The following is a 72,089-nucleotide window of genomic DNA, read 5'->3' on the forward strand; positions in this document are numbered from 1 at the left end:
CGAATTTGACATTCATTGCATATCTTGAGAATATCTTTGGTTTTGAAAATTCCTTGGTGTCCAAACATCCTTGGTCTATAAATACCTAAGTTTGCATTTCTAGCAAACTATCCTAATAGCCAGGAAAACTTCATTTCTTTTTGTTTCTAGTAGAGCCGTCTATTCAGAGAGGAAAGTATCATAATTAGGTAAAGTCTCTTATGACTGCTCATTTAAAGATTTCTGTAGGATCAAGAAGCTTTACGAAACCCGTTGGTGGGAAACTAGATAATTGCAGTGTTATTAGTTTTCGATTGATTTGATTGACTAACGATTTGTTAAAAATTTGATTGCACCTAGTTTGTTTATTCTTGAGAATCTTCTCTTCTGATATAAGATTCACTCAAACTAGATCGAAGTACCGACGAGATCTTTAGAACTGTTTGTAGATATAAAAACATCTTGTGATAATCCATTGTTAACACACTCCGTTCTGTGTGTGATTGATCACAAGAGATTCAAGTGTTGTGCAAGTTATTATTGAAGATTAAGGAAGATATGAAGACGAATAAGATTTATTATTATTTTTCGTATCTTGTGAATTTGTGTGCACAAACCTTGATCGGCTGGGATCCAACTAGAATCAGATTTATTCGATTGATTAGTTGTGTGAGATCGACATTATCTATATTTCTCTTTCGGTGCGAATCTATACTTGACTATTTCAGTAGTTAAAGTTAGATTGATCTAACCAGACAAATGAGTTTATTAGATTAAACAGAAGAGCCTTTGTAAACTACTCATCTAAATCTTGTAGCAAGATTGATTAGAGTGGTTACCAAACAGATTCTTCCTTTGTTGTTTGGAATACGATCCAAAGGATATGTTATTCACGTGCGTGACTCAAGAAGTCGAAGGCGCAGGGATATTGAGGGAACTAAGTAGCTAGGGGTAGTCTACTTGGTCTCAACTATACGAAGTTGGTACTAGATTTTATATAGCGGCTTAATTATGAGAGTATTCAAAACTGGACTAGGACCCGGGGTTTTTCTGCATTTGCGGTTTCTTCGTTAACAAAATCTTCTCGTGTCTTTTACTTTGATTTCTGCATTATAATTGTTTATTATAATAAAGTAAAATACACATATACGTTAACTCTGTATTACTTGATAGTGATCTTATAGAGTTTGGTTATTACCGAACTTATTATCAAGTAACACACTTTGTTGCAGTATTGTCTCGATATTGTATCCATAGTCAATCACACAAGTTATCTTGTTGTTGTATTTTCTCGATCTCGTATCCATAGACAATCACACAAAGGGTGAACCGAATTGTAGCATTTTCTCGACTTTTCCCATAGACGATCACATTCGGTAGAGGACTTATAGGTTGAAACAAAAAGATTATGGTGTATTTGGGTACCCTCGTCTTTTTAGTAATCAACCCCCAATAGCAGTTTTAATTGATTCAAATCCGTTAAAAATTGTAACTTAATCTGTTTTTTGTTTTATTAGTTACGGCTGAGAAGTTTTGTCATGCAAGCCATAACACATATGAACGGCCGTGAAAAATATCCCTTTCAAGCCGTAATAGACGGCTACGGTTGGAAATCTAAGAAATTCAAGCCGTAACTTTGGACTACGGCTGGTTGAGGATGAACTCCTAGCCGAATCATCATCCAGGGTCACCTGTGTATCCTTAACGATAATAAACCCAACCGTGAAAACAAAAAACAGCTGGGTTTGGTGTCGACACTCTCAACCAATTCATTTATTGTGTTTTTTTACTTGGACCACTATGGTTGAGTCTTTAAACGGCTAGTTTTCAAAAGAAAAAAAAATAGTCGTTGGGGCATTAAACTCTATAGAAGGAGACCCTTATATCGTCTCTTCGTCACCGAAATTCTAGTTTTAAGATTTCATATTCATTCTCATCTATTTCTCATCCAAAAAAATAAGAAAAAACACCATGGTGACTCCCTACCCTTATTTTGAAGATTCTGCTATTATCAGAGCATGGGTGATGGTCAAACAACAAGATGAAGATCTAGACATTGACATAGATCAAACATATGAATCTTTTTGGAACCGTATATTCATAATTTTTATGGCATTAAAAGAGAATCAAAACTCATGCACTTTGGAAGTTGTTAAGGAGAGATTCAAAGAGATATTCGAAGAATGCGAAACTTTCAGAAAGGAAATGAAATCCGTAAAGGAAGCTAATCCCACTATGACGGGTGCTATAAGAGTAAGTATTTCAATGAATGGACATGCGTAATACGAATTTTTGAATATAACTCACTAACTTATATTTGTTTCGTGTTTTCAGGGGGGTGGGCGGGCAGGATGGCTCGTGCCAGATACGAGGCTATCAACGGGAAAAAGTTTGAGCAGTATGATAGCTATCGTATCTTGGAAAATTCTACCTATGATTTCAACTTATATGAATAAGTGTTTGAGTGTGATGATCTACACAATGTATTTTCCTTCAATGTTATGATATTAAAAAATATAATATTTCTAATTTCAATAGAATTGTGTTTGGTCTATTGTGTGTTTTGGAAATTTATAGTTATTTTCGGCTAGGTTTTCTGAAACAAGTACCTAGCCGTTTTGACCTAAATGGAAGAAAAACTGAAATTATCATATTTACGGTTTGGATAATGGACCATGAACAAACCATAATCAATACAACAACTGCGTCCTTAGCCTTTCCTGGCCGTAACTTTTTTTTTACAGTAGAACATATGGTTTGGAATTTGATTTTTCGGCTGGGAAATAACAAGTTACGGTAGATTATTCTGTCCATTAACTCTGATTTCCAGCACTACAGTTGGCTTACCTAGTCATATTTCTGAATTGTGTTGCAACAAGTTATTCATCAAACTTTTCAATTGCATTCATCAATTTATAATGTTACCATTACATAATTAAGCCGCATTACATCCATAATACCTAAACGGAAAAAAAAATAAACTTAGAGTATTACATATAGTAAACCTTTGTTGAAATGGTCAAGAAACTCTTTCGTGATCCAATAGCATTGCTCATGCTCAAATTCTTTGCGACAAATATATTGGTATCGGGAAAGAGCCAAGGCTTCCTACAAAAAATAAATCAGGATTAAGTTATTATATTATTCAAAACTTACTTGATGAACAACTTTTGCACATACTCACTCTTCTGAAAAAGGAAAATTCTAGACTCTTCACCTTCACCCGTTCCAATTGCCCCCTTAAAACTTCCATTTCTAGATAGATCTCCTCGAACATTTCCTTTATTTGGTTCATTGAACTTCCATTTTCATTATCATATATGGACATAAAGACCATAAATGCACGGTTCCATTGAGAATCACTACTTCCATCCACGTTAATGCCTTGATCTTCGTCATGTTTTCTGAACGTGAGCGTCGCTCTAACAATCGCAACATCCTCCTCGGTAGTGTAGCGAGTAGCCATGTTTCTTCTTCTTTGTTGAAGAAATTTGAGAGTTTGAAGAAATTTGAGAGTTTTTGTACAATTACTTTGTTGGAAAAGGGTCTTTTTATAGGAAAAATGACCCAACGGCAAAAAATAGTCGTTCCTAGAAAAATCCAATGCAATTACTCAATGCAATCTCAGATTTACGGCTGGGATTTTTAGAAGAGACACAGGCGTAATATAGAGACAGGTATTGCAGATAAACTTACGTCTGGGACCTGTATGAATCCGCTGGGAAAATTCATAGTTACAGCTATATCTACACCAAAACTCAGCCGTAGGTTCTTATACGGACTGGTCTCCATTCTAGATCCTGGAAGTAAATATGGGATTGCATTTGAATTGACTTGGAAAGTTCATATTTACGGCTTGGTAAAGGTTATAACCCATCCGTATGTACTTACGGCCTGGTCTCTTCTACAAATCCCAGCGTAAATCTGAGATTGCATTGATTAATTGCATTGAGTTTTTCGAGGAACGTCTATTTTTTTCTTCAAAAAACTAGCTGTCGGGTCATTTTTTTCCTATAAAAGACCCTTCCCCAATAAATGAATAGTGCAAAAACTCTTAAATTTCTTCAAACTCTCCAATTTCTCCAACAAAAAAATAGAAACGTGGTTACTCGCTACATTGCCGAGGAGGATATTGCGATTGTTAGAGCCAGTAAAGCATCACGAAGATAAAAATATTTACATTGATGAAACTTCCGATTCTTTTTGGAACCGTGTGTGTATAAACGGAAATCATAATGGAAGATCGATGAGGCTCATTAAGAAAAGATTCGAGAAGCTCTTTCCACAATTGGAAGCTTTCAAAGAGGAAATGAAAGAAGTAAAGGAAAACAATCCCAATATCCCACGTGCTCAAAGAGTAAGTTTGTCAATAATTCGTCCATCAAATATTGTTTTGAATAATATTAACTTATAATTGTTTTGTTTTTCAGTGGGAGATGATCGAATCCGATTATGAGGATGTCCATGACAAGAAGTTTGACCTTCATGGTTGCTATCATGTCTTGGAAGAAAGTACTTATGTTGATTTCGATCACTATTATTAAGAACCATATTTGCAGTGTAATGATCTTTTCTTTAAAGTTTATACTATGAAATATGTATGCCTTTCTGTTTCAATAAAATGCTATGAAATATGTATGCCTTTTTCTTTTTCTCTAAGCCTAAAAATGGCACAATTATATAAACACAAGGAAAATTTCTAGTTTTTTGCAAATACAAAACCACAAACGGGTAGGAAAGTCTCAACCGAGTTGGGATTTGATGGCTAAAAAAACTTCAAAACCTAACTGTTAAACGAACACATGGATGGAAAAAAAGTGTCATGGCTGGGACACTACTGCCACGGTTAGGAACTCGTAGCCGAATCAAAAGAAAAATTTCTAGTTTTTTGCAAATACAGAACCACTAACGGCTAGAAAAGTCACTATCGAGTTGGGCCTTTACTGCTAGAAAAACTGCAAAGCCTAACCGTTATAACAACATACGACAGGGAAACTAGTATCACAGTGTGAGTGGGGAAAAACGATTTGATGGTTTTTACGGAATTGAAGAGTCGACCGTGTGGAGACTCCTTGAACCGAGCAAAATGTTGAACCTCACACAGATGCACTGCAAGAAGGGAGTGCTTTAAGTTCGAGAGATCAATCTGTAAGACCCCGGCCTAAACCAAGAACAATGGTCGTTCCAGAGTCAATTCGGTCACAAGAGAGGATGGGTTGATCTGTAGGAGGGAAGCTGAGAAATGCGTGAGATCAATGGTGATCTGAGATTATAGGTGTGTTGTGAATTCAGCGTGAAAATGCTCTGAATGGTTGAATTTTGCTCAATTGATAGTAATTTATGTGAGTTCGTGTAGACGAAAGATTGTCTGTATGAACTTTGATGAGAAATTGCTCGTTTTGGCGAATGTTGTTCGATTGTTCGAAAAACCTCTGTCTTTTCAATCAGGATTCAGAGACATTTTATAATACCGTAGTTGAAAACACCATGATCCCATGAGGTGTGACAGTTGCTGGAATCAGAGAATGGGAAATGGGGAAATCGTGTTAAAACCAATTACTCATCGTGCGGAGACTTGGTTAACTTTCCACCCACTACTTTGCTGACTCTTCCAACTGATTGCACGACTTGCTCACATTCTCATCATGGGTGAACACACGTGCCGTAGACCGCCAGACCAAAACCCTAGTTAGTATCCCCCCAGTGACACGATTGAAATCTCGTGATTGTGGAGTCAGTTGCTGACTTTATGGGACGATGATTCCATGTATTGCTGAGTTGAACATGATTAGCAAATGTTTCGAAACTCATGAATTTAATGTGTCTGCTGAGACGAGGTATCATTATAACCTAAGACGAGCAAAACTGTGTTGCTAAATTTTTGAATATTGGTAGTTGAACCAATATTCTTTGATTTGAGCAAATATTTCTAGTCTGAGCGAATATTGCTAATTGAATAAATATTGCCGGTTCGAACGAATATTGTTAGTTCGAGCAAATATTGTTCTTTTGATGAATTGTTGGTAGCTGGACCAAATAAAATATTAATTTAAGTTACTGACTGCTGGGTCGAGAAAAATAAATATGAATATCAATCATGGAATCAACATAAAATTACCAGAGTGTTCGATTCTGCACAAAATCACGTTTCTGCAGAGCTCTGGATTCAAAACCCTAATTTTACCGAAATGATGACTTATTGCAAACCAACACGGGACCGGCTACATGGGATGACGAGTTCACCATATAACGCCCAGATGCTCGAATGAGCAAAAAATAACAAAGTCTCTTGGGACCAGTTGGTGAAAGAATGATTAAATGCTGGTTTAATCATTTACTGAAATAATGCTCGTATGAGCAACAAATCATAAAACCTGATGTAGAAAATATGAGGGGCCGACCAAGAGGTCATGAGACCGGCTCTTGATGGTCGTGGGACCAGTAGATGATCGTTTGAGCGAACTTCCAATTGTTTGGAAAGAGTTCGAACCTAATATGAACAACTGAGCAAATTAGGTTAAAATCATTAAAACATGCGGGACCAGCTGTTTGCAAGCCTCAGGGTCACCTTTGGTCAGTCAAGGGGATGTGCCCGTGTTACCACAGTGTTCGTGCTTCAGTCTTGAGAATTTTGATATTTTCTGATGCACGTTTGAGCAACATTTGGAGAAAATATGCAAAATCCATGGTTTTGCTGAAACCGGAAAAAATACATGAGATGATGTAAATAATAAATAAAACATGGGATTTCAAGGTGTGGGACCGGAACGGCTAGGGCATGGTCGTCCGGTTGACAGACGCGGTCCCACATGTTTATCCCAGTTTTATGTGATTTTATGTGTTTTCTCTGATTTGAGGGAAATTTCATGAAACTGGAGAGTTTGGTGAAATTAGGGAACTCTCATGAGAGATAAAATAATAATAAAATAGGGAATGGGAATGTGGGACCGGCATGGCTAAGACATGGTCGGTCGGCCATGAGCGTGGGTCCCAAGCCATCTTCCCAATTTTATGTAATTTTTTAATGATTTTAGCTAACTTTCATAAAATCAAAAGGATTTGTTGAAAACCAAGATATTTTGTTGAAATCAGGGAGTTTTCATGAAATCAGAAAACAAAACACTAAATAATAATAAAATAATGGGTCTGTGGGACCGGCTAGGGCATGGCTGGCCGGCTAGAGCCCGGTCCCACAAGTTTTTCCTAATTTTTTAATATTTTCCATGATTTTAGAGAAAATACATGAAATTAGGTAATTTCAGGGAAAATTCATAAAATCAAGGAATTTTCATAATTTGAGAAGGAATAATAAAATAATGGGACGTGAGGTGTGGGACCGACCACGACCAAGGCATGACCGGCCGGCCGGCGGTCCCGCGACACCTTTCCCTAATTTTATTATTTTTTGATAAAATCATGTGATTTAGATAAAAATACATGAAATTGGGTAATTTTCATGATTTTAGGGAAAATTCATAAAATCAAGGAATTTTCATAATTTGAGAGAAATAATAAAATAATGGAGACGTGAGGTGTAGGACCGGCCACGACCAAGGCATGGCCGGCTGGTGCTCGGTCCCGCGACACCTTTCCCTAATTTTATTATTTTTTGATAAAATCATGTGATTTAGATAAAAGTACATGAAATTAGGTAATTTTCATGATTTTAGGGAAAATTAGTAAAATATGATAAAAAAATATAAAATTGGGTGTGGGACTGGTCACGGCATGACCAGGCCGGTTGGTGAGCCCAGTCCCCTGGCGCCTCTGCTAATATTTTTACTATTTTTCCTTCCTATTTTGCATAGGTTCCTCGTTCATTCGTATTTTCTGAAATATTCGTTTGTGCATTCAAAATGCTGGTCTGTGTATTATCTGCTAATTACACTTGCACCATTTTGTTAGGGCTTATTCGATGCCCATATGCCTGTTCCGTTGAATATTTGTTACTAACCTGTGGAATTCTGCTGGGAAGAACCACAGATTGAAGTAACGAAATATAACGAGGAATCGTAGAATATTGCTGACTATTCAGACGATTAATTGACGACTCGTAGAATATTGCTGGATATTCAGATGATTTAAGATAATTAATTGCTGGCTCTATACTAGAAGGGCTTCCTGTCTAGGAGCATTAATTATCTGAGGGTTGAGCAATATGAACTTGCTGGAGTGTCATATTCCTCTTGCATAGTCGGGAAAATCTGGTTACATCCCGAAGACGTTGTCGCTCTATACTAGCAGACATGCTGTCTAGGAGCCTCCCAATCTTTCGATTCTATACAGTATGAGATGTGCCGTGGCCTCAGCTGAGAGACTGCACATCTTCATCTTCTCTGAGAGACTTTCTCCATCAGAGGTGGCATGAGATTTCATGCACAGAGACATGAGTCTCGATACTCATCTGATTGCCGGATCCGGAGTAATTACTGAAATTGCTCAGTATTCATGAGATGTGCCGTGGCCTCGGCTGAGAGACTACACATTTATACGTACTCTGAGAGACAACCTTCTCAGTCAGAGATTTATGACATGAGCTTTCATGCTTTAATGAGAGACATGAGTCTCAATACTCATCCGGTTGCCGAATCTGGAGTATAGTTTCACAATTATACCCTTTGTCGAAAATCCACCATCTACACACGGTTAGGAATTCGTAGCCGAATCAAAATAATTTTTTTAGTTTTGTCCAAAAACCTCCTAGCCGTAATCAACCCAGAAGCAGATTTCCTAAATCCTAAATTTATCAATCTTACCTATTAAACCAATCTAAAGGTATTATAAATGGTGGGTTTTTCAATTCTTAACATTCAGAGATTTACTGGTGTTTGAACAGATTCATTCACCGAATCTTCAGTTTGTGGTCCAATACCTACATCGAAATTAGAATCATAACCAGTTGATGGTGGATTAAATTCAAATCATCCTTATCTGGTCATCTTGAGAATCATTTTTGAGAAGAAGAAATGAGGTTAGTGAAATAATTTTGGTTTTTGAGTTTTGGATTAATTATGGTTTTAGGTAATAGAAATAATTAAAGGGTAAATTTGACTTTTAACACTTATTTGGTCTCCCCTTAGCCGCTTAGAGCAAGTCTTATGGTGGAAGAGTTTCATCTTCCATCTTCCACGCCACCTCAGCATTTGGAATTGTGGATGGAAGCGCAAGTGTAGTGGTGGAACAACAAAAACGCTAATCTTAATAGCGTTGAGCGCTAATCGGAATAGCGCTAAAAAAACGCTATTCAGAATAGCGATCAACGCTATTAAGATTAGCGTTTTTTTCTCAGCCGTTAGATTTTCGATGCCTCATTTCAAATCTACGGATAAAAAAAAACGCTATTCTGAATAGCGTTGAGCGCTATTCTGATTAGCGCTTTTCGTCTTCTAGTGTGCTATTCTGATTAGCGCTTTTCGTCTTCTAGTGCGCTATTCTGAATAGCGTTTTACGCTAATATGATTAACACTACTATGGATTCCACGGACTATTCCACGAAACCATGGAACATTGCTTGGATTTTTCATGAAAAACACCAATTTGGAAGCCACTAAACTTGACATTCCACAATTTTCCACACTTGCAATAGGATGAATTCCACCAAAGACTTGCTCTTATAGGATACTAATAGGATTCTTATTAAAACTGTATACTTCGATTATTGTCGGTAGTCAATGAAAGTTATACTGAACTTTAAATCCACGGGTAACAGCATAACCAGCATGGTCAACTGTAGTAGACATAATAGGGGTAGTGAAGAACTAGAGTCTGAAGTCCAGATTGTGGCTAATACTAAGGCTCTGGTCACTAACTTACTAGATGTTAAGATCAATATAGCTCTGAGTACCCGGAGTGATAGGAATATAGGGGGGATAGCACTAATGCTTTCTGATTTTGCAGGTAAGATCTCAGAGGCAAGATGCAGATGCTTTGAAGCAGGAACAGGGGAAGAAATAGAAGATATAGCTGCTTCCATGACGATCCAGTGGGCACGTCAACTTAATCATCCCCATGTTGAAGTTAAGAGTGACAGTGTGAAAGTCCTTGAAGCAATTAGAGGTCAATTACAGATGGTGAAAAAAGATATATCAGGGTTGTATGCAGACAACGAGAAGAATTTTTTGGTTTGTATTGGGAACTTAAAAAAACTTAGTCTTATTTCAATAAATGAAAACCACTTGGCAGACCTGTTAGCCAAAAGGTGTGTGGAAAAAAATTTGTGTAAGCAGTGGAAGGAACCACACATAAACTCTGTTTTCGTGAGTCTTCTCCAAGAAGGTGAAAACTTGAACTATAGTATGTAACAGCAGGGAATGCCCTGGTTTGTTTATTAAAAAAAAAATAATTATTGTCGGTAGTCGGCACCGTTAATAGAGAAATGAGACATTTAAAAAGAAAAAGAAAAAACATCTTACCTAACTTTCTTTAAATTCAGCAAATCCAACTGAATCATACGGTTGAAATGAAATCGTGTTGAGTTTATCAAAATTGGTTCTTCAGAAATTGATAACAAACCTCACTGACTTAACACATAGTTATTGAATTGTCACTCATTGTTGAGGTTAGTCAGAATAAGCCCTTCTCCTTCTCTTCTTTAACATCTCTCTTTAACTTCTGATTCATTGTTGGTTTCAATTAATTTTGGATCCTAATTCATTTTTGCTTTAGTTTGTCGGATTGATTCTTTACCCCAAATCTTATCGTAAAATTTTAAATTTATTTCTAATAAATTAATGATTTCTATTTGTTTTGTTGTTTACTCTTATATTCATTAAAACCTATCTTTGTCAATCTTATTAATGCTTCTTTATTACTATCTAATTTAGGATCTTTACTCAATCTTATTCTACTTATTGTACTGTGTTGTTAATTTTCCATTTTTGTTAACAGAAATTCTCTTGAAGAAGTGTTCAAGGGTTTTAGTGGGTTTTCAGCTTGTAAATAGAGGCAAATTATATAAGGGTTTGTCTAGGTATACTTTCTCTGAAACTTGGGGTTTTATCGGCAATTTTGAATTTCCTAATAATCTAAGGGTTTTTCTTGATGTTTGTTTGTTTTGATCAGTTAAAAGGAAGGAGTAAGTTAATGTTAAGATTGATTCTCGATTGATGGCAGAATTATCTGGACCTAGGTTGTATAGTTGTTGTAATTGCAGAAATCACGTTGCTTATCATGATGATGTAATGTCTAAAGCTTTTCAGGTAAACCTTTTAACTCAGGCACTTCATATTATCTTCTTGATGATTTTATCTTGAATTTGATAATGGGGTGGGATTCCTGTTTCAATTCTTGCTTGTATATAATTTTACTTTGTAGATTTTGATGAGCAGGCTTAATAGAATGAAAAAGTAATCATCTTTTAAGAAAAAAACTAGAACTTGGGATGTGCTTTAAGCAAGCTTAATACCAGCGCATACATTCAGAGTTATATCCGGAAACTATTGTCAAGATTTACTGTTTGGGTTGTCTCATTTCATACCAAATGAAGCCAACCTGTTTTCTAAGTAACCTTTGTTTAGAAGAGTGGATACTTCAATGGTATTAAACTTTCAAAATCATGAAGTGCGTAGAAGCTAGTTGCAGAACTAGATGTTGGATTGTAAAAAATATTAGAGAAGAGGTTTTTTATACTGAGGAGATTTAGGTTTATTACTTTAGTTTATTCTTTTATGGGCATTTTCATTTTTTGCTACAAATGAATGGACATGAACTTGTTTAAAGGGTAGTAATAGTTTGTTCTTTGTCTTGTTTATTTCGTGGCCATCCTTACTCTGTAACGGTTAGATGAATTATTTATGAAATCCTTGAATCAATATCCAACTATTTTTGAATTTTATCCTTAGGGGAGACATGGTCGAGCATTTTTATTCTCTCATGCGATGAACATAGTGGTGGGACCCAAAGAAGATAGGAATTTGATGACTGGGCTTCATGCAGTTGCTGATGTCTGCTGCTGTGATTGCCGTCAGGTGTTGGGTTGGAAGTATGAACGAGCTTATGAAGAATCACAGAAGTACAAAGAAGGGAAGTTCATACTGGAAAAGTCAAAAATCGTAAACGAAAATTGGTAAATCCCTTGCACCATCTCTAGTTTGTGTGCCTCATTGGTTATGTATGAATTGTGTGTATATATGTATGTATGCATCCCCATGTTCACGTTTGTACAGAAAATCGTCATCAATTGGAAGACTCTGTGATTGTGCTTCTTAGTTCATTCATATGTCTGAAAGTTGTGTTTTGTGTTCTCTGTGGATAAACTTCACCTCTGATGATGTCGTAATTTAATCTTAATGCAGTTCATGTTTATGCCAGTTATCTGTTTTCTGGATTAAATCGTGACCTTTAACCGAACTTGACAAATAGATTACTTTGTGTTCATGCTGGTGTTATGTTTATCGAGTCGAAGTGTAGTAAGCCTCTATATTGGGGTGGTCTAAGATTGTTACTTCGTGGATGTAGAACTTCATGACTATTATCTTGGTTGGCATAGGTAGTGATCGAGTGAGTCTCAGATCCTTCAGCTTGATCTCTTTTGTTTGCTAAATTTTCGCATTAATCATCCTGCATCAAGCCTGATATAGTATTTATTTGGCAAAACATTATGGAAATCTTTGGTGCGGTATATTTCATGATGCAGGATAACATCGTTGTGTAAGATTCATAGATTTACCTATTGTTGACAAACTCCCGCATTCATTTTTGGTTGAACATCTTTTGAAAGTTATGTGGAAGTGATTTGTGTGGTGGATTTGACTCGAGGGTAGGCATAGCTATGAGATCTCTTTCCGACAGATTATACTTTTAGGCCACTTCAGTCAGAGCCCTTGCTTCCTCATCCTTAATAACAAGTTTTTAACAAGTATGAGAAATCAAGATATTGGGTTAATCTCTAGTGTAGACACCAAGGAGGAATGGATTCATGAACATAAATGAGCTTCACTTGGTAGACCCACAATTTCTAGCTGTGTACTTCTTACCAATTCGAGTTAATCTCTAGTGTAGAGCACCGATATATGGATTCGTGAACATAAATGAGCTTGACTTGGTAGACCCACAATTTTTAGTTGTCCTTTTTAACAATTGGAGTTCGATTCAATTGATGCTTACATAAAAAATGATTGAATTGGTATTCATGCCGATGTGCAATGTTCACCCTATTTTTAGACTATTATTGTATTAAGTAAGTTATTATCCTAGTCAAATTTGATTACCCTGCTGGTGATGATCTTGAAGAGCAAGTTGAGATTTCATCAGGGTTATGTAACAACGGTCTAACAATTTATGTGCAGAACCGTTTATATTAAAGAACCAGAATTTGTGGTAATATGTATTTCGACAGCTCTTGACAACAGCATATTGTTATAGGCTCTCTCCTTTTTAACCTTAAGTTGCATGCATGATTAGGTGAAAACTGAAAACTCTACGTTTTATTTAAGATGGTTATTGAAATTGGTAGGAAATTTTCAATGTTGGTGTAGGTTAGAAGATAAGGGCTTTCTCAACAAGAAATTAGCCATAGATTTCATTTCAAATGGACTTTCTCAAAACTTCTTAGACAATTGAAAAGAGAGATTGAGTACACGCCTTATTATCCCTTTTATTGCTATATTTATTCATTATGATAAAAATTCTTCTTAAGATAAGTTCTGAGTCTTACTTACATATGGAACACAGTACTAATTAAGAGTCTTTAAGATGGAAATTGAGAATTTGACCAGTATCCTCCTATGTGGGGTTGCATTGTTAGTAGTCGACCAAAGTTTGAAATTGAGTGAATGAATAGAATGGAAAGAGTCAAAGTTGGCTACATATTGTACTCTCTTAAAAACCCTTAATTGTCTGTTAAGCTAACTGGTTCCCATATCTTCGTTGGAATATAATCACAACGAAAGAGCACAAGTGATGGAAAGAGGGGGTGCACAGAAAATGTACAATCATCTATCCTTATATAGAGCAAGAGAATGCGAGGGAGAATGGAGGGAAGAGGCAAGTAATTAAAGAACAGTAAAGAGAATAATGAATGAAACTGAAATAAATAGTTGGAGAGACGTGCATCCATACTCCGTGACAGCTTCTCCGGTTTAAGATCAAGCAAGCAATAACAAGGAAACCTATTTTGAGGCCTACTGAATTTTTTTGAGGCATACTAAATAATGCCAAAATAGGGTCACTAAATAAAAAACATTATCACCCCTTATCCACCCTTTTTGATAATGGCATAACTACCGTTACATAATTGGTGTTAATGATTATGATTAGATCTGATTAGCTAGGAATTTTAAGGATTGATTAAAAATTAAATTATTAGTGGTGAATTAGTAGATAAATCAAATTTATGTGAGAGATTTGGGATTTTGAGAGGAAGAAGAAGTGAAAAAAAAAACTTGGGTTTTGAATTTTGAGATTTTAGTGATTAGAAGTGATCAAAATGTGTGATTTAAATCATAAGTGTCTATACGAGGTTTAATTTCTTTTTATAAGTTGAATCTGTCAAAAAATTGAATTTTTAAAACCCAGATCTACTGACCAGATGAACAGTTCGGCTGATAACTTTTCAGCCGAACCTCCGTTTTTTGAAAATATACCTAGGTTCGGCTGACAAGTTATCAGCCGAACCTAGGTATATTTTCAAAAAACTGAGGTTTGGCTGAAAAGTTATCAGCCGAACTTCACTCTGTAACTGACGAATTTTGGTTCGGCTGATTCGAACAAAATCTAGCAAAGTCGCATTCGCCGAACATAGTGTTTCTCTAAATCATACACTAGGTTCGGCTCAAAATTGATACTCCAAGATCAGCCGAACTGATCTTCTGAAAACCTAATTTCATCTTTGAAATCATACTCTATCGATCAAACAAAATAAAATCAATCAAAAACAAGATGGGTTTGTTACACATACATTCTAAAATCATCTAAGAGCAATTGAGATTTGGATTTCGCACTCCAACATTGCTAACTTCGATTCGTGTTTGCTTTGCTTGATCAATTTCTTGCTTGAATTAGAGTCCAAGATGTTTGAGTTTAAAGTTTATTTTGATTTTTGATTTTAGGTTTTTGAGGATAAGGACACTCTAGTAATTTAAATTGTTTAAGGATATATAGGTAATTGCACTACCTTTAGACACCCCTTATAAATCCACCCTAGATGGTATAATGAATGAGTATGCCTCAAGAAAAATGAGTAAGCCTCAAAACAGGTTTCATAACAAGGGCGACCACCAATATGAAAAAAACGGGCCTTGGTTCCAAATTGTACAATGAATGCACAAAGTCATAGACTCCATCCGACTCATCTTCTATTTCTTTGGTTCCAAATTGTCCAACTGCAAAGAGGATAGATCCCAAAATGTTTTGCTCAAAGTGATACTGCAGCATGTAACATCCATCGTGCCCAACCTTTCTTACATTGGTTGTCGAGTGTTGGACAGGATGCACAGAAGGCATTGCACAATGAATGCACAAGGTAAGAAAGTCAAGGAGGTTCCAAGTTACTACCTCACCCGTTAAGCTTGCCGTTTTATCATTCAAAAATATAGGAGAAACATGAGATCAGTGTCTCTTTGTTTATAGTGTTTGTCTGTCGTCATCAGAGTTGACAATAAGGAAGGATATCAAGCAACTCAGCTACAGCACCCACCTACTTGTGCTCGAGACTTATTTGTAAATAATTTTCTGTAGTAAAACATAATTTATTGAACTTGAATAAAGTAAGTAAGTAACCCAGTTACAAAAATATACCCGTAGGTAACGTGTGTTGATATGTCTTTTCGCGATCTCAGCAATAATTGACGCCCTAGTATTGTATCAAACAAGTTAGCAACTTAGCATACGATTCCTGAGGTATTACACAGGTTTCCAGATAAGATCGTCCGAACTCTTACTTTTACCACCAAAAATTCTTGATTTCTTTTTGATTTTTCTCGAACCCCAACTAACGTTATTTGATTACTTCAACAGAATCTTCGTTTTTCAAAAGACAATTTCTTGATCAATGATCAAGGATTGTGGCAATCGTAATGGTGGACGATCAAGGTATGATAAAGGTAAAAATACGTTTTAATGCAGACCAGAGATCCCGAGAACCAGACAATCATCTTTCAAAACATTCCAAATACAAAACATTCCAAGGTAAGGGACAATCAAATAAACAGTAACCTGTACATGGTAAAAGGAAAGAAAAGAAAAGACCGAAAATTCAGAGAAGAACTCTTCAATAACAAGGAAACCTCTTATTCATCAAATCCAACAATCAAAGATTCAATAGATTCTTTTTTGTGAGCCACTTTTGTTTTGCATCCTCTAGTGTCTTTTCCTTCAAATGAGCGAGTTCTTGAAACCACTGCTGATACTGTGATTCGATTGCTTTTAGCTCTGATTTAAGTTCGATATCTCCATCCATGTTTGAACAATTCGAAACATTTGGAAGTCCTCGTGAATCATTAACCGCAACATCCATCTCGGTGACACATCCATCTGAAAAATAACAACCAACACCACCAGCATCACAACAACCCGTAGCTCTGTTGTCATTGTTGTGCAAGCCATTTGGAATCAAATATTCAGCTGATATCTCTGAAAGAAGAGATGATTGAGAGTCACGTTCTTCTCCATGAACCAAACCAGAATGAGAATCAACTTGAACATGAGACGTAATAACATCAACTTTTCCGTTAGAGGTACCTACGTCAGCTTGGGCGCTAGTTTCTTCACGGCTTCCCATGCCCAATTGATATAAACTATCAACAACTGACGACATTTGATCACTTCGGAATAGAGAAGAATTTTCGTACGGGATTCCACATGAAGAATAGCTAATTGATGGTTTCCAACTAGGTACAAGCTTCATTATCAAGAAATCAATAAACTCAGCAATAAATGCCACATCTTGATATGATAACTTGAGGTTTTCTACCATCTCACTAGCAATGGAGCGCACTGTATCACTATCGAGGAAAAAGACAAAACCAATGGTTCGCGCTCTACCTGTTCATAAAATATACATAAGATTCAGGACATGCTGCTACATAAAGTAAAACGCATAAATACAACATCAAATCACTCTTACCCAATGGGTCGGCAATGCGCAAAGTAAATTCGATCGAATTATCAGCATCATTTTTCTCCCCTTTTAATCTAAACTCATTTTCTTTATTTGTCCTTTTAAATTCCAAACCTGGAAGCTGAAAATTCTCATTGCTATTTTTCGCGCTAATTGGAATTTGCTTGTAATCAGAGTCTATTTCCATGGAAAATAATCCTGACCTGTGAAAATTGGTTGGTTTAGGAGGGGGATTAGGTAATTGTACAGGATCACGAGTGTGCTCCTTAAGATTATGAACTTGGAGGAACGGATCTTTTAACAACTCCTTTGCAGGTAATCTAATGGAAGCTGGAGCGAGACACTTCAGTATGAACTCTTTAACCTGTGGATCATTCACTTTTCCAAGGGATGCTGGCTTAATTCCCTGCAAATGCAATAACAAAAATCAGCAAAAATAGATTAGTGTCGCAAATAATATTATCAACATCAAGCTAAAGACAAACAATTTACCTTGGTAACCTTTTTGAAGATTTGGGCTGTAGTAGTACACTCATTGTATGGATACTCGACAGTAACCATCTCTAAGATACACATACCAAATGAATATATGTCGACTAATTCATTATATTCCTCATCATAAAACTCCGGTGCCATAAACTCAGGAGTACCTAAAAGATAAAATAATGAAAGAAGCAATTGTGTGTGTTAGAGAAGAAAAAAGGTTCTATTAAGAAGAAAAAGCAAAGCTATTAAGAAATTCATGCTGTATTTCAAATTTAAGAAACTTGAGTTGTTACCAAGGATGCTTTGAGCAGTGGGCTTTAGCATAATAGTCGCCAACCCGAGATCCCCAATTTTAACTTCCCCATGGTTTCCGTTAACAAAAATGTTATCGCATTTCAAGTCTCTATGAATAATTGGAGGGTCATGTGTATGGAGATAATTCAGACCCTGGAGAATTTTTCTTGCCCAATTCTTAATAGCCTTCATATCAACATTTTTGTGCTTCTGTCGATATCTATTCAGTAAAAAACATTTAACATCACAAGTTTGCCACGGAGAATAAGCAAAATTAAATTACACCAAAAGACGATGCAAGCATTAACAGAAAATAGAACTTACTGCCTCAAATTTCCAGAAGTAAACAACTCAGTAATTATGTTGATATTTTTTTTCTTATGATCTACCCATGAGTTATAGAACTTAACAATATTTTCATGTTTCAAAGTCTTCAAAAGATGTACTTCAGAGTATAATCTTCGTAATTCATCTGGTGATTTCAACATATCATCAACTCTCACTTGGTTCCAAGCTACTTCTAATCCATCAACTTCGTCAAATGCCTTATATCTTAAAAATCAACATTAAGGAACCAAATTATACCATGAAGTATCCAAGTTAAGCAAGTAATACTTTCTTTGAATATTTTGAGAATTAAGGATGAGAAATAAAAATAAATATCACAAAAATGTTGTTTTTGTAAATGATTTTCAATCCACTGAAACCCAATTCTTTCAAAGGATACACAGTCTTGGATGCTCCTCTGCCCAATATTTCATCAAACTGATAAAGAAACAGATAATATGATTCTTCAAAAGATGAATAATACGATAGCAACATGAATAGAAAACAAATGTAATGACACCAATGATCAAATCCCAAATATTTTACACATAAATTATGAAAACAAAATGCAGAAGTTATCCTACAACATCAACCAATAACATTAACTCGATAACAGTTCTTTGAAATCAAATTTTGAGGAATTTTCAGCATAATTTACATTTAACACAAAAATGCACCAATCGAATGTAAAATACAGGCTAACAAAGGTAATAAGCAAAATCTTCAATTTACCACATAATTACGAATGAACATTGATTAATTGAGCAACATTAATACAAATGCATTAAAATTCTAATACAAATGATAAGATCTATACCCGAACATATCGATTGGTTGGATCCTTTTCAACAGGTTTAGCTTCAACATGATCTGTTTTCCAAGACAACAAACTATCTGGAACTAAAAATTCATTCGCAGAAGTCATTGTAGTTAGTAATTCAAAAAGCTCTCAGGAAAAAAATATTGATTAAAATTTTCCAAAAACACTTATCAAAAACGTCGTTCAACCTCAATTGGAATCAAACGACGCTGCTCAGAAAATGCCTCGGATGCGACAGAATATGAATCGAATGCCGATCGCAGACGAAACCGGCTTTTGATGACAAATATTTCTAAGAATCCTACACCCATTACCCTAACTTCCATATCATCTAATAATTCAATTCAATTCAATTATTTTTGAACAATACCTATTACCATCTCAAAACCCATTCTTTTTTCCCAAAATTCATAGAGGGATTTAAAAATAGGTTTGGAAACCCGAAAAGTCAAAATCCATTACATGAGAACACCAGTAAGTAATCACACAAAACCATCAAAAAAATAAAGAAAAAAATCAAATGACTCGGAAAGAAAAACAAAAGGATAAACCTTTAGAAAAAACAATGAAAAGGGGAAAAGAGAGAGAAGAAAACCCTAGTTGATTAAGAAAAGAAAACCCTAGTTGATTAAGAAATGAGATTGGACTGTTGTTCTATCAGAGAGAAAATAGGGATGCAAAAGCAGTTGTACGGCTGATTTGAGAAAAAAACTTTTTTTTAGTAAAAACTAAGCAGCAGAAATCAAAGTAAAAGGAAAAACACCAGGCCCGAATTGGGGGCAGGACAAAAAAAAAGTCATGAAATAGTAATTGGGAGTTATCCCTTATCCCAACTTTTTTAAATGGCTAAACTACCCCAAATCATTAGTGGTAATTAGTAATTAAGTTAAGTTAATTAATTGGTAATTAATTTAATTAGATTAAAATCAGATTTAAGGATTAAATTTTGATAATAGAAAAATTGTGTTTTTGTGTTGGAGAGAGGAAGAAAGTGAGTTTTGGGGGAAAATTTAGGGTTATTTGAAATGAGTGATTCTAGAGGAGGAAATGATGTAGGTGAAGATTCAACCAACATACATGATGGTGTTGATGGTGAGATTGTCTCAACTAATCCTATGGATTGGATGTTTGATGAAGAGATGTTAATAGAGGAAGCCTTGAATAATGGTGGAAATGAAGATCTTATTACTCAAAATGAAGGAACCAACTCTCAAAATGAAGAACCCGAAGCTCAAAACAATCAGGTAAACTTCTTATACTCTTGTAATTGTATGAATGATGCTCCAAGTGGTCGATTCATGGTCACTATGCAACAACTCAGTGTGAGGGTCGTTAGGTCGGGAGTATAATAAACTGACGACTCTTATGAGTCGTCATTGACTTACACACAAGTAAACGACTCCAATATGCAGGTTATGAAAAATCGTTAATCAAGTTTGAGTAAATTGACGACTCCAACTTTTAGGTCATCTAGAGTCGTTAAGCCAAAATCTTTAGAACCCAACGACTCGAAAACTTTTTACTCTCTGTAGCTTTTACACTAAGGGTCGTCAGTTTAGCATTACTATATACGGACGACCTTTTTATATTAAACGAGAGTCGTTGTTCCATACGTCTCTAATATTGACGACTCGGATTTTTTTTTTTTTAATAATTTCTGATTTCATAGAACCATTTCATTGAATCGTAAAAGTCATACATCTTTCGTAGAGTTAAATACAATACATGAGAACGATGCACTTCTACACTCAATCATATTGCATGTAATTATACATGGTTCCATTGAAGATAAAGTAGCAATTGTGTAACTCAAACTTTTTCCCACGAAGCACCTCGTAGTATCCATATGCCTTCTTCATCTGAAAACGCAAACGCAAACATACTTAGTTAGTATTGATCAAAGCTTTGGATAAGTTTTACCTATTGTTTAAATACTTACTCTTAAAGTACTCAGCATATCCGGGAAGGCTTCCCTTACGGCCGTAAATTCTCTTTTCAAAACATCACACTCGAATTTTATCTCCTTGAAGCGTTCCTTGACTTGTTTCAAAGACCTTGAGTTGCGATTTTCGTCCAACGCCACAAAAACGATGAAAACGCGGTTCCACCAAGCATCCGATGTTTCATCAATGTCTTTGTCTAGACTTTGAAAGTGGTTTGTGACTGTCAACCAAGCTCTCGTAATGGCACAATTCTCTTCGGAAGTGTAGGGAGTCATGGTGTTTCTCTTTTTTTCCTCTTGGATGATGAATAAATGAGAAGGAGAAGAGAAGGTTAATAATTATGGCGTTGGTAGGGAAGAGGTGAGATATGGGTCTGTATTGATAGAATTGAACGAGCTAACTGCCTCAACCACATTTGGTAGAGTTCAATTCCCCAATAAATGCTAGTAGTATCTTGAGTCGTTAATATGTTACATTTACAACTAAACGACTCTTAGAGTCTTTATATTTCGTCGTCAGGTGGGACATATAGAACCGAACGACTTTAGAAGAAAACTTAGCAGAATGGTGTATATATGTTAGTCCGGAGTCTTTAGTTTATGTTGAGAGTCGTCAAGTAATTTTAAAGTGTCGGCGATTATCATTTTAGCAGATTGACGACACTTGTGTAATGCTCATAATTCTGTCATAAAAGTCATTAATCTGCAAAAGATTGGTTGACGATTCTAGATGGTGTCGTCAATCTGCAAAATATTGGTTGAAGACTCTTAGGGTCGAAAACCAAATTTGTGAAGAATCGTCATTTTTTATTTATGTCCATGACGACCCTTGTTTGGAATATTTACTGAAAAGATAGTTGAACTAGTATTATTGAATTGAAAAAAACATACATGTACTATGAAATAAAATATAAGGAAAAGATATAAAATAGTTCAATACATTGCACTAAAAAATGTATATGAGATTAATTATATTGGGCAAATTGCCATTCAACTTCCTCCAAGAGACTGTAGCAGTCCTCGTGCAAAAACTCATGGTCGTACCTTAATTCGTATTGGGTCCGACCCAAAGAACACTGGAAAAACAAGGGTTTTAATAAGTTAGTTTTATTGAATAATCATAACCAAATAAATAATTTTTGATGAACGACCTATTGATTCACAAACTTACTATACTCATGCGGTCTTCGTTTGGCATAGCGTCCTTACGAGCTTTCAATTCGTTTCTCAGCAATACACATTCATTGTATAAATAAGCGTATCTTTCCCTTATCTGCGGGAGCGTCCTCTTATAACGATTTCCGTTTAGTGCTTTAAAAACCTTAAACACACGTTTCCACCAAGCATTGGTGGTTTGATCATACCCAAGGTAAGGCCCTCTTATTGGGTCTTCGTTACTGGTCACCCATTGTACTTCCTCAACGGAGTGCTTTGTGAGAGTGGTGTGTGCTCTAACAATAACAATATCTTCTAGAGTATTGAACGGAGTTGGAGCCATTTTTAGTGTTTGAAAGTGATGGGTGACTGATTTAGGATGATTGAAAGTGATGGGTGAATAAATTTGGAAGAGATAGGTCTCTGTTTATAGCAAAAATGTAATCAACGGCTAGTTTTTTTTTGAACAAAACCGTTTCTTTTTTTCAAAAAAAAGCAATAACTGCTCCCAGGAATCAAACATATCTTTGATTTTTGAAATTCTACATTAAATGCATGTAGAGTCGGCATGGGTTATATATATAACCTAACGACCCTTTAGTGAGTTTAATAACTGATCGTCTAAGACAAACTTACCGTTAATGTCTTAAGAGTCGTCATTTGTACATATAAGATCTGGACGACCCTCTAATGATGGTTTTGTGTTTTGTTTTTTAGTTGCTAGTACAACAAAGCTCCCAGCCAGAACCCGTATCTACATTGGGTCCGGATACCTCCCAACACTATATGACTGATTTGGTACGTTTACCTTAACCGAATCGATGTATTTATATATTCAAATAATTTTATTAGTGATCTCATGGTTGTCTAATTTAATTGTTTGCTCAATGTAGACATGGGAAACCAAGGATGACATCAAGGAATGGCTTATCCCTACGGCAAAAGAAAAGATGTGTGTGGTTGTTCAAAGTAGACACGCCGATCGTAACAAGATGGAAATGGTATGCGAGAGAGCGGGTAAGAAGGGAGAAAGTCACAAAGGAAAGAATTACAAGTATGAGAAGAAGAAGACTAGGGTCTACAGAACAAATTTGAAGAAGTGTGAATGCCCTTTCAGGATTGTTTTCAAAAGACGTCATGAAGCTGATCTATTCCGATTGTATAGTATTCCGGACGGTCATCATAACCATCCTCCACCCACAAGTTTATATGGACACCCTGCATATGCACGGTTGAAACCACATCAGATGGATAAAGTTAGGCAGATGAAGGGATTTAGACCACTTAAGATCCTAAATGCAATAAGGGCGGAAGATAATGATAACTTGTCCACCATTTCCACAATCAACGCCTCCAAAGCAACGATTAAGAGAGCCGAATGGGTTGGTAGGTTTATTATGCAACAATCAAAGTGGTTATCAGAAACTCTTAACTACGCCATGCAAACTAAGGTGGGTCCGGATGAGAAAGTGACTCATATTTTTCTTGCACATCCAAGGATGGTGGATTTGGCTTAGTGTTTTTACCAGGTTCTATTCATAGATTGCACCTACAAGACAAACAAGTATAACATGCCGATGTTGAACGTGGTAAGCCATACTTCGGATAAAAATTCATTCACCGTTGCATGGTGCTTTATGGAAAAAGAAGAAATAGAGGACTATGTTTGGGCGTTGGAACAAGTGAGGTTGATTTACCCTGGAGAAGAGACGCCGCAGGTTAGATTTACGGATAGCGATTTTGCAATTATGAGTGTCGTTCGTCAAGTCTTTCCACTTGCTCAACAATTTCTTTATACGTGGCACATCCAAACCAATCTTTTTTCTAATTGCAAGAATTAAATCCAAAAGATCCATACTAAGAAGGGTAATCAACGTTCTAAGGAGGAAGATGAGCGTTTAAGTAAACTTTCTAAAAGAGAGCGAGCGGAAGAGAAAAAGAAAGAAAAGGAAAAATACGATGAAGAGGGGGATCTATGGAAAGTTTTTTTGCAAAGATTGGGATTATTTGGCTCATTCGAAAATAGAGGTTAAGTATTATGCTAACTTGCAGAAGTTTATTGATGTTTGGAGCACGGATCATAAGAAGGTTGTTGAGTATTGCCTGAATACATGGTTGAATCCTTGGAAGGAGAAGTTTGTTTATGCATGGACCAATAGATACAAGCACTTCAAAAATGAGTCTACAAGTATTGTAGAGCAGTCTCACGGGCTTTTGGAAAAAAAATTGGATCAAAATAGGGGTGGGGTAGTTACGGTACAAGAAGCTATTCACGAGCACGCAGAGGATGACCTAAGGAAAATAGTGAAGCATATGGAGAAAAGTAAAGACCGTTTTTTGATGCAACACATAAGGGACAAAGCTTTGTTACGGTTGGTAGCACACCAAGTATCATGGTGGGCAATTAACTATATGATGGATGAGATTATACATTTTAGAGTTAAAGCAGAGGCCGGAGAGGTGATGAAGACGAAGTGTAATTGTACAACCGATATTTGGCTCGGCCTCCCTTGTAAACATAAACTTGGTGGGTACAAAGATTACATTCCTCTTGAAGATATCGATCCATTCTGGCAGCAACTTTCATTCATCCCAAAGCCCACGAGTTTAGCCGATGAAGAATTTGGAGACTTGGAGATTGGCAAGTACATCAACGAAAAATACCGAAAAATGAATTGTGCAGGAAGACACATTTTGGTTGCTAACTTGTGGCATGCCGCCCGTAAGATCTTGGGGTTTGAAGAAGATCCAATCAAACAAAAACCACCCGGAAGACCAACAACTAAAATGTCATTTAAATAAACTGTTAACAATGACAAGGGTTGCGATAGAGACCTATCACGTCATGAGCATGTCCAGGCGGAATATGAGGAGTACGAAAAGTCTTTAATTCCTAAGAAACGAGGTCGGTCAAAAAAGCAAGAAAACGAAGATATGGATATTGTTGAGCATGCGGTCGATACCCAACAAAGCCAAACTAGTGGTATGGTGGCGATAAGAGGAATAAAGGGTAATCCTAAGACACCTAGGGATTCGCAAGGAAGACCACATCGTGTTGCTTACACTTTTTACAAAGAGTATACCGACCAACTTCCTTACGTCATCTTAGATCACCTTATATCCACCGACGACGTTGATGGGGATGGGAATTGTGGTTACCATGTTGCAACCGAATAATTAGGGCATATCGAGCACGCGGATGAACTTAACCTCACCCAAATCGAATATGCATGAACAAAAATAACGGCTAAACTTGTCGAGGACAAGCAACTCTATTTAACCATGATCATGCAAGGAGATTCAAAAGAGAAGGAATTGAAGTTCAAAGAGTTGGTATCTAACGTGAAATGGCGGAAGGGGTCGAAGAAGTCCGGTTATAAGTTTTGGATGCAAATGCCTTTTGGTGGTCAACTTTTAGCGGAAACATTCACTTTTGTTGTGATTGTATTTAGCAAAAGCTTCCCGGGAGGCTCTTGTATGTATGTACCCTCAAAAGCTAGGTGTGAGGTGGCGATAAAGAAAAGAAGAATTATAATGGCACATGCCAGAAATAACCATTACATAGGATTGAAAATTTCAGAAGAATGTCCTTTACCACGGGTGGCCTATGGTGATTGGGGAGACTACGGCAAGGAGTGTACAAACCAGTATGAGTATGGAATGAACTTGTGGAATGCTTTGGAGACACCAAGTACAATGCATGAACTCGTTAGCTTGTGCGAATAAATGTGGAAGGATATGTTTTTTCGGAAGCTTTCTATTTTGAAGTATGCTTTTGGAATATGGTTGTATCTACAACTTGGATGTTTGTATATCACTTATCCTTAACGAATACAACGTGTTTTATCTTGTGTCATGAACTTATGATTATAATTGTATTTTTTCAAAATAGGGTCGTTAAAATGCTATTCTATTTAACCTAACGACTCTTAATTTATCAACAAGGGTCGTTAATATTGTATTCATAAAAATTAACGATCCCTGTAATATGGTCTGGGAAAATCAGGGTCGTTCATTTTCTATTATTAAGAAAACGACTCTAATTATACCTTTCGTTGGTCGTAAAGTACTCTATCAGTTTCCTAACGACTCTAAGTATACCTTCTTTGATGGTCTCCTGGATGTTTTTGCAACTTTAGGGTCGTTAATGGTACCCTAACGACTCTAAGTATAAATCTCTACGGTCGTTAAGATGTTTATTAGTGTCTTAACGACTCTACTACTCCATTATTGATGGTCTCCTGGATGTTTTTCGAAATAGGGTCGTTATTGTGATATTAGTATCCTAACGACTACAAACATAAATCTCTTTGGTCGTGAAGGAATTTATAAGTATCCTAGCGACTCTACTACTCCATAGTTGACTCCTGGATGTTTTTGCATCTTCAGAGTCGCTATTGTTCTATTACTAACCTAACGACTATAGGCATACCAATATGAGGTCGTTAATGACCATATTAACAAACCAACGACTTCAAATATACCAGACCTCAACGGCTATTTCTGCACATTCCTTTTCCCGAAAAAAGATCCGTTATGAAATTTTCTATATAAAGATCTCAGCCCCATAATAATCAGAGTAAATATTTTCTTTTAATGGCAAGTCCATCATCTATTGAATTTTTTTAAGAAAACGCAAACGAACAACGAAATCAATTGCAGCAATGGAAGAAGAGATAAGCAAAAGAAGCAATCAATTTACTATAAAATCATCAACATCACCACCACTTGGAAAATACTTTGCAGCTTTGGAAGAATCCGAAGAAAAAAAATACCGTAATGGATCAGCATCATCGTCATCGGCTTCGGTGGAAGAAGAACGGAGGCTCGCGGCAAAAAAAGAGAGGTCAAGAACAATTCCAACTCAGGGAAAGAATGAAGCAAGTTGAGGAAGAGACTAAGTGTATTAAAAATTATTACATAGTCTTGGATATCGGCAAAGAACAACCCGGTGACACTATGTTTTGGAACTTGGTTTTATCAGGTCCTTTTGTTGGAAAGATGGAAAACTACAGAAAAGAACGCCATGATTATACTGCAGCTCACATTGGGGATAGAGTTACTCATGTTATGAAATTGTGCGTTAAGTACAACGAGTTCCTTGCTAGGTACCGAGGGGATAGGTTTGCGACACAAGAAACATATATCAAATGGAGAAAAGAGTGGTTTTATCACTTCGAAGCCGCATTAATAGTTGAATCTCGCACTGGGAAAAGGAATTACATGTAGTGTGTTAAGAAGATTTTATTTAGATCAACTTTAACTCGTATGTTACTATTTCGGATGTTGTTGAGAACAAGGTTGTGGCCGTTAACATATATGTAGTAACCTAACGACCTTTATTTGGTTTTATTATTTGAATTTCAAAATTATCCTACCGTTGGGATTTTACTCTATATAACACCACACATTCTTTTGAGAAAATTGTCCCAAACATTTCATTTCCTATCAAACAACATAAACTTTCAATGGCAATGCCGGAATGGGAATCTTTTGAAGACTTGTGTCTCGTTAAATCGTTTGCTAATACGTTCCGCGAACGTCCGAATGAAATTTATTCAATGTTTTGGAAGAGAGTTAAAGAGTTCTTTTACGGACGTATCGGGAATCCCAATAACCGTAAATGGAGAGACTTGGCATTTAAATTCAACTACATAAAAGGCGCAATGTGAGAGTATGTTAAAGTGATAAATATGGTTTACGACTATCATCCACAAGCTCCTCTAAGGGAAAAAAGTGAGTTATCCGATCATTTTTATACCTATGTCATCGTTACAAATTCGCATATTAATACATTTCATTCTTTCGATTCTAGTTGGAACGTTTCAATGGCCTGTGGAGAATTCAGAATGGGAAGAGAAAGTTTATTCACCACAAATAATATACGACTTTATACCGGCGTGCAAGGAGGTTCATCGAAGAACACTTGAATCGTCAAATTCTAGACTATCCATACTAAGTAATGCAAAGACAAGAATGACGACTCTAAATGTTTTTTTGGCTTTCCACTGACGTCTGTTTAAATTCTATTGACGACTCTGAATTTTTGAAGCTTTTCACTGACGATTCTTTGGTTTCCTATATGTATAATATAAAGTCGTTGGTTTAGTAAACTAATCGTTAGTTGGAATAGTTAATGGTTATCATGTTACTTAACGATTCTTGGAATTTACCTGGTTTCCTATATGTACAATATAAAGTCGTTGGGTTAATAAATTGGTCGTTAGTTTGGAATCGTTAATGGTTATTATGTTACCTGACGATTCTTGGAATTGTCCAAGCAAAGAGGTGGTTTTCAAAACGGAAGAGTCGTTGGTTTAATGAAATGGTCGTTAGTTTTGAATCGTTAATGGTTGTCATTTTACCTAACGATTCTTGGAGTTTTCCAAGCAGAGAGGTGGTTTTCAAAAACGAAAGAGTCGTTGATGAATAAGAATGGTCGTTAAGGGAATATAAACGAAAGTGTGCGACTCTCACTTCACATTAACATATTTTCCAGCTTTTCAATGCGATGGTCATCGTCATTTGAACAATCATATAGACAAAACAACTTCTAAATATTATGCTAAATTGTTAACACAAAATAGTTTTAACAAACAAACCATTCAAACCAAACCAATAGTATCAACTAAAGATAAGAGTTGTATCTAAGGAACACATAAGTTCAAGTCGACAATACCAAAAGACATAGTTCTACTAGGTCTAATCAAACTTTAAAACATCTCCTCACTCACCACCTCTACCTCGACCCCCACCACCACCTCGACCTCTTTGACTTCCCTGACTTGATGATTTCCGGCTTTTCTTTGAAGGACCCTGTACAAGACTGCCACTTGGAGTAGTATCATCTTCTCCACCTTGTTCATCATCTTTGCTTCCTTCACCTTGTTCAACACGTTCTTGTCTTAGTTGGCTAGCTGTTTTCCTTGTCCTCTTACATTGTTTTTCCAAATCAGCAAACATTTTCTTCGCTTGGGGATTTTCAATGTGATTGCAGTAGTCAGCGTACATACGGCTTTTCTCAGGTTCTATCACTTCTCCCTTGTCGTCTTTGCAACAAAATGACTTCATAAAGATCTTCACCCGTTCCCGCTATTTACATTCAAATGCCATTTAAGATTAAAATTATTAAAATTGTATGTAATGAAATAACAAAATTCAAAAGATAATTACTTACCAAAAGTTTAAGAATAGTGGAATCATCTCTAGTGTCGGTTGTAGAAGTAGAGGAAGATGCTTTGTTGCTCCTTCTACCCATAGTCTGATCAATCCTTATCACCCGACTGTGGGAGAAGCTTTCGTACCATGGCATGTAATCTTCCGTTACCTCGTGACCTTCATTAAAAAACTCCCACCAAGAGATGTTTACCTTTCTTTCATCCTCATGCCTATTATTCCAATGCTCAGTCTTAAGCTCAGGTTCATAAATAACCGCCAACGCCTTTCCGTCCGCCTTGCATTTCTTTAGTTTATAATTGTACAGTGGAACATAATCCTCATCGGGTGAATCTTGAACATACCCAAGCTGACGCATTACTCTATTCAGATTGTACATTGAATAACCATAAGGGTAAAAGAGAGGTCCATGGTAATATGAAATATCTGGGATTGCATGTCCTCTAGCTTCCTTGTATGGATCAAATTTTACCTCTTTGGCGGTGATGTTTTCCAATGATTGGCGCATGGCTAACAACTTCAACTTCTACGTTTCCTCCTTATCCTGACTCCCCATGTACTTGTAGCGGGTTCCTATTGGTTTAGTATTGTTCCAGGTTGGCTCCAATTGGACGTCTTCGTCGTCTTTGATAAATGAAGGGAAATGCTCGTAAATCCACACCTAAAACACAATAAATTTTTTAAATTATAGCTAACAAATGATTTAAAGAATGAACAAATTTGATAACTCATATTACCTGAAGTAGAGCCAAATTCTTGTTCATTTGAGAAGTTCGTTCCCGGGATGCCTTTGCTAGCTTAGCGTTCAAATGTGATACTACCGCAGTCCCCCACGAATACATACTCACATTCTCCAAAGGGTCTAAAAGTTGTAGAAGGTTGGCACTTACTCTGTTTCCTTTGCTATCGGGAAATATGACCGAACCAAGGATATATAACAAGTATGCGACTGTCGTAGCACGAACTTCCAAATCAGATAGTAGTTGATTGTCTCCGTCTCTCTCAAGTGACCCAGCATACATATCTCTAATAGTTTTCAGTTTAAACTCTCTCTTTAGGTTCTTTTTTCCCTTGACAAAAAGACCAATCGTTGTATCTTTATCCCACCCAAACAACTTCATCGTCAATCGATAAATTTTATCCCAACCTAGCCTTTTGGAGAACTTGTCACCAGTGGATTTTCCTTCAACGTGCAATCCTAGAATCTGTTCTGCATCTTCAGGGATCTTTGCCATCTCGCCAAAGGGAATTGGAATGTATCGGTTTCACTATAATACCTCTCACAAAAGCATGATATTGCATCCTTGTCATACACAATCACAGAGTTCTCTACCGCAGCATACAAACCTGAGTTTTCAACAATTTCTCTGACTCTTGCACATTCACCTTCCAGCGGCTATTTTTTTTTATTTTTGCATAAGACGATTGGTGTCTAAAAATACGCCATGCATTATTATGATCCTACCAAAGACAAAACAATACTAATTAAACAAAAAAAATTGATTTTCAACATGTCATATGAAAAGCAAAGAGCAAAGTTGAGAATGTTACAATTGTCTCATAGATGGTACGGGCCCACGAGCTAGCATATCCAAATAGAACTTTGTTGTCGTCTTTAGGTTCACCTTTGGCTTTCCCATTGCTAAGACGCTTAAGCTGCAAATGAATGGGTGGAATGTGTCGCGCGCTGGGTGCAATTGGAGTTGTCCTCTTCGGCCTTGCCTGTGGTTGAGCCGCATCCTCCTCCTGTTCCTGAACTTCACCCTCCTCCTCCTACTCCTCATCACTACCACCACCATAATTTCTTTCATTACCATTCTCCTCCTCCCCCTCTTCATCACCGCTACCACTACCATTTCCATCTGCATCCTCATCATTACCTTGATCCCCCTCTTCCTCAATCTCTGCCACCTCATTACCACGATTACCACGATTCCCTCCATCACCACCATCATCACCATTCCCTCCATCACCACCGTTACCTTGATCCCCACCCTCCTCATCATCATAAGCAACATATTCACCTCCTAAAGGAATTTCTTCATGTTCCGCGACTTCTTCTTCATCGCTTGGGGTTGTAGATATAACAACAGATGATGAAGACGACGATTCAGAGGAATCAACACATGATTCTATGGGTTCACGGATAATTAAGGCTACCTCACTCGGTGTTTTTCCTCGTAATAGACCCGCATTTAGGTATTTTTGGTTGCGGGGAGGTCTGGATGGAGGAGTTACCAAGACATTCTTATCCTTTTTATTCTTGTTACTGAAAGGCCAACAACAAAAATATTTAAGAGTCGTCAGAAAAAGTTCCTAAAATAAACGACTCTTACAAAACCTAACGACCACATGTAAATCATTAACGATTCAAGCGATTTTTCTTAACGATTCTTCCTATTTTTTTGACAGAAGACTAAACATGTATGGTGCAGAGTCGTTTACTTCTAAAATTGGTCGTCCACAAAAATCGTTAACTTATTCTAATTATGTGGACGACTTTTTCATTATTTGGGACAGAGTGGTGGTTTGGAAAATCACGGAGTCGTTGATTAATAAAAATGGTCGTCAGAAAAAATCACACATGGGTCGTTTTCACCTAAATAATTGGTTAACGATTTCTTGATGATTTCAACATGCATGTCAAAAATCGTTAAGAAAAAACAATTGGTTAACGATTCTAACCTAAAAAAAAAACTACCGAAGGAATCGTTTTCTCCGCCACCCTAATGGTTGACGATTTCTCCAAAGTCCAACATGCATATCAAAAATCGTTAACCAAACATGAAACATCATTAAGCAAAGATGAAAAATCGTTAGAATTCAAGCTTAGTGATTAACGACTACCATTCTGAGAAATCAATTTCTCCGCCACCCTAATGGTTGACGATTTCTCCAAAGTCCAACATGCATATCAAAAATCGTTAACCAAACATTAAACATCATTAAGCAAAGATGAAAAATCGTTAGACATTCAAGCTTAGTGATTAACGACTACCATTCTGAGAAATCAATTTCTCCGATTCAAACACTAATTTTCAGCAGAATATCAAATTAAACTGAAACCCAAGTTAGAGTTGGGGGTTTTAAAGGACATACCTTCTAATTGGAGCCATTTGTTTGTCCGGAGGTTTTGATTTCTTACTTGTTCTCGAATACTCCTTCGCCGCTTTAACGATATCGACGAGATTGCGGATTTGATTGGCTAGTCTCGCAGTCCTCTTCGTACGTGCCATGTTTGTAGAAGAAGTTAATCGTCGATTAAAGTTTTCGCATCGACGATTTGGACGATGAATCTGATGATTTTTTTTTCTCCACGGTCGTTAATGGAGGATGAGGAACTGATAGAGAGAGGGGTAGAGGATAAGAAGAAAGGTTTTGTGTTAGATTGAAATGGGGGCCTAGCTTAAGTCTTAATAGGATTTTAGGGTTATTTTTCTGAGAAGGGTAAAATGGTATTTTCACCATCATTTTGGAAGCCCCTTATCTTTTCTGGTGTGGGTATAAATTTGGTGAGGCCCCCAATTATTTTCCAGGGCCCCCAATTCAGCGTTGAAAAACACCCTTATTTTTCAGGTGTATTTTAGTTATGTGTCAAAAAAAAGAGGGGCCACCGACAAAATGTATGTGGCCCGACCACATCGTAGCTGGGGGTATTGTATGTAGGTACTCCCCATCAATTGTCACTTGATTCCAAACACGTCCTATTAAAAAAAAAATCCAAGCACACGTGTCTTTATCGGGTCATATTTTGGGGTGGGACTTGCGTTTAGTTAACCTCAGGAACCTTAGGAACCTGGGACACAAAGTTGTCCAAACTTCGGCAGCACTTACATAGGTTCCATGGGTTCGAAGAACAATTTGGGTAAAGAATTTTCAGCACGGGTCTGGCTAGGCCAAGCCTTCTGACCGACCATCTAATCCAAGTCTCACGCCTACTCATACTCTAAGTTCGCCCATTTTCTACGCACGAAAGAAAGATTTTACACATATGTTAGGTAACAGGTAGTTTCCGATGTCATTGTAGTACAATGGTATTTTTTCCATGTATCGAATTATCAATCACAGTAAAAGTCGAGGAATTTAGTAGTTGATCATAATTCAAAGAAGATCATATAACAGATTAAATTCTTGTTAACGTTTAGTGTTGTTTCGACTTCCAAGCACTTGCTTGTCTAGAACTCGAACCTAAGCTTGAGAGAAAAGCACAAATTCTATTGAAAATTTCAAGGCTTGTAAAAATTTTCTTGAGTTTGTAAGGTTTTGTTTTGGTTGTTTACTACTACTGATTTTCATTTACTTGAGTTCACGAACTTGAGAATTGAGTTTGTGAACATAAAGCTTATATAACTCAAAATTCAAAGGCAAATAAGGTCTTTGAGTTTGCGAACCTATTATAGAGATTTCTTCTGAGAGCTTTTATCTTTTGCGTTCCCGAACCCATAGAAGAAAAACTTTTCCTGGGTTATATGTCATTTGAGTTCACAAACTTTTATAGGTAAATTCGTGAACCTTGTACAAGAGAATCTCATGAAGCCTTTTTGCAATTGAGTTCGAGAACCTATATAGGTGAATTTGCGAATCTAGTACAAGGAAATTCTCCTGAAGCCTTTTTTTCCTTTTGAGTTAATGAACCTAACTACTTGAGTTCACGAATCTATTAAGGATTGAATTTTCCTGTAATTTATTTTACATTTGAGTTTGGTAACGTACCTATTTGTATTCTCGAACCTAAAAGGGCAAAGCTCTGTAATTTTTCTTATTTTGGTTCACGAATTAACTCTTGTTGGTCATGAACCTGAAGCTTAATGAGTCAGTCCACAAGTATAAATATTTGGGATCATTCATTTTTCTTCTTTGGATTTCAAGGTTAATTTTATACACTCCTACGAATCGTCATGCATAGCTAATTCCTTTGGTTCGAAAGTTTATTTATTTTTTTCAAAGTTTGAAGACCTTTGGTAGTAATTGATGGACAGGCGAAAATCCTTGGTACTCAGAATATCTTGATCAGAAATCAGAAGAAAGTTATCCTTGACTGTGCAAAGGCTCGTCATTATTCTCGCACTATTGATCGAAAAGTCAACGTTCTAACTTTTGAACATGGTGTCTCTACGGTCAACAACGTCAAGGATATCAGTGACTCCTACCTTGATGGACCATTTCAGAGGTATGAAATCATCAAGGAAAACTGAGTCTTATATGCCTAGTAAGTCTTCTTTTTGGATTAGTTGGAAGAATAACTAGTATTTTGAATAGCGATGATTGTGACTACACATAGCTATTGTTTTCATCTTCTTATGGTTATTTTTTAGGTTTATTGGTATTAAATTCTAAAAATATTTGGAGGATGATGTTTATTGCAGTATTTTAATGGTTTGTGATATTGCAATATTTTTATGGGATATGTATTGTTTACAACCGTGAACTTGAAGGTCCCATATTGCAGTCAAAAGTAAAGTCGTTCATGAATCGGTATTCATATGGATGAAAGGACGAATGGACTTTTGACATATACAAAAGTTAAGCCTATGTAATCATTAATTTGATGGAAAATATGATAAAATCTTTTGTTCAACAAGGATAAAGTCTATTATGTCGCTATGATGGAAAATAGAATAGATCCTTGTATGTAATCCACGGTATTAATCTTCATTGATCCATTTTATTATGTTTTACCGTGAAGGCTCCATTGTGTGCCTTATGTTGATCACCTTACAACTAAGTCGATTTACCTTGGCTTTGTTGGTTGTTCCATAAGATGTTATATGTCGAGCATTAGAAACTAAATTAATCAACTAGTTTGGTTATTTAGTTAGTACTCCATAAGTTTTCTTTCTTATGTTGAGTACATGTACGGTTAAGGTTGTCATATTCTATGATGAACTTAGTCGGGGTTCCATAAGTTCTCTTATGTTGAGCCCAAAATAATTAAATTGATTACTTCGGTGATTAGTTTGGTTATCTGTATTCCAATTAGATTAATTATAGGTTCTCTTGTAATTAATCTAGTTGAGTTTTCATATATTCCACAAGTTATTGTGTTGAGTATATGAAAGGCTACACTATCATGTTCTTTGGTTAATGTAGTCAATATGCCGTAAGGTTTTCCTTATGTTGAGTATTTGAACGGTTAGTTAGTCATCTCCGTGTGATTGACTTAGTCGTAGCTCCGTGAGTTTACTTATGTTGAGCACTTTCAATTAAATTGATCACTTTTGTGGTTTTGATTTAGTTGCGTATTCCAATTGAATTAATCATGGGTTTACTTGTGGTTAATTTGGTTGAGCTTTGGATATAGAAAATCATTCCTATGATTTTTGGTGTCCAATATAAAATCCTTCTTTTCTTTCGAAATTAAGGTCGCTCTTATTGTTCTCTCGATAATGACATCAAATGGGGGAGAGTTCTTTTGAACTTGTGCTTAATGGTAATATCTTGCGGGGAGTGCGGCTGTGGAATTTTATAGGGGTTATCTTGTATCTTAAAACTCCTTGATGAATGATGTTAGCTTCGGCTATTAGATTGCATCTAAATTAATTTGGTATGTATTTTTCTTTTTGTCATGAAACGTCTCTTGTGGAAATTTCATTATGATCTCATTCTTGTACCTTTGCCAATTTTATTGACCAAAAGGGGGAGAAATATTGTAGTTCACACGATAAATACATATGGTTTTCGGATCATTGTGTAAGGGGGAGTGGTTTCCATGATCGAGATGGAGTATTGACTAAGGGGGAGTGATACATATCACCGTAGTATTATTGTTAAAGTCGTGATACAATTGGACTTTGATGTTATATAATAATACTGTGACACTGTATAATAATGATCGAGAATCTCGATTTCTCTCATTGTTATAGTTACCGATCTTCAACAACGATGGTGCTACACTTACGACCTTTGGGATCATTGGAGTACTTGGAAGGACGAAGATTTCAAGGAACGTTGAAGATTAGACTATGGAATAGGAGCCACTAAAGTTTATCTTTTTTGTATTACATATGTATTAATAGTTTTGTCACTAATCTAATAAGAATTTACTTGGGCCAATTATTGTCTATAAACTCCAAACTAAGAAAAGAACCTCACTACAAGCCCAGTCATTTCCAAAACCTAAAGGATCTTCGTGATCTAAGATTCGACTTTTAAAGACTTCACTTGAGATCCTTGAAACACGGGTCCAAATATCTTGAAAGAATGATAGTTTTGAAACCTGTATTTGTATTTGTGATACTTATAATTTTTGAATATCCTAAGGTTTTTCTCTTCTGATATAAGATCATTCAAGCATTGTAGATCAAATCTACATTTGATAGAAAACTACAAACACAATTAAGTAGATGCCACATAGTTTATTTCCTTACAAATTCGGTTCCCAGTTGTGTTTATTTCGGTCCTGAACGATACTGGTATTTCATGAGTGCTCTAGAGTAACTTAGTCTTACAGTTATCGTGGAAGTGATGCGTGTCTTAATCACAACAAATTAATGAATATTTTTTCACCTAATTAACAAGTAATATAGTGTAGTCAAGTTTGTTCCCACGAGGAGCAAGAGGTTTTAGTTGTAAGATTATCACCAAAAAGGGGGGTTTTGTTTTGTTTTAGTTTTGTCAAAGGCATGAAGGTTGGTGTTGATAAAGATTTGTTTAGCAAGCTTGCCAATTTACTTTTTGTCACTTATTCATATGCTAGTTAGTTTAGAATTAAAGCTCACAAGTTTGATGAGGAATTTTTTATGGGACTCAAGTAATGAAAATATGAAGATGTGTTGGGTCTTTTGGGTGAAAATTTTTAAACCAAAGACTTTAGGTGGATTGGGGACAAAGAATCTTAGATGTACTAGTAAAGCATTGAAAGCTAAATGGATTTAGAGTTACACTAGGGAGAACAGAGCATTATGGAGGAAGATAATGCAACAAAAATTCGACAATAACTGTGAAATCCTAATTCCAAGTGATGATGTGAAACCTGTGGGGAGGAGTGTGTAGAAGAACATTATTAATTCTTCTTCTTTTTTGCAGAATCATTTGGATTTCAAATTGAATAATGAAAAATCTTTAAGGTTTTGGTTGGATAATTGGACTTCAGGAGGGGTTTTGAGAGAAAGATTTCCTGCAATTTACAAGGCTTGTAACACTAAGTTGGCTTCAGTGGATCAGATGATTCAAAATGGAAGGTTGCATTGAAGTTCAAGGAGGAATTTGTGTGCAGTTGAACAATTGAAATTGGATATGTTGTGTAATGAATTGGGTCATGTACATGGTTTGAATGAGGATGAAGATACTTTGGGTTTCTGTAGTGGTTTCAATGTTAAGAAATATTATGAAGTGCGGGTGCATGATGATCCAGTTAGTGATTTTAATAAGTTTCTAGCGAAGAAGCATGTTCCACCAAAGGTAAGTTTTATGTTATGGGCTTATTTTCATTAGTTTTTGCCTACTCTCTCCATGCTCAGTCACAGAGTAATTGAAGTGCAGAGTGTGAATTGTGTGTTTTGCAATAATAAAGTGGAGACATCAGATCACATGTTGCTGCATTGTGATTATGCCTTCAAAGTTTGGTCAAGATTTTTAGAAGGTTTTAAAATTGATTGGGTGGTCCCAGCTTCTGTGTGTAGTCATTTTGAATCCTGCAAACTCAATAATTTACAAGGCTGCTAATGGGGGTGCCAATTTGCTTGGGGGTGTACCAACCCACAGGCAAATGATTGTTTTGTCTTATATGTAAAATGGTACACCCCAAGTGATTTGGTACCCCCTATTAGAAATCTTGATAATTTATAAGGAAGGAGTAGGGAGATATGGCGGAAATGATATATGCATTTCTATGACAGATTTGGAAGGAGAGGAATTCAAGAGTTTTTGAAGGTAGAGGTAAGGAATGATAGGATCCTGGTACTAATCAGCTGATCCTAATATTAACAAACACACAAGAACAGCTGATCTTTTGATTGGAGATCAACCACTTCTTAAGAAAGCTTAATAATTTGATTCTTCAATGTCCAAACCTAAAAAAAACTGGGGATATATATAGAGAACATAATAACTTGCAAATAAGGAAACATAAAGCTAATTCCTAAAATAACTATAGTTGGTGTCGGTGTCCCAACATCCCACCCGTCTTCAGATGAAGCTTGTCCTCAAGCTGCAAAGGCAGGAAAACGACTAATGAAATCTGCGACATCTTCCCATGTAGCCTCTTCTACGGAACGATTTTTCCACTTAATCAACCAACGAGTTGCCGCAACATTGCGTTGCTTAAACATTCCTCGATCCAGGATTTTCTCTGGTTCCCATTCGAACTGGTCTAGCGCTGTAGGTAAGTTGGATTCAACTGTGTCATGTGCTCCTAATTTCAACTTCAAGGATGACACATGAAAAACAGGATGTATGCGGCTTGTTGGAGGCATGCGTAGCTTATAAGCAACAAGTACGATTCTCTCTTCGACGCGGAAAGGTCTATAAAAACGTGGAGAGAGTTGGAATACACTTGATTTGCAGCTGTAGTTTGTCTATAGGGTTGTAGACGAAGATAAACCAAGTCACCTACGTCAAAGCTTCTTTCTGTCCTATGAGCATCAGCGTAGGACTTCATTCGATCTTGAGCAGTTTGGAGATGCGTCTTAAGTATCTGTAAGGTACGATCACGAGACCGCAAAGAAGTATCTACAGCATGGACAGCAGTAGATCCTGGAAAATAAATCACAACAGTTGGTGGTGGACGACTATACACGGCTTAAAATGGAGTCATTCTAATGGCTGAGTGATAAGTGGTGTTATACCACCATTCCGCCCACGGTAACCAGCTAAACCAACTGTGTTGTTTGTCCCCAAAAAAACAACGAAGATAGCACTCCAAAATGCGATTTGTCACTTCAGTTTGGCCATCCGTTTGTGGATGGTAGGCGGAGCTCCGACATAATTTAGTATCTTGAAGAGAAAAGAAAGCTTCCCAAAAATTACTTAGAAATATAGGATCACGATCACTTACAATTGTACGCGGCATGCCATGAAGACGTACAACTTCACGAACAGAAACATCTGCCACGGTAGCGGAAATATAAGGATGCGAAAGTGCACAGAAATGAGTGTATTTAGATAGACGATCAATTATCACCATTATAGAATTCTTACGACTAGAATTAGGGAAGTCGTCAAATAAAATCCATCGATATGTCAAGCCACACATCATCAGGAATGGGTAGCGGTTGAAGGAGACTTGGAGGGGAGATGGATTCTGACTTGTTTCTCTGACATACATCGCACTCGGCAATATAAGATTTAATTGCTTTCTTCATACCCTTCCAATAAAAGTTCTCCTTCAATCTCTTATACGTCCGTAAGAATCCAGAGTGTCCAGCAATTGGGGTATCATGAAACTCATGTAAAATCTTAGCACGCTAAGGAGAAGTGGAGTCAACTACAATTCAACCCTTTTATCACAAAATATTATCCACATAAGAGTAGTTTGCCTTAAAACTTGGATTTCTACTCAACCCATGAATAAGTAAGCTCATCTCACCATCATTTTGGCATTCCTGAACTATCTCCTGAACCCCAGTAAATATTGGTGTTGTGACAGCCATTAGGTGTGGAATCTCCACCCGAGACAATGCATCAGCTGCACTATTTTCAGAGCCACGCTTATAAACTATTTCGTAATCATAACCAAGCATCTTAGTTACCCATTTTTGCTGTTCTAACGAAGACAATCGTTGTTCTAGGAAATATTTTAAGCTGCGGTGATCAGTACATATTTTAAAATGTCGCCCCAATAAATATGGTCGCCAATTCTGGATAACGGAAATAATAACTAGCATTTCTTTATCATAAACGAAAAGATTCAATTTTTTCCAGAAAGTGGTTTGCTATGATAAGCAATGGGTTTACCTTTCTGCATAAGAACAACTCCTAGTCCGTTTCCTGAAACGTCGCATTCTAAGACAAATTCCTTCGAAAAATCGGGCAATGTAAGGACTGGTGTAGTTGTTAACGCCGTCTGGAGGGCTTTAAAGGAAACTGTAGCATTATTGGACCAATTAAATGCATCCTTTTTAAGCAGTGCAATTAAAGGTGCACTAATCTTTCCATAATCCTTGACAAACTTACGGTAATATCCCGTCAATCCTTAAAATCCACGGAGGTCTTTTACCGACGACGGAACAGGCCATTTCAAAATACTTGTAATTTTATCCTCTTCCACCTATACTCCCTCCGCTGAAATTTTATGCCCAAGATAACCTATTGAAGACTTCGCAAATGCACACTTGGATTCCTTCACAAAGAGGCGATTAGCCCGTAAAATATCGAAAACAATCGAAAGATGGTGAACATGATCTTCAACTGACTTGCTGTAAATTAAAATATCGTCAAAAAATACCAAGACAAATCGACGTAAATGAGATCGAAAAAGGTTATTCATCAAGCTTTGGAAAGTCGCGGGAGCATTGGAAAGGCCGAAAGGCATTACCAAAAACTCATAATGACCATCATGCGTCCGAAACGCAGTTTTTGGTATATCTGGTTCATGCAGTCGAATCTGGTGATAACCCTACCGTAGATCAAGTTTTGAAAAAATTACTGCTCCCTTCAATTCATCTAATAATCTATCCACCACTGGAATTGGGTATCGATCCTTAATAGTGATGTTATTTATAGCACGGTAGTCTACGCACATGCGCCACGAGCCGTCTTTCTTACGAACTAACAAAATCGGTGAAGAGAAAGGACTTGAGATAGGAAGAATAAAGCCAGCCTCTTTTAGTTCATCAACCACCCTTTCAATCTCTTCTTTCTGGAAGTATGGGTACCGATAAGGACGTACATTCACCGGAGAAGAGTCTGGAACCACTGGAATGTGGTGATCATGAGAGCTTTTAGGCGGTAAAGATGTGGGAGATTCAAAAACATCAGAAACTTGCAATACCAGCTCTCTTATTGCAGGGGGTATTACTGAGTTACTTGAATCTGTACCATCTGCAGCATTTGTTAACTGTAAGAAAATACCTTGCTTCTCACGACTTATAATTCGCTTCATATGATTAGTATCTAAAAGCATAACAGTTGGTGAGTTGTCGCCAATTAGAGAGTATTCTCTGCCAAGTTTGGAAAACTTCATAATTAACTTATTAAAATCCCAAGTAAATGCACCCAAAGTACGTAGCCATTGCACACCAAGTATAGCATCACAACCACTGACTGCTAATAGATAAAGTTCAGTGTCGAATACATAATCCTGTAACTTAATAGGTACATTAGATCATGAACCGGTAGTCTCCAAAAATGCATCGTCGCCTATCATAACTTGCATGGCAGTGTCACTGGACGTAACCTTATAACCACATTGCTTCGCGATCTTAAGATGGAGAAAATTATGAGTAGATCCCGAGTCAATAAGTATCGTCACTGGATGTCCTTTGATATACCCTGTGATGCACATTGTTTTTGGAAACGAAGAGCCTATAAATGCATGAAACAAAATCTCAAGTGTCGAAGCAATATATTTTTCACTTTCAGTCAACACATTTTTGGGAATGTCTTCACTGTTATCCTGTTGCAGCTCCGTGATAGTCATATCATTAGCACCTTCAAGGAACAATAACCTGGACTTCACACATAGATGACCTTGCGTATACGGCTCATCACAGTTAAAGCAAAGGCCTTTCGCACGACGTTGTTTTTGCTCTTCCCAAGTTAACCGTTTAGTGCCAGAAGGTACGACATTCCGTTGTGGTAGAGATGGGTTTACATCTGCGAATGGTTTTGATGGCAAGTTACGTACCAAAGGCTTGACATGTTGTGATGACTTAATAACATCTTCTTGGCAAAAAGCGTACTCAAAAGTCTCCGAAAGACTTCGTGGTCGAAATAAACGAACACTAGCACCAATATCCTTACGAAGACCCGAAAAAAATATACTAATTTGGTGTTCCTCGGGCATGCCATCTACAAAATTTAATAATTTTTCAAATTCAGTGATAAATTCACGAACAATACCTTTTTTAGTGATATTCCTGTAAACTCATAAACTCAATCTTGTTTAATGTTTGTCTAAGACTAGTTCCATGGCTGCAAAAATAAAAAAACACCGACAAATATTACACCGCTATACAAGAATCCTATTATTGGGGCTTTGAAAGTCAATGGTCTTCTGGGGCTTTTTAGGGTCATGAAATAGTAAATGAGGTTATCCCTTATCACATCATATTCCTGATGTCTATTATACCTTTACCTAAATTTCACTATTCATAAAAAAATAAAACAAAATAAATCTTAAATCTATAATCTTCTCCTTCTCCCTCTCCTTCTCATTTACAATCATGATGAAGATGATGATCATGATTTCATCATGATGAAGATCATAAAAAAATAAAAAACTAAATCTATTATCTTCTCCCCATCCTTCTCTTCTCATTCATAAATTTTTAAAAGATGATGAGCATAATTTCATCATGATGATCATCAAGAAAACCCAAAACTATTTTCTTCTCCTTATCCTTCTCATTCAAAGATCATGATAAAGATGATGATCATCATAGAAAGAAAAACTAAGAAAACCCACTTTTTATTTTTGTTTTAAATGGTTAAAAAAATCAAATTCGATGAATTTCGGGTAAAAAAAAAACAGTTTCTGAAAGTATTTACGGCTGGGAGTTCTTAGATTCCCAACCGTGAATCAAGATTACGACTGGGAAGTCTGGGATAGTTTGTCGACCCAACCGAGAGTCCATGTTTGGCTTGGTTTTTCCAACTAAAAGTTTTTTCAATTTTTTTTTTTTGGTTTTCAGAACCAGTTACGGCTAGGTTTTCCCAGCCATAACTGCACTTCGGTTTGGTTTTTGGCTGGGATAATTTGTCGACCCAACCGTAAAACGAAAAAACGGTTGGGAAATAATGGTGTTCCAAACCGTATTTTTTATTTACGTCGGGGAAATAAAGAACTCCTAGCCGGTTGTGAATAGTAATTTACGACTCGGAATTGAAGAATTCCCAGCCGTAGATTACTTTCGCGGCTGGGTCGACAAGAACTCCCAACCGTAACAGTTACGGCTAGGATTTTTTGTAAGTATCAGAAACAGTTACGACTAGGTTTTCCAAGCCGAAAATTCAAGTTACGGCTAGGATTTTTTCTACAATTTTGTGTAAGTATCAGAAACAGTTACGGCTGGGGAACCTAGCCGAGAGTAAGCATTTTCGGTGAGGAAAACCTAACCGAAATTAGACCTCTGTTTATATTTTTTTATGTGATTATCAGAATAGCTTACGGCTAGGAAAATCTAGCCGTAAACACTCTTTTACGGTTGGGAGTTCTTACTTTCCTAACCGTACAGGTAGGTTCATGGTTCACGGTTGGGAAACATGTACTTTCCCAACTGTAATACAGGGTTCACGGTTTGGAAAGTGTGAACTCCCAGCCGTTATACAGTTTCAGAAAAAAAATATTCTCAAATTAATCGAATTGAATTTTTAAGTCAATCAAAAGTAAAAATAAATGGTGAGTTTTCTTAGTTTTGGTTTTTTCTATCATCTCTATATGCAATGGAAAAGATGAAGAAGAAGAGGGAAAGAAAAATAATAGATTTTGTTGTTTTTATGATCATCATCTTCATCACGATGCAATGGAGAATCATGATGTGATGGAGAAGAAATAAAAGAGATAAAGAAGAATTATAATTTAAGTTTTTTAATGATCACGATTTCATCATGATGAAATTATGATCATCATTTTCATCGTGATTTCATCATGATGAAATGAAGGAGAAGTGAAGAAGAAGAGAAGATTAACTCTTTTTTTTAATAGTTAGAATATATTTATAGGACAGGGTATATTTGACCTTTACTATTGATTTGGTTCCCCCTATCCATTTGAGGATGTTAGAACCCAAAAATGCCCCAAAAGACCTTTGACTTTAAAGCTCCAATAATAGGATTCTTCATTCCTATACAGCCATTCCCTACTACTATCTAGTGTACTGTCCACTAATTTTATCATAAGGAGATGATGAACTTGATGTTAACAGTTCTAATCGCTATTTTTGCGAGTATCTTTGGAGGTGTTAACAATTTTTGGAAGATAAATTTGACGCTGGTTTTTGAGTTCGTTCCTTTGAAGATGTTTGATGATAGCAAGTTTTCCCATATCCTGTTTGTCCTTGGATTTGTGGGTGATGGTGCTTGTTTGAAGATTAATATGGTGCTTGATTTTTGTTTCATTACTTTGAAGTTGTTTGTTGTTTGCAACAAATTTTGTGGTTTCAGATTTAGGGTTTCAATCTTGGTTGTTGTTTACAGTGAATCGTACGAGGCTTTGCTGAATTTGAAGATACATCCTTTTCATAAATTATACGAAAGACTTTTAGTTGATGATGATTCATGCTATGTGTCGCTTCGAGCTACAGTTTCTGTAGCCTTTTCTGAAGATGATTCCAAGCCAATCACACACTACTTTGCGATGTTCTTTCGTGAAGTTGGGGGATTTTGTTGCATATTTTTTGGTGATTCGCTTGCTGTAGCTATATCATACAATTTTTTGAAGATATATCATGTGATTAGTGTTGGAAATATGTGTGGTTTCGGTTTCTCGGAAATCATGTTACTGCAACAAACAAAATACTAACAAAAAGAGAGTTAGAAAGACTTATCGGATTGGTTGATCGAGGCGAGGTAATCCTCTTTCCTTAAAGACAATTCGTCCCCGCATACAGTGCTCACGGTTCTACGGATGTCGCCTTCCAAGATACAACGATCAGGCCTTATAGTAAGTAGCACTACAATACCATTAGGCCAGCGAATGTTGACAATTACTGTGCTCTTAAGTGACTCTGACTCTTGACTTCAAAACTTGTTTTCAATCCTTTCTAACTTATGTAAAAAACTCATTTGAAACAAAACTAAGAAATGGGTATATATAGAGTCAATAGTGACTCTACAAGGTGTCTTTTCACCAATGGTGACTCTCCATAACACCTATTCATGACTAGGTGTCTTATGGTGAAAAGCCATAACCCAAACACATCTCTTGGAGTTTAAATCTTGAAAACAATTTTCACTCACATAATAAATTTTAACTTAAAATTCCAACAATTAGTAAGGTATATTTCCATATAATATGTGGTTATACTTTGCTTTTCTTCGTGGATAGCGAGTTTTTCTTGTTGTTCCACACTTTCAGTGGGGTTCTTTCTCATGGCCTGGCAGCCTTTGTTGCATGTGGATACCGTGGTAGTCCCTTGCTGATTTTTGTGCGTAGTGGAGTTTTTCTTTACTGCGTCACACCTTGCAAGCAACGGAATTATTTTCCAAAGCCTGACAACATATCGAAGGTGCTGCATGTGGACACTTTGGTGTTTTGTTGCTTCAAGCCCCTGAGTGCAGTGAGTTATTCTTGCTGTTGGAGTGTTTTGAAGATTTCGGGGTTTTATTACGGCTGGCCATTAGCTTTTGCTATATGGCCTGCTTACAAATATGCAAACGGTGAGTTTTGCTTGTTGTTTTGCTCTCTTGAAGATTGGTCTGCTTTTCAGATGGAAGTTAAAGTATTTTTTCAAGCGGAAAGACTTTGGCCAAAGCCTGGCAGCATATCGAAGATGCTGCATGTGGACACTTTGGTGTTTTGCTGCTTCACGCCTCTGAGAACAGTGAGCTTTGCTTGTTGTTGGGGTTTTCATGAAGATTACGGGGCTTTTCTACTGATGGCTATTAGCTTTTTTGCTTTATGGCATGTTTTGAAGATTAACAATGACAACAATGAGATTTGCTTGCTGCTTTGCTTACTTGAAGATTACAATTTTTCAATTCCGATTGAAGTGGACGTATTATGCTACAAATTGAAGTTATTTGAGTTCTTTGAAGCTCAATTTTTGAAGGTTGCAGACGCGATATTCAATTAGCTGGCCTTGTTTTTCAAGGTCTTTCTTACGCCTATTGGTGCAACTTTTGAAACATTGAAGTTAATTGAAGTTTGGGAGCCTTGATACGGAAGTCTAGAGCAGATGGGTGTTTAACTGTCTTCTTGTTGCAGCTTTTGAGAGATCCTTGAAGCTCCTGTTAAAGCCTTTTTGTTTTATTTTACTGTTTTCTAGCTCTCAGGGCTTGTTGCCCATAGTTTGAAGTTTTTACTTTTCTTGCACCCCTTTGGTTTATGGGGTGGGGCCTTCATGCTTTTTTTGTAATTTTGTTGGTTACGTTTTTGTTCATAATTAATAGACCGTTTATTGACCGAGTAAAAAAAAAAAATACTGTCCACTGATTACTGACTGAGCAATAAAAAAAATAAAAGTCTACACTACTGAACTTCCGAAGTTGGGGAATTATAAGATCAGGCAGAAAAGAGAAAGAGAAAGAAAAAGAGAGATCCAACAATGGAGAAGAAGACGAAGGAAGAGTTATCAAAAATTTTAAAAAAATCATGGTATCATTTAAGATTATCAGTAAGACATCCAACTAGGGTTCCTACTTGGGATGCAATTGTATTAACAGCCGCAAGTCCAGAACAAGCTGAACTCTATAAGTGGCAACTTGAACGTGCTAAACGTCTGGGTAGAATATCAAAATCAACAATCACTCTTGCTGTTCCTGATCCTCAAGGAGCTCGTATTGGTTCTGGTGCTGCTACTCTTAATGCAATTTCTGCTCTTCTAGATCATTATCAAAAGCTACATTTCCAACTGCATCAGGTAATAATTTCAATCATATTTTAGCTAATCTTCTTTTCACGATCCTATATGATAATTTGACAATCATTTTGGAAGTTGGGATTCAAATGCCTTTAATTTGATTAAATCAGTTGCATAATTTGCCTACTTTCATGAGATCTCCCGACTTGGTCTGGAAACATATTGTATGATGCAAATTAGGGGAAAAAAAGCTTTAGTTATGTAAGAAGCTATAATAACTTTCACTTTTGATTTGTATTCTGGCCACCATTAGAGAGTATAATGGAAGTAAGTGTTTTCATTTCCAGGAGTGTTCCAATTTTTTGTGTTGTAGCATGCTTGAACTCTCAATGTTCTTGGTACATTAGGTCCTTAGTTTTTATATTCGTTAATTATTATTCACCTTATCAGCAAAGGGCATAATTCTGTAATATATTACGTTAAATGCTAGTTAGAGTATCTGTATCCATGATTTGGTTTGAAGATAGAGTGACTTGCTTAAGTTATTTGAACCTCCATAATTTCAGGGTTATAAGGTCTTAAACTGTTGTGCCATCTATTCTTGAGGAATAAAAAAGTCCTTGCAAAACATGGGTTATGTTATCCAGGATTTCTAGCTTTTTGCTTGATGAGGGACGCAAAGTGACAGTTTGTCCTTGCAAATTTTAACTGTTACTTGAGGGAAGTTCAAATTACTAAACTGTTTGGATACTTGACCAAAGAGAAAAGGTGGTTTGCTGAATCACCAGTAACATCGGCAAATAATCTACAACATGTAACAACGACGTTTTTGACCACATTCATATTTAATGCTTAAATTCAAGATGTTGTGTTAGCAGCCTTCAAAGGCAACAAAGGTGTTTGAACATTCAGCAGTTACAGATCTGCAACTTTGCAGCCCTTTTTAAGTGGATGGTATGTATGGTACTGCAATAATTTCCTGAGTGCTGCTATGTATAAAAATGCTCCAATATGGGATATTCGCGCGCTTCTCTCAAAATAATAGCAACTTTTGTTGTGTTAGACACATTCTCTGAATTTTTCTCATTAACTCTATCTATCACTATAACCTGCAGGTAGAGTCGGCCGAGAATGAAAGTCCAGAATCTTCTTCTCACGAAAGTATCGAGAGTGGCGGTGATATAGAGTCAGTGGTCAGCTTGATGGCAAAAAAGCATATATTATTGCTTCATGCTGGAGGTGATTCAAAAAGGGTCCCATGGGCAAACCCAATGGGAAAAGTTTTTCTACCACTTCCTTATTTGGCTGCAAATGATCCTGATGGCCCGGTTCCACTACTTTTTGACCATATACTCGCAATTTCTTCGTGTGCACGACAAGCTTTCAAGAATGAAGGTTAGTGATGCTACCAGTTTCTTTTAGTTATGCTAGAAAATCATCTTAATCTTTACTCTGCCTCTCATAACCTAAAAAGTTGAACATAATTAACGCTGCTCTTATTGCTAATCCCTCATGTTGGGTACTGTAGCATTCATCCGGTTTTAAATCTCACTGCGTTAAAGCTATTTTTTGATGGTCAATGTAGAAAGGCAAAACTAATAGCATGTGAAGTTTCTCTCTGCCAGTTCTCAGTCATAAAGAAAGAATGTTTTTACTTTTTCTGTATTTTAGTTCTCATGACTTGCACAAAATTTTGACGGTCGACATATTTTGTCATTGCAGGTGGTGTACTAATTATGACTGGAGATGTTCTGCCTTGTTTTGACGCTTCCAAGATGATCCTTCCAGAGGATACATCCTGCATAATTACTGTTCCGATCACCCTTGATATAGCTTCTAACCACGGGGTTGTTGTGGCATCCCACACTGAGGTTAAGGATAAAAATTATTCCCTCAGTTTGGTTGACAATCTTCTACAGAAACCAAGTGTAGAAGAGCTTGTCAAGAACCATGCGATTCTACATGATGGTCGAACACTGCTCGACACAGGAATTATTGCTGTAAGAGGCAAAGCTTGGGCCGAGCTTGTAACACTCTCAAGTTCAAGTCAAACAATGATTTCGGACCTTCTTAGCAACAAGAAGGAGGTAAGCACAATCCTTCTACTGTTTATTTATAGCTGTTGATGTTTAGTCTAATTTTTGCTTGTTTGTTTTATCCTTTAAAGAAGAGATTATAAATATTATGATGAGAAAACATCTTATTACAATGACATGAAAGTGTTGTATCATAGTCGTATTTTGTCTTTCACTTCACGCTTGCTTATTTTAACATAAAAGAGAATACCGTGTAAGGTGTGCTAGAACACAACAGTGCTGGAAATAACTGCATATGGCAGCATTTATTCTTGGTATAAATTGTTGAAATTTGCGTAGATGAGTTTGTACGAGGAATTGGTTGCAGCTTGGGTACCTGCAATACATGAATGGTTGAAGATTCGCCCGTTGGGTAGAGAGCTGATCAATGGTCTAGGAAAGCGGTCGATGTTCAGCTATTGTGCTTGTATGTCATACTTAACTGTTGAAACTTTATATTGCCGTCAGTGTTAACAGCATTCATTCCATATTTTTAGATTAGTTATTAACATTATTCATTATCCTTGTTCATTGGGATGTCATTTCTCTGTGTGCCATGTATATATATTTCAGACTGAAACCAATTTTAGAAAGGTCTTTTCATAATCTTTCCTTATTTCATGGCAGATGATTTGTCCTTTTTACATTTTGGAACCTCTAGCGAAATTCTCGATCACTTGGGTGGGCCCAATGCTGCACTCGTAGGTCGAAGGCACTTATGTTCAATTCCAGCCACAACCGCCTCTGATATTTCAGCATCTTCAATTATTCTCTCTAGCAAAATTGAACCTGGGGTCTCAATTGGGGAGGATTCCATGGTTTACGATTCATCGCTGTCTGGAGGAATACAGATAGGCTCCCAAGCTATTGTTGTCGGAGTTAGTATCCCAGTTGATTTTAATAGCGGGTCCACAGAAGATTCTTTTCGGTTCTTGCTTCCTGATCGCCACTGTCTTTGGGAAGTACCTCTAAATCGATGCACGGAAAAGGTTATTATCTACTGTGGCCTTCATGATAATCCAAAAGTTTCATTTTCTAAGAATGGAACTTTCTGTGGTCAACCGTGGAAGACGGTATTACATGGTTTAGGCATTCAGGAAACTGACTTGTGGAACTCATCAGATGTACATGGTAAGTGCCTCTGGAATGCAAAGATCTTTCCGATTCTGCCTTACTTTGAGATGCTTCGTTTAGGTATGTGGTTCATGGGTTTGGTCAACAACTGCAAAACTTTGCTTCCGTTGTGGAGAAGTTCAAAAAGGGTCAGTTTGGAGGAACTTCATAGATCCATAGATTTTCCAAAGCTTTGTTTACGCTCTAGTAATCATCAAGCAGATCTTGCAGCTGGATTTGCTAAGGCCTGCATGACTTATGGTATACTTGGTCGCAATTTGTCTCAATTGTGTGACGAAATCCTGCAAAAGGAAATATCAGGAGTTGAAATGTGTAGAGATTTTTTAGCTCTCTGTCCAAAGCTCCAAGCACAGAGCACAAAGATTCTCCCTCATAGCAGGGCTTACCAGGTGCAAGTTGATCTTCTGCGGGCATGTGGAGAAGAAACGAAAGCAATCTCATTGGAGCCAAAGGTTTGGGGTGCAGTTGCTCAAGAAACTGCTTCAGCAGTAAGACCTGGGTTTGGAGGTAAATTATATATCTGTATATAGATAATTCTTGAAGAAATAAAATGACGTAGGGAATGTTAGATGGAAAAGCAAAATGTGAACTTCATCTTCCTTTGTATTCTAAATTATATAGTGATGAGCTCAATCATCTTAGTTGTTTCAGTGACCTTTAGTTGACTCACATCGTTTCTGTACTCAGATCAGTTATTGGAGTTATCGAACAGCATATCAGCTCCAGTAGATCAGGAAGTTGTTTCTGGTAACCACCCTTTCTTCCCAAGAAAAGCAAAAGTAGAGTTACCAGTACGTCTGGATTTTGTGGGGGGTTGGAGTGATACTCCTCCTTGGAGCTTGGAACGCTCCGGTTGTGTTCTAAACATGGCAATTAGTCTGGAAGGTTCTCTTCCAATAGGCACCACTATAGAGACGACAAAAGCTTCTGGAATAAAAATTTCTGATGATGCTGAAAACCAATTGTATATTGAAGATCCATCATCTATTGCAACACCATTAAATCATGATGATCCATTTCGACTTGTCAAATCGGCATTGCTCGTTTCCGGAATTATAAGTGGAAGTGGAAGCAACCTTTCCTCTACAGGCTTGAAAATCAGGACTTGGGCCGATGTTCCTTGCGGTAGTGGTTTGGGGACTTCGAGTATCTTAGCTGCAGCTGTCGTTAAAGGACTCCTCCAAGTAATGGGAGGAGACAGTAGTAACGAAACTGTTGCCAAACTTGTTTTAGTCTTAGAACAGATAATGGGCACTGGAGGAGGATGGCAGGATCAAATAGGTGGCCTGTACCCAGGTATTAAATTTACTTCAAGTTTCCCAGGAATTCCATTACGGCTTCAAGTCATTCCCCTGGCGGCTTCACCACAGTTGGTGGCAGAGTTAGAGCAACGGCTATTGGTAGTTTTTACTGGCCAAGTAAGTCCCTTCGTATTTTGTCATAGCAGAGTTTCTTTTTCTCTCTTTCTTCAAACAGCAATCTTAGCAGAGTTTCTTTTTCTCTCTTTCTTCAAACAGCAATCTTAGATTATATCCGGAACTCTAAATCACACATGCTTCTGACTTTCACTACTGCCATCATGAATTTTCACATCTCATATAGCCTATCATTTGCTACTTTTATACAGGTCCGGCTAGCAAATCAAGTTCTTCAAAAGGTGGTAACTCGTTATCTACAACGTGATAACTTACTAATATCAAGTATCAAGCGCTTGAGTGAACTGGCGAAGATAGGACGAGAAGCTTTAATGAATTGCGACGTAGATGAGCTAGGAAGAATCATGATGGAAGCATGGAGATTGCATCAAGAATTAGATCCATACTGTAGCAACGAATTTGTTGATAAGCTTTTTGAGTTTTCTGACCGTTTCTGTTGTGGTTACAAGCTTGTGGGTGCTGGAGGTGGAGGGTTTGCTTTATTATTAGCAAAAGATGGCAATTCTGCACGAGAACTCGAGAATTTATTGGAAAAATCTTTGGATTTTAATGTTAAAGTCTATAAGTGGAGTATCTTCACAGAAAAGTAGTTGAACCTTCTTGAGTGACAACCCTTCTTAAAGACCTGATATTCACTGATAATTGTTGAATTTATCAAAAGTTGTACTGTACATGGAAGCGGTCATCCATCTTATATTCTTCATAGCGGTGGTGTATGTATTTTTGAACCTTCCCAAATGCTGATTTTTTTTTATGGAAAGATGAATATATTAACTAGCAAAGATAGTACATAAGATTTACAATTTCGTTTCTATCAAAAACATTAGAAATAATGCTAAAATGCTCATTTTTTGTTGTAATTTCGTAGACCTATGATGAAGATTCTTTATTCTTGCTTCCTTGGCGATTTGGTCCGCTTCACAAATGCTGATTGAGATTTCAATAAATGGCAAGAACAACATACAACATCTGTTGACATGTATATGATTCATGTATGTTCAGAATAAAACAACAATCCTGTTAAAGGGGCGGCATGTTCCATTGGAGTGGCGGCAAGGGTGGTAGCAATGTCCCTCTTATTGGTTAGGGGATGTCCTATAGGGGGTGTAAATTGACCAGATTATCCTACTCCTATTTTTAACCTAATGGAATCAGAAAAATCAAAATAGTTTTTTTGATTTTTTTCATCTTCTCTTCTCTTCTCCTCCTCCATTAAAATTGAAATTTTCATCGTCCTCGATTAATCAGCGATTTGAAAAATTGATAATCGTTGATTGAAAATTATATTTCCAAAAGACCCAATTAGGGTTTTGTTTATTGTGTTTGATTCAAGTTAGTTTTGTATCAAAAATTAGGGTTTTGGATCAAAATTGAAATTGAAATTTCTGTGTTGCATGTGAGTTACGGTTGGTAATAACTCCAATTGGAACCGTAACTATAGATTTGGTTGATGTTACGGTTCATTTAACTTAAATACCAACCGTAAGTTCTTGATTTTGAGATAAAATATTCAGTTACAAATTTTTTTTCCAACCGTAAATTACTTACGGTTGGTCTCGTTACTTAAGTTACGAACCGTAAGTTGTCATGGATGTTTCATTTTCTTTTTGCGTACGGTTTGTAATTGCATCACTGTTACCAACCGTATTTGAGTTACGACTTGTAACTCAAATAACCTTACCAACCGTAGGTTAATTACGGTTGATCTCGATTCATTAGTTACCAACCGTAATTTTTTACGGTTGCTATATGTTGTCATTCTACCAACCGTAACTGGTATCACGATTGGGTTTTCCCCAAATTGAACCAGTTACGGTTGGTATTCGATACTTTTGGAACCCTAACTGAGAGTTACGGTTGGTAACGAGCTAAATTCCAACCGTAAGTTCTTCTGAAATTTTAAAAGTTTCGATTTTTTTTACGTACTTTAGATAATTTTGAGCGACAAAAAGCTAATGGGAACTAATTTAGAGATTCACCCATCTCAAATTTGTCACTGGAATCACTCATTTTGGTTGAGTGAATCAAAATCTAGGGTTTCACAAAAATGTCTTTTTTCTTCTCCTCACAACTTTTTTTTTTCAACTCTAAAAATCTGATTTTAGAGTTATTATAAGTGAAAATTAATTATCAACACTAATCTTGATTATCAACACTAATCTTGATTATCATCACTAATCTTGATTATTAATAATAAGGGTTAATTGGTCATTTTCATATTTTTTTTGATAAGGGGTGGCATGAATTACCATGTAATGACCCTTTTTGTCTTATTAGGTTTCCGCCCTTCTAATGGATCATGCCGCCCCTTTAACAGGATTATAAAACAAACATGGCCCTTATTTGAGTTGAAAATCTTAGCTTGAAATGAAAATTCTCTATATAAAACAGAGTTTTTTCGACCGATGTGGTTAACCGGAGCTTCTTGTTGATTCTGGCCCCACTATTTTATTTTATTTTGGATATTTGATTCTAAAAAAGTATTTTTCCCCTACAAAATCTTATAAAATAATAATTAAAATCCCATTTAAATTTTTTTTCCCAGAAATAAATTCAGCAAAATCTTTAAATCATGCAAAACAATAGTAATTAAAATCACATTTAAATTTTTTGCCCATAAATAAATTCCACAAAATCTTTAAATTATGCAAATAAACTACTAAAATAAAATCATGATTATACTATTGATCAATTCTGGCCCCACCGAGTTTTAAAAAGTAAATTTTATTCGACGTGTACCACATTATAATTTTTTTTTGGAAATAAAAAATTATTTCGGAAAATAAGATATTACCGAAAATAATTAAGACATGCATTCTCGGTTTCAACCCAAAACTAAATTAATCATGCATCAATCACAAAAGTAATCAAGCAATCAATCACATCATAAGATTAATAAATTTAAAAAAAATTAAAAAATACATCCAATGTCCAATGTCATGTTACAATTCTTCGAATTTCCCTTTTCCTAATTACAACTTCGCTCTATCTATTAAAATAAAATTGAAGCTAACAAATAAGTTATTCCCGGTGATTACACTTCCGACAATGAGAAACTTAAAAAAAATGATTAAATTAATCGTGGTTACTAACCTCTCAATCATATGATGTATTTCTCTTGCGAGCAGCTTTATTGTTGATCCTGTTTGCTTACAAAAAAAAAATTACGTAATCGTTAGAATTTAAAACAGAATAAATGGGAGCAAATGTTGATTAACGTACAAAATAATCGAGCAAATAAATATTGATTAGTAAACATCATATTACTTTTTCTTAATTTTGTTTATCCCATAATTCAAACAAAATAGTTATAAAATAAAAAAAATTGATTAATTAAGGTGAATTTCAAATTTTGTTATGTAAATATTAAAATTATTGAAAAAAATACATTCCATGACAAACAAAAAATGAAGGTAATCTAAATATTTTCCTAAATTGATTTATAATAATAAAAAAAATTCCAAAATGGATCTACAAAAAGGAATAAAAGAAGAATCCAAATATAAATGTGCCCAAAAAATAAAACAAAGTTGTCTTTTTTAGAAAAAAATAAATTTTCGCACATTTTCTTGGTTAATATAAGATATTAATTCCAAAAATAAATTTTTCTGCCTGTATAAAAACGCTGCTTACGCCTTTTTTTTTCTTTTTCTTATCCAGATATAATGAAATGTGTAGTCAAATTTTATAGACAAGTGTAGTCGATTGTCGTTGATTATGTCCTTTAAAAACTGCTGCGGTGACTCATTTCGTTTATGGATGCTTACGTTTTTTTTCTTATGCAGATATAATGAAAAGTGTAGTCAGATTTAATGGAAAAGTGTAGTCGATTGCCATTGATTCTCTCCTTTGAAAACTGATGCGGTGACTCTTATAGAGGCTCTCCTTTAGAAACTGCTCGGTTGATTTTCATTGAGGTCTGTGGTTCAATTTCTCTATGAGGTATGACTTAGTGCTGATTTTTATGTTTTTTTTCGTTCGTTTTGGATTTTCAGTGCCAAAGTTTTGATTGTTAAGATCTTGAAGATATTATTAACAAAATAATCTTTTTTTATGCTTCCAAAAAAGAAGAAGGTATTTTTGTAGAAATTTTTGGTTCGGTGACTAGCTATATTGTTTCCATTTCTTTGGTTTTGTTGCTAGTTTTTTTTTTTTGAAGCATGTTCTAGGGTTTTGTTGTTTTTTTTTTCTTGGGCTTCCGCTCGGATTATGATGTGGTCGGGCCACATATATTTTGTATGTGGCCCCTCTTCATATTTTGACAAGTACTTATATTAAAAACCCGTCCCTCTAAATTCCCGTAATTGTTTTACCTTTTTAAGAAAAAGTAGGAAGTTAAGACAAAAAGTTAGGTTATAAACTGTTTTGGAGAACCAAAAAACCATGTGTCACTATTTAAAGATGGACCACATACTTGAATGATGTGGCCCGACCACATCGTAGCGGCACCATTCGGCTTCTTGCAATTTAGGATTTTATTGACTAATTTTTTTTTCCATGTACATTAGAACTTTATCAGGTGGCAACAATGGAGATCATGTTCATAATCCAAATGATGTGTTGCAGTTGAAACTGAAGAAAAGAAAAGTTGTTTTCTGGGATCTCCCGGACTTGGTGGTAGTCACCGTTGAACATACAAGGCTCTTATTTGCTCATTTCTTTGTAAGAAAAACTGAAATCTTGATAATAAATTAAAATCCACGATTTTGGTAACCCACATTTAGTGATTTTAGGGTTTACAATTAAAACCTACTTCCGTGTCGCATTACTTATCCGGCCCACCAGGCAAAGAGGAAGAAGAAATCACCGAAAACCCAAATCAACAATGGTGCGTAAATTTGAATCCCTCCGTTCAAGCCCCAGCTACGATATCCTTATTTTGTATTATTTGATTTGATTGTTGGTGTACCGATTAATGATTTTTCTTTTTGTACTGAAGTATTCAAAGAAGCCCGATAATCCAACTAAGTGTAAGCATCTTTAATCTTTATTGTCCTTTTCTCGTTTTCTTTTCATAGTTGAAGGGTTTTGAACGAGTTTAAATACTGCGTGTGTTGTTTATGATGCTCTCTACTTAGCCTGCAAGGCAAGGGGTTCTGATCTTCGTGTTCATTTCAAGGAAGAATGGTTTTGGGGTTTTCATTTCGTTTAGTTTAACCGAATCGTATATGATGGGATTATTTACTAAATCGTGATGAAAATGGTTGGTCTCTTGGTTACTAATGCTACAGGATTGTTTATTTATGGAGAATTTGATGTGTATAACTCTTTGAAGAGTGGACCTCAGATAGTTGTGGATAATGTGCTTATGTCAATTATAGTTGTGGATAATGTGTTTACGTTTGAAAGGATTTTTCCTTTTAAGTTTCTTGTGAGATGATTTTTGAAGTGGTGGGTTATGACTAATTAGCGGATTTAAGATATTAAAATTGGAATTTTATCTGATCAATACTTGGGCTTGGTTTTCTTTGGTCTTGGGGTTTCGATTGGATTAATTGATTAGGGTTAATTTTTGGTTTTAGAGTTAATACGAAATAAGCAAAGTGAATTGGTGGTTTATACGGGTGCTACTAACTATTATGTGTATGTTATAGCTACTGCTGCTTCAAACATCCATACATTGGTCTGAAGAAGTCTATCCAGTATCGACTGCCAAGTTGCTTCTCTATATGTAACATGAAAGTCTTATCAACCATATAGCGAAAACGAGGTCTCTCACAGTATTAGCTTCTCTGGTATGGCAAGTAACTCTATATATAGGCGATACTGTGTGGGAGCATGATAACAAATGAGATAAACAGATACAAATCTAATGAATGGGTTCCTCATAGTTGTGCCAGCATATACATGTGATTTTCTTGGAGGCAAAATATTTATACTTAATCAGGTAATGCTGGTCTGATGGGAAGACTTTGGTCAACTCCTTCCCGAGTCATTTTAGAGCTGCAGCCAACAAATATGGAAGCCACCTCCTCCCAAGTAAGATGTGTCGGGGAACTATCTCTGGTAGTGCAATCTTTTTATCCTTATAACGAATGACAAGCTAAATTAGGAACTGCTTCTCTTTACTCTTTAAGAATATATATATTAAGAATTGCAAGATGACCTATATATGTTTTAAGAGATTGCCATCAATCGCCATTCATTTCGCTATTCACTGTCCAAGCAGAGAGAAGACTAATAGTTTTTTTCACAAAAGTGCCCCACATCCAATTTGTGTTAACCATCTTTCTTAACCTTTTATTTGTTGTACGGGTTTGCTATGGATTACTGACATGTACTACGATACATTGGATGCTCCAAACACTGGAAAGAAGGTTGGCTTATTTTTTTTGTTTTTTTTTTCCTTTTTCAGGAACCTTGGTGAAATTTTTTCACTAAAAATAATTAGCTTTATTTGTTTCTCTCAATTAGTTGATCAGTTAGTATTTGATAGCTTATTTATTTTGTTTTCATGATTTGAACGGAAACTACCTGATCCAATAGTTCATCATATATTCTCTTCTGTTCCGACCAAATGTGCTGTTTCCACTAGCGTGTTACCGGAAATATGGAAATATGTCTTGGTATCTGTTCCGGTTCTTGATTTTCGCAACTGGGAACCTCCTGGAATTCTGCATGAAGACTTGAAGACTTTGATGAGCAAGACGATATCTTGGAGACGAATAACTTTTTGTGGATAAGGGAATGATTCAACGCAACACGTTAAATATAAAGAAGTTTTATCTTGATTGTGAATGCATGGATCTCTACGGCAATCAAGTGTGAAAATGTATGTCTTCTTACGACAATCAATGGGGTCCAACGCTGAACTCATGAGGGGTTCACCTTTTGTTCGTGGCTTCCAAAAAGATATAGCAAATTCGAACTACAACAAGTACATTCTGGAGATGCATCAGACATGAGACTCTCATAGTCTATTTTGAACGGACATAGCAAGTGGAGCAACCATAACTTCTACTAAAGCCAGAGTACTTGGAAGGGGGAATAATTAATAATCCATACAAGGAAAAACTCTTGAGAAGCAAAAGTAGTTAGATTGGTCGAAGCCAAAGATTGCTATTAAACGATTGTTGTAAATGTAATATAGGAAATTCATACGCAAACGATAATCAGCCATACTGCATCGGATGCAAGGCTTCAGCGCCGTCAACTAAACCATTGTACTATAAAAAAAATATTCTTAACATAAGAAAATAGTGTGAGATGCGAACTATTAACTTTAGTGGTGCATATAGGTATAAAATTCAACTCAGATTTTATGGACCGACCAACAGAAGAATTCATGGGCTATAGCATGGAGCTGCTTTATAGAAAAGTATTGGAAATTTGTTATCCTAATAACTACCATATCTTCATGGATCGTAGTGATATGTGTACGAAAGAAATATAATGATATACTTTCGTAATAATTTCAATTGGGACAATCTGGAAGACATTTTGGCACTGTTTGATGATTGGTCAAGATGTAATTTTGAGATGTGCGGTTTGTAGATATGAGAACTGGATCAAAACAATTCATGGTATTGAATGTCAATAATTTTGATACTCTTTAATACCAATAATACCAAGACAGACAAAGAGCAGATGCAATAATACTTTACATCCAACACAACTCAAATATTAACGTATTGATTCTTTATTTGTAAGAAAAATATCATACGTACTGATTTATTACCCATTTTTATAACAACCCTCCAATGCTTCATAAGCAAGAAACAGACCCGTGCATCGCACGAATGAGAAACTAGTCTTATTAGAGATGTACATTTGGATTTACATGGCCCTTATTCGGATTTTTCTGTATTAGAGATGTACATTTATTCTACCTCCTTAACTCGAAATGAAAATCTTAGTTTGGAATGTGCAAGGATGCAGAAATCCTTTGACCCAAAATCATTTGGCGAATCTAATTAATACAGAAAAATCCGAAATCCTAATTCTTTCAGAAACCAAGAACCAAAGAAAATTTGTTAAATCATTAGTATCATCATTTGCTAATTACCATATAGTAGACCTCATAGGTATAGCAGGGGGCTTGTTATATATTCATGGGTTTTACTTTGAAATAGTTTAGTGGAACATCAACATGATTAATATTATTGTTAATTCGGCTTTTCACACCAAACAATAGGCTCTAACATGCTTTTATGGTAGTCCTTATCCCTCTAATAGAAACACAACTTGTGATTTCTTAAAAGAGACAAGTGTACAAATAATTAGGAGAAATATGCCATGGATAGTGCTAGGAGACTTTAACATTATTTTTAATCAATCCGAGAAGTTAGAAGGTTTACCTTTTGTTGATGGTGGTTTTTAGTTTAGGGCGAAAACTGTAAAAGTCTCTACCTGACCCGACATCAGAAGTAGTAAACCTTGATATGTCTATATTCCGCAAGGAATTTAAAGAATATATCTAATCTGATGAGTGCCTATGCCTTTCTTCATATCGTATTGAAACTCAAGCTCCCAGATCACTAGTATAGATCCTAATGAGTATCTAAGCTTCTGGTTGCATTATTCACTAATGCAGGCCCTAGTGAGTATGTATCATATGTTGCGTACCCAGTTGAACTCTTAGTACTGACATGATATGACAATTAATGTTCACTCTCGTCTGAGTAGCATGAATTTCCCAAAGTGTCAGGATTAAGATGCGCATGAAGGTACTTAATTAGAGGCGCGCAAGCTGCGCTGCTCTCCGAGATAAAAATTATTGATTTTGTATCAACGTGCAAAATTCACCATCAATTTTGTGTCAGCTCACAAAATTCAATTTTTCTAACCTAATTTTATCAATTTACAGAAATTAGGTTTTTGCTCTAAACTGGAGCCTGCACGATATCTCGATCCCTATTGGTCGAGACTAAACTTAGGTGTTGATGGTGGATTTTAGTTCAGGGCTAAAATTGTAAAACCTAATTTAATGCACTGACATCCTGCAAAGGGTAAAGCTGGTTGACAAGTGATGAGTACCTCTTCGCTTTATTCGAAGCAATTAAATGAATACATGAGATTCACCCAGAATGGTGCATATCACAATGATCCCAAATATTTTGTGAATTTTTTAGCATTATTTAATGCATGATTAGCCTAGTATTTCATGTGTTGTTCCACGCCGAACTCTCATTATTAGCATGGCATGACGATTGAGTGTTCACTCTAAGCAGAGTAGCATGAATCTCCAAGTGCCAAATTCGAGACATGCATGAAATACCCGTACAAGATACGTCACTCTCTAGCAAAGAGAATCTCACATCGGCGTGCTTGTATTATCCCGATCGAGCATGTTCAATTCCCTAAAGGGAATCTAGACTGTCCATATCAGTCTCAGAAACGATCGCGGCCACACAAGTTGTCCGCGCAATTTAACAAGCCTAGCCAAACCCTGGCAAGAATAGGCGATTTTCATAATGACCACCTGTAGATGGTGGATTTTCGACAAGGGCTAAAATCATAAACTCATAATTATACGAAGCTCTGATCCAGTAATCAGACGTGAGTATTGAGACACGGGTCTCTCATCGAATTCTCAACGGAGAGTACTTTCTCACAGAGTACATGTAGATATGTAGTCTCACGACTGGAAAACGACATATCTCATGAATACTGAACACTTTCAGTGATTATTTCTATATAGTATCACGAGATGGACGGCTCCTAGACAGCTTGCTCTGCTAGTATAGAGCGATAACGTCTTCAGGAACAAACAACGAGTTTACCCTGACTATATAAAGGATATGACTTACCGACAAGCTCATATCGGGATAATTAATGCTCCTAGACAGCTTGCTCTGCTAGTATAAAGCCACAAAGTTAATTATTCCTAATTAAGATTAATTCTGCCGTGACATTCACTACTAAATTCCCAGAATAATATATTATTGCTCCCATTCAATGGTCGAATCCACGACTGGTCCCATGGAATGGAAATAAACAATTGTGCTGATTCTATGATCGAATCCACGGCTTGATCTCATAGAATAACAATAACTATATTATCTCATTACTCCGATTTCATGATCGAATCCACAACTGGTCTCATAAATGGTAATAGATAAATCTTAATTACTCCGATTCTATAGTCGAATCTACGATCCCATGGAATGGTAATGCTCATTTTAGTATTCTGAATTCGTAGTCGAATCCTCAGCTAATCTTATGAATTAATAATAAACATCTTATTACTCAGTTTTGTGAATTATTCTCCACCGAATTCCACAATTAGTAATAAATAATCAACAACCGGGCATTTGAGCTACCTCTAAGTAAGCCCCGATTCAAATGGTGAAGGTGTATTCAACGACGATACACTAACAGTCACCGCACGAACGAGTATTTCAAAATACAACGAAACGATGAACCTATCCAAAATAGGGAAGAATATAATAAATAATTAAAAATATTGACCAGGGTGCTGGGAGCACGGACAAACGACCGACCGGCCGTGTCGTGGTCTATCTCACGCCAGTTTTATATTTTTAATGCATTTTTATTATTTTCCATGATTTGATGAAAATTCTCTCATTTTATCAAATCTCCTTCGTCTCGAGGAAACTCCTCGGTTTCATGGTATTTTTCATAAATTCGTAAAAAATAATATAAATTAAGGAAAGAAGTGAGGGGCGTGACTGTTGGCCAACCGGCCATGCCTTGGTCCCAACCGGCCCCACACCTCAGGGTTCCTCATTATTTTATTATTATTATTATTTCTCTAATTTCATGAAAAAACTCATTGATTTCATGGTATTTTGCAAAAATCATCAAATAATAAATAAAATTATGAAAATTTGTGGGACCGGGCTACTAGCCGGCCGGCCATGCCCTAGCCGGTCCCACATGCCCCTTATTTTATTATTTTACTTTATTTTTCCTTGAATTCATCAAATTCCTTGATTTCATGGTATTTCTCTCAAATTAGAAAAATTCCCTCAAATCATGAAAAATACTTAAAAAATATAAAAAAAATTATGAAAACTCGTGGGACCGGCCCCCTATCCGGCCGGCCACGCCCCCATGGTCCCACTCGCCCGTGTTTTTATTATTTTAATATTTTTTGCTTCCTTGAACTCATGAAAACTCCTTCAATTCATGGAAACTCCCTAAATTCATCAAATTTCTTAAAATTCATGAATTCTTCATAAAATCATCAAAAATATTATAAAATTAAGGAAAATGGCACCACGGGACCGTGGTCATGACCGGACGACCATGCCTTGGCCTCGGCGGTCCCACGCCTCCTTATTCCTTATTTTATAATTATTTTCCATCATCTCATGGTGTTTTTCCTCAGTTTCGTCGAAACCCTAATTTTGACATATTTTCTCGAATGGATGCTCAATTGCACGCCAGAAAATATCAAAATTCTCAGGACTGAGACGAGGACGCCTTGGAGACACGAGCACGCTATCTTGACCGACCAAGATTGGCTCTTTGGCTTACAGAAGCCGATCCTATCAAGTTTCATAGTTTTGACCTAATTTGCACAATTGCACGTATTAGGTCCAAGACTCTTCCAAACACTTCAGATTTTCATGAAGTGATCATCAGGCGGTCACGTGACTACCCTGGGTCGGTTTCATGACCCCATGGTCGGTCCCTCACTCCGTCATAATTAATTAGGTTTTCTCACCTAAGGCTCAGACGAGCATTTTCGAATAAATGATTAAACCAACATTTAATCATTCTTTCACCAACAAATCGTCAACTCTTCAGGAGTTCTTTGTATTTTCTCACGTGAGCATATGGACACTACATGGTTGATCCACGGTCCCATGTAGTCGCTCCCTCCTTCGTCCCATGGTTAAACTTCTGACGAACCATGAATTGATCATCAATTGATCAAATTAGGGTTCTGAATCCAAGGATCATCATTCCAGATACCAACCTTAATAATTTTACGACGACCTCATGGTCATTAATTTTATTAATTATATTCGGTTCAACGACCAGTATTCTAATTAATATTTTTGGTACGCTGCCAGACGAGCAACACTTGCTCAGATGATAAATATTTGCTCAAACCAAGGAATATTGGTTCAACAATCAATATCCAACGATCCATCGAATGAGCAATACTCGCTCACTTCATCGTAAGAACTATACCTTTGTCTCATGACATGTTCAATTCATAAGTTTCAGAACATCATGTTCAACTCAGCAACTACATGGACTCATCGTGCCATCAAACCACGAAGTCGTCAATTGACTAACATACCACGAGACGTGAATCGTGTCACTTTGGGGGGATATCACTTAGGGTTTTGGTCTGGCGGTCTACGGCACGTGTGTTCATACACACGTTGGAATGTGAGCAAGTCGTGCAATCAGTTGAAGGAGTTCACAAAGTAGTGGATGGAAAATCGACCAAGTCATCACACGATGAGCAACTGGTCTCAAACACGATTTCCATTTCCTCACTCTTTCATCCCATCAACTGTCACACTTCACAGAATCATGGTTTCTAAAATTCCAGCAATATAAATAAGTCTCTGTATCATGATTGAATCATCAGCATCAACAATATCATCAATCTCACGTCTCATCGACAACACGAGATCACCAACTCATCAATTGAGAAATTTCAATCATTCAGAGCTTATCATATTCAGAATTCATACACCCACAATCTTTGATTACCATTGATTCCACACATTTCCCAGCTTCCCTCCTACAGATCAACCCATCCTCTCTTGTGACCGAATTTACTCTGGAACGGTCATTGTCTTGATTTAGGCCGGAGTACTACAGATTGATTTCTCGAATCTAAAGCACCCCCTTTGCAGCGGTGCATCTGTGTGAGGTTTAAAATTTCGCTCGGTTCGAGGAGTCTCCTCCGTACGGTCGTCTCCTCAATTCCTTAAAAACCAGCAAATCGTTTTTCCCCATCTACAGATTGGCGACCACAGTGGGAGATTAATCTCTCGGTTGCAATCGCAATCTTTCACAAGATGGTTGGTCTTAGGTCTTCATCACTCCTACTTTCAAACCCTAACCAGAGTATTTCAAATGACGACATTCCTCATACTTGTCCGAATGACTCTGGTAATATTCGTCACTCCTACTTTACTACTCCTTCTCCCTCTATTGATGCGTTCGATGTAGAAATCCCATCATTTGCTGAATTGGCACGGAGACAAGAAATTCTGATTAGGAGCATCAATCGATTGAAGGAGACAATTGATGAACTCTTCAACTGTATGGTAGAATTAACAAAACTCTTGGGAGCAGAAGTGGTAGATCATCCCAATGCTACTGCCAACGATACCCCTCAAACCAACAACTTCACTACTTACGAAAATATGGTGGACCAAGAAGTCACACATTTGATCGAAAATCTATGTGAACTCCTACACTTCTCCAGGGATCAGCGCACAGACACATTTTCAGCACTCAACCAGATATCATCCAGCGTGCAAATAACGCCACCAACACCATCAGTTGAAGAAGTCTCCCTAGTGCCTGGGCATTCGATCGACAACATCTCTTTTGGAGAAGAAGATCGCATGACGGATGAAGGACACAACCGAGCGTTGTATGTCACTGGTTTCATCAAAGGCACCGAATTTAGAAGAGCTCTTGTCGACATCGGTGTTTCCACCAACATTGTCACTATGAAGACTCTCAGGATGGCCAGATTTCCACAAGGTAAAATCGTTCGCTATCCCATCCTAATGACAGGATTTGAAGGAAGTCAAAGCCATAATATGGATATGCATACATAGATTTGAGGATGGGGCCGATTCGATCGAAAGCAAAGTTTCATGTGATCGAGCAAGAACCTGACTACCACATAATACTGGGACGCCCATGGCTCCATGATAACAAGGTGGTTTCTTCAACATACCATCAATGCATGAAGGCTCTGCTCTACAACAAGATCATTTGCATTCCGACTTCATCATCTCCTTATGCTCCCGTCTATGATACTGAGTTCCTTGAATCTCAAAAAGGCGTCCCGGAACCTCCAAGCAGGATTCACAGTACTCCACTTCCAAGCTGGAAGACTATCGAGAAGGCTGATAACGATCCGCCATCCTCAGCTACTAAATTGATCAAGTCACCTACTACACCGACTAAACTCCATAATGACCAAGTATCAACTCCAAGGTCAAACTTCACGACCGATCGAGATGTAGAAGGGAGAGTCATTTATCGCCGACGGAAAGATTAGCAATTAATCGGGAAGAACGATGAAAAGTCTCCCCACCATGAAGAATCGTGTCAGAGTGAGCTATCACTTGAAGAAGAAGTACAGGATGCCCCACGACAACTACAGGACGACACTGACTCTACCACTGACGATCTTGAAACAATCAACATTGGGACTGAAGACGATCCAAGGCCAATCCTGATCAGTTCAGCACTATCACCAGAGGAGCGGACCGAGCTGATAAAATTATTGAAAGAATATCAAGATGTCTTCGCCTGGGCGTACGAAGAAATGCCGGGTCTGGATGACAAACTCGTCACCCATCACATGCACATCGTCCCTGGTTCCAAAGCTGTCAAACAACCGTCCAGACAATTTAGACACGAAGTCGAGGAGCAAATCAAGGTCGAAATCCAAAAACTGTTGGCAGCAGGGTTCATCAAGCCTATTCTTCATCCAACGTTTCTAGAAAATGTGGTACCTGTTAAGAAGAGAAATGGACAAATCAGATGTTGTGTCGACTTCAGGAACTTGAATAAATGTTGTCCAAAGGATGATTTTCCACTACCCAACATTGACATGCTTGTCGATGCAACCGATGGTCACGGTATATTCTCATTCATGGACGACTATAGTGGGTACAACCAGATCAAGATGTATGAACATGACACCAACAAGACTGCGTTTCGTACTCCCATTGGGAATTTTCACTACACTGTGATGCCCTTTGGATTAAAGAATGCTGGTGCCACCTATCAACGAGCCATGACTGCCATATTCCACGACATGATGCACAAGCAAGTAGAAGACTATGTTGATGATGTGGTGGTAAAATCGAAGACTCGAGCATCTCATCTCGAAGTTCTAAGGCAGGTGTTTGAAAGATGCAGAGAATACAAATTAAAAATGAATCCTTTAAAGTGCGCATTCGGAGTTTCTTCCGGAAAATTCTTAGGATTCCTGGTCACGGCTGAAGGGATCAAAGTCGACCCAGACAAGGCAAAAGCTATTACCACCATGCCTCCTCCACGTACCGTGAAGGAACTACAGAGCTTTATGGGCAAGGTAAATTATATTCGACGCTTCATTCCTGGATTAGCTCAACTCATTGCTTCGTTCACACCTCTGCTGAAGAAAGGAGCAAGTTTCACCTGGACAGCTGTTCAACAAGAAGCTTTCCATAAAATACAACAGATATTATTGTCACCGGCCGTCATGAGGTCTCCAGTGCAGGGACGACCTCTGATTCTTTACACAGCCTCCAGTGACGTCGCCATCGGCGCACTCTCGCTCAGGAAGACGACGAAGGCGTCGAACGACCGATTTACTACTTCAGCCGCACAATGAGAGATGCTCAACTCCGATATCCAAAGGCCGAAAGGGCATGCCTGGCATTGGTACATGCAATCCAGAAGTTCAGACATTACTTACTATCTAACAGGGTCGTACTCATCTCCAAAGCTGATCCCATAAAGTTCTTGCTATCAAAGCCTTGATAGGGAGACCAGCGAAGTGGCTACTCCAGATGTCAGAATTTGACATAGCTTGCACGCCACCTAAAGCCATCAAAGGTCAAGCGGTCGCAGACTTGCTCGCTGCTTTTCCAGGGGAAGACACACAACACTACATGAAGAAGTGCCCGACGAATTCCCAGACATCTTGGTCATCAAGGAAGAAACATGGCTTCTATACTTTGATGGATCTGCCACCCCTAGTAGTGACACCGGAGGAGCGGGCATAGTACTGGTGTCTCCATCTGGCATCCAGCCACACCCCGCCCAAGAGAGCACCAGACACTTCGTTCAAGTAGATTTCCACTGCACAACAACTCAGCAGGAATATGAAGCCTTCCTATTAGGATTATCCTTGGCCAAGCAAGCCAGGAGAAAACCCCTTGAGATAAGGGGGATTCAAAATTATTGGTCAACCAGATGAATGGAATGTATTCTCTCAAGGAAATCACACTTGCTCCATTCAGAACCAAAGATCAGCGACTGTTGACCTATTTTGCTGATGCAACGATCTTCCATACTGGACGGACTAACAATAGGCATGTTGATTGCCTAGAAACTCTCGCCTCCAAGCTGCAATTTAAAGGAGCAGAGAAAACGATCATTGCACAGAGGCGTACCGTATCTTCAACTTGGCTCACTCAGATAGAAGACATTTCAGCAAACGATTGGAGAGCACCCATCATTCATGAATTGAGCATCTCTGTTTCAGAAGGCCAAGTCAGCCTCAAAGAATTGAAGAACTACTTATTGCTCCATGGAGGACTATACTATCGAAACCCGGATGGATCTATATCACGATGTCTTGGGAGCGACGAAGAGGAAGAACAACTCAAGCTTATACATGAAGAAATCTGCGGGCAAACGTTAGTGGTAACACTTTACAGAAAGCTTCAAATAAGGGGATACTACTGGCCATCCATGGAAACTCAGTCAAGAGCTTTACAAGGATCTTGTCTTGATTGCCAAACACATCCTCATCACCTGGAGGTTTTGACAGTCCACCACACTGGGGACTGGAAGGAGCCTTACATCAAATACCTCCGGGATAACGAACTACCACTGGAAAAGAAGCAAGCAGTCAAAATCATTCAGAAAGCTAAGAGATTCGTCTATCTCGATGGGATCTTATACCGCAAAAGCTTTAGTGGGAATTTACTGAGGTGCTTAGCCGAACATGAAATCCCTACAATCCTGAAGGAAGTACATGATGGATAACATCAAGGAAAGAGAAAAATATTTCTTCAAATTCATGAGAAATATTATTGGCCAACCATGGAAGATGATGCAGCCGCACACGTTCAGAGGTGTCACCAATGCCAAACCCATGGTAATCTCATCCACACTCCTTGTCTCCCGTTGAATTCTGTGAATAGTCCGTGGCCTTTCTACAGCTGGGGACTAGATATCATTGGGAAGATCAATCCAGCATCTTCAAAACAACATGAATACATCACTGCGACAGAGTACTTCACCAAGTGGGTCGAAGCTATTCCTCTTCGAAGCACCACTGGAGTTACGATTGCCGCCTTCATCAAAGAGCACATAATATGCAGATTCGGAGTTCCTAAGCATATCATCACAGATAACGGAACTCCTTTTGCCAATCAAGATGTTGAGAAGCTGCTCAATAAATATGGGATCAAACAAATCTTCTCCACGCCTTACTATCCACAAGGAAATGGTCAAGCAGAAAGTACCAACAAGACTTTGATCAGGATTATCAGTCGGACGATTCATGACAATCCTCGATCATGGCATGAAATTACCCATGGCTCTATGGGCTTACAGAACTGCACCAAGGAGCTCGATCGGTACTTCGCCATATTCCCTTGTCTATGGAGCCGACGCCATACTTCCAGCAGAAATCAAAGTTCCCTCAGCCAGGATTGCAGCATCCAGTGGTGTACAATGGGATGAGGCTGAAATCTCCAGATCAAGAATCGCTGAGCTAGATATGCTTGAATCAAGGAGACCAAGGTGGAAAAATATGTGGAAGCTTACAAACAGAGGATCTCCAGAGCCTACAACAAAATGGTAAGACCTCGAACATTTCAAGTAGGAGATTTGGTATTAAAGACGGCAAAGCACATTCAACAAGACATGTCTGCTCCTAAGTTCTCTCCTAAATGGGAAGGGCCATATGTTGTTATCAAAGCAGTGTCTAGCGGATACTACAAAATTTTAGCAATCAATGGAGGAAAGGAAGGAAACATCATCAATGGCAAATGGCTCAAAGCTTATTATGCCTGATCCATGAAACAAACTACCTCTTCATCATTTCAAGCATTTTCAAAAATGTAATTTCATTCCTCCAAAGAGCATGCGAATGCTCCTTTGTTCATTAAACATTTCATAAATGAGCAAAATTCGTTCATACCATGATCAACTGTTTCACCTAACTAGAAACTCAGATTTATTCAAAAAACAACAACCACAAATGCTCACTCAGAGCAAACCATCCAGCAACGGATAATCCCTGTAAGAAGCCTCGTCAAGCTTCTTCTGAAAAATCTTGGTCTTTGCCTTCAAGTCTTCGACCGCTTTCTCAACCCTTGCTGACTCCAGAGCCAGTATCCTCTCCTCATCCAGTAAAGCACATTCATGGAAATTGCATCGGCAGCCTCTGCCGCCTTATGAACCTTGATTATCTCAAGACGACGACGGAGCCAGCTTACATTGAATCGCAATATCTCACAATTCGAGATCATTTCATCCCATTGTGCAGTTCATGGTTTTTGACGTCTCGCAAATGCATCTGGTTCATTTCCTCGATGATCGGCAATAGCCCCGCTACCGTGGTTAAAAGAGTTGGAAGAAAACCTTTCCACACTTCTGTGGTAGCAATGTGACCATACCTCTTCCAAATCTTGGTGTACAGAGGCGCATGACATTTGGGAATCACGAATCCACCGACCACTTCATTGTCTGGGAAGGTATTAATCAATGGAGCTTCGAATAAGAGTCCAGCGGTTGGGTATTCACGAACATGGACACTGTCTCCAGTCTCCACGGATCCTGCAGAATCTTCACATGCCTGGTTGCTGCTTTCCTCAACCTCAACCACGGTCACGGACTTTCCACTCTTTCTTCGTCTAGCATCGACGACGACACAGGACATCCGCCTATGATGAAACGAAGGAGTGTTAATCCCGGGACTCAGTACAATCTCAAGAGTATAGGTTTACTTACAGACGATCCAGCTTCAGCACGAGCCGATCCATACCGGGCAGGAGCTCTAACAGTCCGCTTAGGCCTTGCATTATGAGGAGTAGCATTCTTCTTACAGTCCTACGACAAATCATTCTCTTGTGATCAACAATCTCGATCGATCGAACAGAGACAAGAAAGGAGAAGAAGAAGAAGTGTACAACTTACTGAGATAGACGTTGCTATTTCACGCTTCGACTGAAGATCATCTTGAGAAGAAATGCTATTGCTCGACATGACGGCAAGGAGGTAGGATCAAAACTTCTCTGCACGATGAAACTGACTCAGGAATGGAAGAAATATTTGCGTGGATCATAGATTTGGAGTCTTGAAGATATATATATCAGGCGATAGTCATCACTCGCGAATAGTCAACTCAGTTACGAGTTTCACTGAAACCCTAGGCTTCAAAGATCGATACTGAAGACGCGGAGGAAAATAACGCACTGGGGACTGAACATCACGGGTCAAAGGATAGGCCACGCGGCCTTGTACACGTCATGAATTCTCAGCCGTGTGTTATGTTACTTCTCATGAAAATCGACAAGTCATGATGAATTTGGATGTATGGACATTGGTCCATGTCATGGATTAGAAGAAATCGACGTTAACAAAATGTTCATCATTCAGAAGAAAAGTCTAATTGAAGTAAAGTCATTTAAACAGTCAAAAGAAAGATATCCGCTATGAAGACTAAAAGGGAATACTCTAAATTTTAAAGAAGATGGAAGTAAAACTACTCGTCGGACTCATCCGAATTGTCAGATTCATCGTCACTATCCTTCTCGGAATCATCTTCTTCAGAGTCACTGTCAGAATCATTGGTGAAGTCCGGTGGACGGAAGATAATATCATCATCATCTGAACCGAGTCATCTTCTGCTGCAACTTCAGCTTCAATTCTCTTCATCATCCTCTGATGCTCTCTTTCATATCGATCAGGCTTAATGTAATGCTCGGATGGTTCCCATGTGATCTCTACTTCAGAAGCATCAATATCAGAATCAGAAGGCACTCCATACAAGAATCGACGCTTCTCCTCAACCCTCTGTCTCTTACGCCGGGTGCGATCTTTCTCACGTTGAAGGGCATCCTCCTTTTTGTCTTCAGCTCCTCTTTTCTTGAGTTCAGCAAAAGAGACTCTTCGCTCACCCAAGGGAACATTAGGCTTCGCCCCTTCATGGGAAACCCTAGCCTTTGATTTCGCTACAGGAGCGTCAGAATCCTCATCAGAAGAGCCAGAGGAAGAAGAGGAATACCAGTAGTCGTAATTGCTGTTGTCGTTGGTCGACATTTTCTGGAACCGGGAGATCAAAGATTACTACTGTGTAAACAAACCAACATCAGCAAAAAAGGTAACTCTGAACTCTTACCTCTTTACAATCCTACTAATGGTATTAGTTACGCCGTAAGAGTTAACACGATAAAGTTAGTTCGTTTCCTAAAATCTGCGATAATGAACGAGACTTTATTAATTTCCGAAACTGATTTTTCATGAAATCACGGACACAATTTTCATAATGTGAATATTCACACAACTGACCTATGAAGTTCATAACAATACAATATTCTATCATAAATATATTGTCTATCTTCGAAGAATCCTCAAAACCAACGTTTTGATTTTTCGAACAAAAAAAACAAACTATTTTTCCTTCGTATCGTCGTTATTTGTCTTTAAAACGAAGGTTTATTTCAAAATATTGTGAAAGCTCACAT

The 72,089-nt window shown here is 37.3% G+C and overlaps 6 protein-coding genes across 8 annotated transcripts; 4 read left to right on the forward strand and 2 right to left on the reverse strand.

Moving 5' to 3' along the window:
- Window positions 1-10,359: 10,359 nt before the first annotated feature.
- On the forward strand, window positions 10,360-12,287 carry LOC113297708 (protein yippee-like At4g27745). The gene is made up of 4 exons (XM_026546276.1): window positions 10,360-10,537; window positions 10,867-10,948; window positions 11,041-11,177; window positions 11,820-12,287. The coding sequence occupies exons 3-4, from the start codon at window positions 11,085-11,087 to the stop codon at window positions 12,045-12,047; spliced, it is 321 nt and encodes a 106-aa protein (XP_026402061.1). The 5' UTR covers window positions 10,360-10,537; window positions 10,867-10,948; window positions 11,041-11,084; the 3' UTR covers window positions 12,048-12,287.
- Window positions 12,288-16,049: 3,762 nt separating this feature from the next.
- Window positions 16,050-19,681, reverse strand: LOC113297709 (serine/threonine-protein kinase WNK8-like). Of its 2 annotated transcripts, XM_026546278.1 has the most exons (8): window positions 19,151-19,680; window positions 18,960-19,042; window positions 18,543-18,580; window positions 18,140-18,367; window positions 17,815-18,035; window positions 17,528-17,685; window positions 17,042-17,441; window positions 16,050-16,959 (listed from the first exon to the last, which is right to left on the reverse strand). In XM_026546278.1, the coding sequence occupies exons 4-8, from the start codon at window positions 18,301-18,303 to the stop codon at window positions 16,226-16,228; spliced, it is 1,677 nt and encodes a 558-aa protein (XP_026402063.1). In that variant the 5' UTR covers window positions 18,304-18,367; window positions 18,543-18,580; window positions 18,960-19,042; window positions 19,151-19,680; the 3' UTR covers window positions 16,050-16,225. The 2 variants fall into 2 exon arrangements, with proteins under 2 accessions (XP_026402063.1, XP_026402062.1); XM_026546277.1 differs by having other exon boundaries at window positions 18,960-19,681.
- A 3,164-nt stretch (window positions 19,682-22,845) lies between these two features.
- Window positions 22,846-23,576, forward strand: LOC113294807. Its single transcript, XM_026543184.1, has 2 exons — window positions 22,846-22,857; window positions 22,953-23,576. Exons 1-2 carry the CDS (start codon window positions 22,846-22,848, stop codon window positions 23,574-23,576), a joined length of 636 nt encoding a protein of 211 aa, XP_026398969.1.
- Window positions 23,577-24,018: 442 nt separating this feature from the next.
- LOC113294808 lies at window positions 24,019-24,861 on the forward strand. Its single transcript, XM_026543185.1, has one exon. The coding sequence runs from the start codon at window positions 24,019-24,021 to the stop codon at window positions 24,859-24,861; it is 843 nt and encodes a 280-aa protein (XP_026398970.1).
- Window positions 24,862-31,008: 6,147 nt separating this feature from the next.
- LOC113294809 (testis-specific Y-encoded-like protein 2) lies at window positions 31,009-32,471 on the reverse strand. Its single transcript, XM_026543186.1, has 2 exons — window positions 32,335-32,471; window positions 31,009-31,504 (listed from the first exon to the last, which is right to left on the reverse strand). The coding sequence occupies exons 1-2, from the start codon at window positions 32,469-32,471 to the stop codon at window positions 31,009-31,011; spliced, it is 633 nt and encodes a 210-aa protein (XP_026398971.1).
- A 14,077-nt stretch (window positions 32,472-46,548) lies between these two features.
- On the forward strand, window positions 46,549-52,358 carry LOC113297710 (bifunctional fucokinase/fucose pyrophosphorylase-like). Of its 2 annotated transcripts, none has more exons than XM_026546279.1 (7): window positions 46,549-46,913; window positions 47,969-48,248; window positions 48,576-48,940; window positions 49,229-49,355; window positions 49,556-50,569; window positions 50,750-51,480; window positions 51,690-52,358. In XM_026546279.1, exons 1-7 carry the CDS (start codon window positions 46,599-46,601, stop codon window positions 52,086-52,088), a joined length of 3,231 nt encoding a protein of 1,076 aa, XP_026402064.1. In that variant the 5' UTR covers window positions 46,549-46,598; the 3' UTR covers window positions 52,089-52,358. The 2 variants fall into 2 exon arrangements, with proteins under 2 accessions (XP_026402064.1, XP_026402065.1); XM_026546280.1 differs by lacking the exon at window positions 46,549-46,913 and adding an exon at window positions 47,573-47,807.
- Window positions 52,359-72,089: the final 19,731 nt, after the last annotated feature.

The sequence above is a fragment of the Papaver somniferum genome, chromosome 7, assembly GCF_003573695.1.
Source record: "Papaver somniferum cultivar HN1 chromosome 7, ASM357369v1, whole genome shotgun sequence".
Lineage (NCBI taxonomy): Eukaryota > Viridiplantae > Streptophyta > Magnoliopsida > Ranunculales > Papaveraceae > Papaver > Papaver somniferum.

Coding starts and splice junctions, on each gene's coding strand:
- LOC113297710 (XM_026546279.1), top strand. CDS start 46,599: ATGGAGAAGAAGACGAAGGAAGAGTTATCAAAAATTTTAAAAAAATCA. Junction 50,570..50,749: donor AGTAAGACCTGGGTTTGGAG/GTAAATTATATA, acceptor TTCTGTACTCAG/ATCAGTTATTGGAGTTATCG. Junction 51,481..51,689: donor TGGTAGTTTTTACTGGCCAA/GTAAGTCCCTTC, acceptor ACTTTTATACAG/GTCCGGCTAGCAAATCAAGT.
- LOC113297709 (XM_026546277.1), bottom strand. CDS start 19,067: ATGACTTCTGCGAATGAATTTTTAGTTCCAGATAGTTTGTTGTCTTGG. Junction 18,368..18,542: donor AGAGGAGCATCCAAGACTGT/GTATCCTTTGAA, acceptor TTGATTTTTAAG/ATATAAGGCATTTGACGAAG. Junction 18,036..18,139: donor ACTTCTGGAAATTTGAGGCA/GTAAGTTCTATT, acceptor TTTACTGAATAG/ATATCGACAGAAGCACAAAA.
- LOC113294809 (XM_026543186.1), bottom strand. CDS start 32,471: ATGGCACGTACGAAGAGGACTGCGAGACTAGCCAATCAAATCCGCAAT. Junction 31,505..32,334: donor CAAATGGCTCCAATTAGAAG/GTATGTCCTTTA, acceptor TTGGCCTTTCAG/TAACAAGAATAAAAAGGATA.
- LOC113297708 (XM_026546276.1), top strand. CDS start 11,085: ATGGCAGAATTATCTGGACCTAGGTTGTATAGTTGTTGTAATTGCAGA. Junction 11,178..11,819: donor TAATGTCTAAAGCTTTTCAG/GTAAACCTTTTA, acceptor TTTTATCCTTAG/GGGAGACATGGTCGAGCATT.
- LOC113294808 (XM_026543185.1), top strand. CDS start 24,019: ATGAAGAGGGGGATCTATGGAAAGTTTTTTTGCAAAGATTGGGATTAT.